The 71,888-nt window shown below is 38.2% G+C and overlaps 4 protein-coding genes and 1 long non-coding RNA gene across 5 annotated transcripts; 4 read left to right on the forward strand and 1 right to left on the reverse strand.

Moving 5' to 3' along the window:
* Positions 1–16,955: 16,955 nt before the first annotated feature.
* On the forward strand, positions 16,956–21,968 carry LOC149944170 (endoplasmic reticulum transmembrane helix translocase). The gene is made up of 16 exons (XM_090174764.1): positions 16,956–17,254; positions 17,318–17,407; positions 17,476–17,657; positions 17,720–18,255; positions 18,316–18,498; positions 18,562–18,699; positions 18,756–19,207; positions 19,558–19,668; positions 19,729–19,963; positions 20,023–20,132; positions 20,189–20,281; positions 20,345–20,768; positions 20,833–21,172; positions 21,242–21,353; positions 21,417–21,560; positions 21,626–21,968. The coding sequence occupies exons 1-16, from the start codon at positions 16,988–16,990 to the stop codon at positions 21,731–21,733; spliced, it is 3,525 nt and encodes a 1,174-aa protein (XP_090030890.1). The 5' UTR covers positions 16,956–16,987; the 3' UTR covers positions 21,734–21,968.
* Positions 21,969–31,245: 9,277 nt separating this feature from the next.
* Positions 31,246–31,919, forward strand: LOC149944171 (uncharacterized). The gene is made up of 2 exons (XM_090175671.1): positions 31,246–31,567; positions 31,659–31,919. Exons 1-2 carry the CDS (start codon positions 31,546–31,548, stop codon positions 31,832–31,834), a joined length of 198 nt encoding a protein of 65 aa, XP_090031797.1. The 5' UTR covers positions 31,246–31,545; the 3' UTR covers positions 31,835–31,919.
* Positions 31,920–36,202: 4,283 nt separating this feature from the next.
* Positions 36,203–37,140, forward strand: LOC149944172 (uncharacterized). Its single transcript, XR_016481022.1, has 5 exons — positions 36,203–36,254; positions 36,314–36,427; positions 36,515–36,550; positions 36,871–36,915; positions 37,018–37,140. It is a non-coding gene; the product is annotated as an uncharacterized LOC149944172 (long non-coding RNA).
* A 1,114-nt stretch (positions 37,141–38,254) lies between these two features.
* LOC149944173 (glutamate receptor ionotropic, kainate 3-like) lies at positions 38,255–56,874 on the reverse strand. Its single transcript, XM_090176301.1, has 15 exons — positions 56,831–56,874; positions 56,763–56,767; positions 56,102–56,221; positions 52,225–52,421; positions 51,214–51,288; positions 50,368–50,532; positions 50,116–50,307; positions 47,521–47,636; positions 46,380–46,470; positions 45,379–45,537; positions 42,944–43,088; positions 42,329–42,558; positions 41,455–41,720; positions 38,553–39,233; positions 38,255–38,396 (listed from the first exon to the last, which is right to left on the reverse strand). The coding sequence occupies exons 1-14, from the start codon at positions 56,872–56,874 to the stop codon at positions 38,861–38,863; spliced, it is 2,178 nt and encodes a 725-aa protein (XP_090032427.1). The 3' UTR covers positions 38,255–38,396; positions 38,553–38,860.
* A 3,703-nt stretch (positions 56,875–60,577) lies between these two features.
* On the forward strand, positions 60,578–62,205 carry LOC149944174 (deoxynucleotidyltransferase terminal-interacting protein 2). Its single transcript, XM_090174948.1, has 5 exons — positions 60,578–60,720; positions 60,831–61,114; positions 61,175–61,435; positions 61,511–61,620; positions 62,068–62,205. Exons 1-5 carry the CDS (start codon positions 60,645–60,647, stop codon positions 62,180–62,182), a joined length of 846 nt encoding a protein of 281 aa, XP_090031074.1. The 5' UTR covers positions 60,578–60,644; the 3' UTR covers positions 62,183–62,205.
* The last annotated feature ends 9,683 nt before the right edge of the window (positions 62,206–71,888 follow it).

Consider the following 71,888-nt stretch of genomic DNA (forward strand, 5'->3'; position numbering starts at 1 on the left):
ACGAGCTGGTCGTTCCATTTGAGCTAGTTTCATTTTCTCTGGCTTCGTGACTGTCTACGTTGGAATCTGGAGAACGGACTACGAACGATGGATCAGTATTTAAGGGCAATAGTAATGAATCGGGATCAGGCGTTGCATCTGCCCTTAAGTCTTCAATGGTCCCATTGATGGAAGTGGACGTTTCGTTAGCCGAAGTTGCATTTTGGGAACTCCCGGGCTCTGTGAAATTAGCGATAGCTGATTCGGCTTCCACGTTCAAGTTCATCTTGAAGAGACTCGTGATGCCATCTCGTAAAGTTTCGTTACCCTCAGTAGCGTTGAAGCTGAATTTGGTGTGGCTGCTCTGGTCTCTTTCGGATTCAGCGACTGTCTCATTTTCAACTGCGTTGGAACCGTTGAACGCCTTAACGACGTCAAACTCCAAGTTGTGAAAAAGATGAAAGCTGTCGCTGATATTGGTTTCTTTCGTGTTATTCTCGACTGCGGCAACGGAGCTGTTGGATTCTTCGACCACGTCAAGACGCCAATGTTGACGAATGCGATTAGATTCGGTTCCTCCTTCGGTACCATTCTCCAATGCAGTGGTGGAACTGTTGACCTCTTCTAAGACGTTCAAGTTAGAATGGTGAATGTCGAATGTCGAGTTAGATGAATTAGATTCTTCCACAACGTTCCAGCTCCAGGAATTGACGTTGGAAAAGCCATCGGTATTGAAGTTACCATCGGACACAGAAGACGAGTTGAGACTACCATTGGTGTTGCTGAAATCAACAACGTTCCAGCTCCAGGAATTGACGTTGGTAAAGCCATCCGTATTGAAGTTGCCATCAGGCACGGAAGACGAGTTGAGACTACCATTGGTGTTATTGAAATCAGCAACGTTCCAGCGCGAATTTCCTCTACTTCCGTTGCCGAAAGTGCTGTTCTGGTCATCTTCAATTACATCGAAACGACTGGAATTGGCCACTGACGCTCCAACGGTGAAATACGGATTGACTATGACAACCAACAGAGCCACGTATAACCAAAAACTCTCCATAATTGACCATTCAGAACACTGCGCGATAATTGATGACAACATTCTTGTTACCGAAGTTTTTATACCGGTAATAAAAAATTTAAATCACATAAATAAATGAAAACCCCGATTTCGATGTTTTTAACGAGAAAACATCATTATTTTTTATTATTTCATTTTATTCCACAGAGATAAAAAAGGTAATAGGTACAAATCATTTCATTGAACAAGTTGGAAAACCAAAATAGGAACTCTACTCGTACGAATGTGAGTTAATCGCACGTCGCCTTACCAACCGAAGGGGTAATTAATATAGGAGTTAATATAACCTAATGAGAAATGCCTAAAATGGTATCACGATAAAGTCAAATGTTTTACAGCAGTTCCTCGAATTAATGTAAATTGGCTCAGTCGTAAAACAGATGCCTACCCAAGTTAAATCTATTTTTTGCTTACATTAAATCGGTTCGTATTCCTGAATTTTTCAACTGAGTAATAAGCTTCGGTGGCTCAATGGTTGAACATGTGTATGCCTTGCAGGTGACCCGGGTTTAAAACGCTAGCAACGCTATTGACCTTGACAATAATACGTATACCGTAAAAATTTGGGGCAGCCCTACCATTTGGTGTTGAGTCGATTCTCAAAAACCAGTAACTATCAAGTTCAACAGCACAATACAAACACTCCCCACACAACACACGAATACCCCCAAGGCGACTTCGTCTCTGAAAACAGCGAACACAATGATAACCCTTGGTTTGATCTGATCACAATCTGTTCGTCGGCTTAGGATAAATTCAGACCCATATCAACTGATTTGATAATATCTGAGCGTAAATAAGAATAATCTGAGAATCGGTTGGAAGCGCTAGTGGCAAGCCGTTCTTGTGTAGACACTATTAATAATTAACATAATGATCAGTACGATCTCTCAGGGGCGTAGGAACGTTCTAGAAGTTGGAGGGGGCAAAGATAAATGAAAAGGGGTATGGAGAATGGTTTTTAATTTCTAATGGAGTGTAGCTTCTCCGAATGCATGTGTACTTGTTACTACTATGTAAATTGGCGGGAAAAGACTGAAATTTAAACACAATTGAGGTTCTATAAACTGTATATGCTTTTAAAATGATAATTTGAGTCTTTTGAAGATTTCAACTGAACAAAGGTTGGAGGGGGCAATAACATTAGTTGCCCCTCCCAGCAAAATTCTAGGGAGGGGCATTGCCCCCCTTGCCCCTCCCGGTTCCTACGCCCCTGCGAACTCTAGTTACTGCCGCAAATCCCAGGAAATCTCCCGTAACGTCACGAAACGAATTTTACAACTGTAGTTGTGAAACACCTCAGTTTCGCAAATCCAGCCAAACGGAGGTTGGCAAACATGTAAAAATGTGAACAATTAATTGCAATAGACACGTAACACTTTTTACCAATCGTCATTCGTCATGTTAAAAGTAATTAAATTGATTTTTAAAATTTACTCAGCTGAAGTTAATAAAATAGGGGTATATAACACGCTCCTAAAGCTTTATTACAATCTTTCCACTTTGAATACCATCAACCCTTCGAAATATTCATTATTCGTCAGCATGAAGATTTTGCTCTTAGCTTCCTTAGTCGCGTTGGTGGTCGTTTTTGGCCAAGGTCGCCCAGCCGAAAGAGGCCAGTTTAGAGACATGATCAAAAATGGCGCCGATATGCTCAAAACCGGTGTTCAAGCGCTCAAATAGTTCAGCAAAGAGGACATCCAGGAACTGATGAGTAGCTGCAAGAAACCGGAAGAGAAGAAAGCATTGAAAGGCGTCATCCAAGCGGTGATTCAGAAAAACCCGAAAACGACATCATCAACAAACTAATGGACTGCGAGAGTGGGCCGTTGCTGGCTGAGAAGTTCATGAAACTCTTCGAGAAGATTTCGGACTTGAAAGGAAAGTACACTCCTGCTCTACAAAAGTATGTCAAGGAAAATAAGAAATCCTAGATTCGTTGTTCTTGTGCCATGATTTTCGGTTATTTAACTTGTTATTAAATGAAATTTTGAAAATAGACACGTTTTCCAATTTATCCTTAGTATTTAATAAGCATACTAAGATATTTAGAATTGTACTTCAATCTTGAACGTTTTCCTGAGATTGAAAGAGTATCAGGTCCAGCACTTGTTGACCGGTGGCTAGATAAATGGTGAAAAGTTGTTTCAACGGAATCTTTAGCTACAGTACGAACTGAATCGAACCGATCTCGGCACTCGGCTCGGCATGCGTGGGTTGGAAGGAACCTTTCCGAGTCAGAGAAGCCGAAGAGACTCAGATAATCTTTGCTCAGACTCGGCGACGGCGCGATTGATATTTAGCGGGTTTGTCGTTTCGAGATAGTGACCCGGCGTACGGTTCGGAAATAAGATAAGGGAAGTGCCTCTTAACAACAATCCGACCATTTTCTTTTCCTAAACAAGCCCTTCTTCGATTCTAAGAATGCGACTACGAGATAACTTCGAATTATATTGTAGATATTGGTATTTCCTAGCTTACGGCTTAAAGGCCGACTACATAAATCTTCGGTTTACTCTGTCTTTCACTGGAAGTAGGCTGACTGCATGCCACAAGTGTATTACAGTAAGCCTACTTCCAGTGAAAGACAGAGTAAACCGAAGATTTATGTAGTCGGCCTTTAACGATAGTCTACCTTGACATTTTATTGCGAGAAAATGGAATCTGATTACGACTAATACGAAAGTATTAAAACGAATAAAATGTGATTACACAGACCACAGCGATTACAGGGAGTACAATGTGATTACATAGCGATTACAATGGTTTCAGCGATTACATAGCGGCTACAGAGCTAGTACAAAGCGATTGCAGGGCGATTACAGCGAGTACAAAGCGATTACAGCGACCACGTAATGATTACGCTTACCAAAAACTGAGTACAAAGTGATTACGTAATCGTTTTAGAAATTTTGTACACCGATTACAAGAAGTGGTTAGCCCCTCGTTTTAATGGTGACAAATATATATTAAATGTCCCCTTTGCTCGAACCCAGCTAAAATCGAACTCTATATTCTGTAGGTCTGTAAAAATGTATAATGATATTGACCCACCCTTTAATATTAATGTAAATATGTTTAAAAACCATATTCGCGAGTATATTTAGTCTCGTGTATAGAGTGTTGTCATCTGATACGATTTTGAAAACTTGTAACGTCACAGCTGTAGTGTTAATAATGGCCGCCATGAAAGTTACCGTTTTTTATCAATAGGCAAATTACAATGGTGACGTCGCAGGGTTTCAGACGACAACACTCTATAGTTCTAAAATCCTTATACTTTTTCTTTGTTTGTTGTTTTCATTGTCAACTTAATTAGCGATGCGGCCTAAAAGTAGTGTTAAGTTAAAAGGAACCACGGCTATGGACTGCATTGTAAAGGATGATAAAATTGGTGAATAAGTAGATAAGTCCATAATGAAAAGGGATAATAAAGCTAAACCCTAAACAAATTTGAAGAAATTTAAATAATTAAATTAAATTAAATAAAATAAAATAGCCAGAAATTCCAACGGTAGACCGGTTTCGTCCTATTTGGGACTCGTCAGTACCGTGCGGGAAATCTGGCTCGCGACTATAACACCGAATAGAGAAACTAAGCCTAAATATTAAACATTTCAAAACGAGTTGCATAGCAACGGAAAGCCGAATAGGGGGAGAGTGGTGGAGATTAGTATATACACAATGTTAAGTTAAAAGGAAGGTCTATTTGGTCCGAGTTTCGCGTCTTTTTGTTTGCTCGAAGACCTATCGGTACGAGCTATTAGTAAGTTTTTAAATTTCTTCAAATTTGTTTAGGGTTTAGCTTTATTATCCCTTTTCATTATGGACTTATCTACTTATTCGCCAAAAGTAGCACGAGCCTTATGTTATCCTAACTCGAGGGCTATTATTGTTACTACAATAGGGTACATGACGACGGAGTAAAATTCACGAACTGAAGTCATGCTTTTTTTATAATAGTTTTAGCCTCGTCTAAGCACTTTTCTTTTCTTCGTGTACCCCAGCTTAACACAAAAATACCTAGAGAATGCTCTACCCGTCGGAAGTTCGTAAATACTCGCCAAACATACTTCGCGTAACTTTTTAAACGATAAGCGTTACAACTAGGTTCACACCAAATATTTATCGTAATCCATTAGATTTATTTTTTAGTTTTAGTAAAATTATTAAATCAAAGCCACTTACTATGAATTTAATTAGGCAGATGATAGTGAAAAATGTATTGCATGAAGTTGTCAATTCTTAGGCTTTGAGTTGGCCAAAATGAATCTTCTCTCTCCCCCCCCCCCCCAAACCTAAGTTCTTCGCTACGCCCCTGAATACAATCTTTTCACTTAATCGCTGGGTCGGTGTCAGGTGACCTGGACTTTGTTGCCTGGCGACTTCGGGTATGGACTGGCTCCAGCCTAGGAGCAATAAACACAGCATTGTGTCAGGCTCGTTAAATGAAATTTGTACACAACACTGCGTCTTTGTTGCTCCTAGCTCCAGCTAACTTCCATTCGTACCGCAATGTTGGATGATGTCTGCGAGCCTCGGAATCTACTTCGCTTTTTAAAGTCTTTTAATTTAAACTTCTGCTAACTCTGCCTGATACTCGTACATAGCTCTTTGTTCACAATCTCCAGGTGCCAAGCAAGCGCGTCGCCACAAACACCAGCATCGTGAAGGGCGGAGAGAATAGCAGGGTGGGAGAGGGAATCAAAGGCTTTGGCGAAGTCCAGAAAAATAACATCAACGCTAAAGCCTTGGTCCAGCCAGCTTGACCAATGATTAGTGGCGTACAAGAGGTTGGTAAGGCAAGAGCGTTTCGGCAGAAAGCCATATTGGGCAGTGGAAAAGAAGTTAGAGGAGTGCAAAAAAGTACTTAACTGGTCATGGGCTATAGATTCGGAAAGTTTAGGGACATGGTTCAGAACACAAATAGGGTGAAAGTTAGAAAGAAGAGAACGTGAACCTTTTTTGTGAATAGGCGTCACATTGGCCTCCTTCCAGGACGGGGGCAGGGTACAACACGAGAAGGAAAGGGAGATAATTAAGTAGGTAAAGGGGGAAGTGAGAGATTCAGCACACTGGCGAAGAAGGAGTGGATAGACAGCATCAGAGCCGGGGGATTTCTCATTTTTGAGTTGGTTTAATAGATAAAGGATTTCCGACGGTTCGCAACTAAATTTATCGAAGGTGACGGGCAGGGAAATGGGAGGGGGCTATAGATGAACGGTTGGGTTTGGACTGCTGAGGCGAAGTAGTTATAAAAAACATTAGCAGCCTCCTTAGGAGTAACTGTAAAGGAACCGTCAGGTTTTTAGACCTCAAAAAGTTTTTAACGGAATTTATTTATGTAAAATGACTTGGTGTTACTTGTGATGAGTTTGGACAGAGCCACCTCAGACTTCTGTCTTAGAGTGCGCAAATGATTTGAATGACCATTGCGGGCTTTCCGATAAATATCAAGGTGACGAGAGATAACGGGAATGGTAGCTAAGCGTTTTTTGATAGAGATAAGCGAGGCCAAGCTTGGGTTTTAGTTCTATACGGCTTAAGGGGGTACGGCGCGGGAGAATGGGTGTACGATTGAGGCTGGTAGCCGGGATAAAGGAGCAAATGCCAGCTTGGAGAATAGAGAGAAAAGAGGTCCAAGAGCCTGTTAAAGAACTACTGGATATCACGAGTGACCAGTCAATTTCTGAGAAAAATGCATTCAGTGAAGAGTAATCACCTTTAAAAAAATTGTGCTTGGTGCGAAAATGGGGGAGTCACAAGCAAGGGCAAAGGGAAAACTAAGAATAAAATGGTCACTGGAGCCTAGAGGGGGCAGGGTTTTCACATTAGAGACAAGATTAGGGTCCGATGATAATATTAAGTCTAGAATATTGTCACGACACATTGCACCGCCATTTCTAGTGGGCAAGGACGTATATAAAGGGGGGTTAATGGGGTTCAAACCCCCCCCCCCTTAAATTTTGCAAAACAATATCAATTTTGTTCTTTGTTTTATTATCATTTTCTCGCAAATGTATTAAAAAACTTCGTTTGATACACGTGCGGAAATGTCATTGTCACTCGAAATATTTCGCGCTCGCTGCGCTCGCGATTTCATCTGGTTGTGGTATAACCCGTCCCCCCCCTTAGACTTTCTATATCTACGTGCTTGCTAGTGGGTGATAACAGAAACTGAGTGAGAGAGTTTTCATTAATACAATCAATTGGCACCGATTGCCGTAGAGGAGTTAAACCAGTCAATAAATGGGTAATTAAAATCACCGAGGAGGAGGGCAAGGCGATAAATATCACAGTGGGAGCAAAGAGCATTAATTAAGGAGATTACATAAGGATTGTTTGTATAGTTGACATTGTTAGAGCGGTATAAAATACTTAAGGTTGGGGTAGTAATTTGTACCACGATAAATTCAATACCATGGAGGTCGGTTCCGGCCAGACAGTCTATACCAATAATACTGAGGTCAAAAGGGCGATCACGTAGGGTGTCGAGAACAAAGAGAGCAGAACCCCCATGAGGGTTACGGACACCTCCACGGGGATCACGCCTACGATCAAACCGGAATAAAGAGAATCCAGGGATTCTGAGTTCAGAGTCGGAAATATCACAGTTCCACCAGGCTTCGGTGATAGCAATGAGAGATACTTTGTAGTTGCAAATAATAGTAGCAAGTTCATCAAGTTTATATCGCGAGAGACCAGCGGCATGGGTGAAGAGGACGGTGGAGATAGTTGATGTGGCAGTAGGTGGTTGAGTGACTGGAGTAGTAGTCATGAGGAAACTGGGAAAAAGTTTCGCGATAACGGAGCGAGTATAAGTGGCACGAGATGGACGTTAAAAGAGTGATAACTATTGGAAGGGCTGATGATGGTAGAGTTGAGGGGAAAAGTTCAAATCGTTAGAGGGGTTGAGAGGATCACGAATGGCTGAACCGGGGAGAGTATAATTGGCTCCAACAGATCCATGAGTGTTAAGGTGCAAATGTCCAGAGGAGGAAAAACAGTAGTGTAAGTATAACATTTGGGTATTCATTTACCTATCTTGCTAATATTATTTGCTTGAAACATACACATACGCGGGCTCCCGTTGATTTTGAAAATAAACGTTTGGGAAGAAAATATTGTACGAATAATTTAGCACTTTCATCATGCAGCAAAAGGAGCCGGGTTCGATTCCAGCTTGTGGTACCCGGTGAAAAGTCTGAACCACTTTTCCCCGTTGAGTTTCCAAGTTCTTTCCCTACTGGTTAAAGGGATTTTGCGGGGAGGTCTTTGGTTTCCTTTTTCCATAAAAACTTGTTGAGGTTAACGGTAATAGTGAGTGTAGGGGGCTGTTGGCTAGCGTGGAATGAAGGGCTTGCCCCCACCCTCCTACGCATTGTAGCCCGGCCACCTGTTTAAATGCAATAAAAGTCGCACGATGACTTGGGCCTAAGGTATTGCCTTGGGTATTGCTATCTAGATAGTTTTTAATTTCCTATCTATTGAAGCATTAACACGTCTCACTTTGAGAGAGGATGGACAACACCGTATACATAAGAAAGTACTTTTAACAAAATTTTATTAAATACCAGGTTTTCCCAAACGATAATGTGAACCGTTTTTAAATTTAAATTACTTTTTACACAAGTCGTTTTTTGTGATATCTGGTTTTGGAAATAGGGTAGCAAAACGAAAACCAACTTCGTCAGTACCTGGAAAGAGGTACAGTTATTTATATTTTAAGATAAAAAAGTTGCATTTTAATATGGCAACGCCATTGTTTTGAGTTATATGGGTGTAAGTTATCTACATGTACCCAAAACCATAACCACAAAAATAATTTAAATTAACTATTTTTACCTCTCCGAGGGGACTATGTCCCCTAGGAGGGGTTATACAATCATCGTGTCTGTCTGTCTGTGTGTGTGTGCGTGTGTCTGTCTGTGTGTGTGTGCGTGTGATGTCTGCGGGCAGCGAACGCGTTATCGGAGCAAAGTCGAAAAACCCTTTTTGCAGTTTAAAGGTTGGCAAAACCACCGTCTGACGGTGAGCGTTAACGGAGTAATTCGCGGTTGGTGCGGTTTGGTTTGGAAGTTTTATTATTGTAATGTTTATGCGTATTGTTGGAATGTTGAGTTCGTGTTAGGGCGGTGGTATGTGTTAAGTGTGTTGTGTTTGCATTTTATATGTATGAGCGTATCCTCTCTAACTTCTTCTCACTGACTTTTGGGACGCTGCCCAGGTTTCGAACCCGAGCCCTCCTACATGACCGGGAAATGTTCTACCACAGAACCACCGATATATATTATGCTTCTTTGAAAATTATAAACTCAGCTTAGTGTAAGAGTATATTAATGGTTTTTAAAGTCTACATTTTTTACGTATGAAATTTTAAAGGTCAAATCTTGTTTTAGCGCATTCAGCAGAGATAAGAGGTTAAAGGGTAGAACCTGTGGGTTAGTTTTTTGTTATTTATTTACGGGTTTTATTATCGACCTATAGCTGTATAAATGCAAAGGCGTTTATTTAAAGTTTATTGATATACGAGCTGTCGTTTAATCAAGTGGCTCTCTGTGCTTTGTTGATGGTAAGGTTTTTGCTTCTTGTTAATACATTTGGTGTGGATATTTGGATATCTACGATTCCTAATGCAGTCATTGATTTCCTGGGTGTGCGAATCATTATATGATATTGTAAATTGGACGGCATTGGTCTTTTTCATGCGGTATGTGTCACAACGTCAACTGGAAGTCTACGAGTGTTGAAATGAAATGAGCGTTAAAGATGCGGCAAGTATTTCGTAAGCGAGAAAAATACAAATACCCTTTGTAGATAATTCTTTCATTAAAATTTGCTTCGTATTATATTCAACTGATAAACTTAATTGTACTGTAAAAAGGGTTAAATTCAATTGTGCATTGTTTTAGTACGTCTAACTCACTGTTGTAACTACTTAATTTATAATATTCTGAATAAATTAAAATCGGTTGTTTCGTCTCAATTATTTTCATTATAATTAAAATTTTATACCGGGAGGGATAGAACCAGGATTACGTTTTTAGTAAATAACTCTGAATTGCGGAGATATCTTTAAGGGTCGTCTCGAGAAATTAATACCACTAGGGACAATTCTTCCGAGGAGAGGTATATTTTGGCTGGCCAATTTGTTAAACTTAATTCCGTGGTGTCATTTACGCAAAAAATGCAGCTAAAAAATGTACAGCGATACCACTTTTAACGTTCTAAAACCATAATCATAAATATCTTATTATCTGTTTTATTTGTAGCAGACGTCTCTTAGTCTTTGAAAAAAGTTTTAGTTTTAGCATAAGTCTATAATATTGTTCCATAAGTTTGTCACTTTGGAGAATATTTTACTGATAGCTAGTAACGGAGTGACGTCATCACCAGACGAAAATCTCCCCGTAGCGAGGCGCTGTCAAAGGCTACGTGTGACGCGGGAACAAGCGAACGCAAAACGGCGACAAAGCCCGTAATGCAGTCTGTCTTGTGAATAGCTCTCAGTAAAACTTTTGCATGTGAAGAATAGGAAGTGTCCCACATATGTTTCAATATTATACACTTATGGTTTTAGTTATAATTGGTTGTCGAAGCCATTGCCATCTAGGAGCAACAAACACAGCACCCCACACAGGGAGAACGCAGCTAGCCTTTAAAAACGCTAACGCAGTGTTGTGTACAAATTTCATTGGACGATCCTTAAAGCTGCACATTTTACGGAAAGGGGGAAGACTATTTTCCCCTACCAACGGCAGCAGGCGCTAAAGCGTTTAGCCAATGGAAATTGTACACAAGAAAAAAGACGACTTTTGACAGGTTGATTTATCCTTATGTGAGGTGCTGTGTTTGTTGCTCCTAGGTTCCATTTAATTACGTCTTGTTTTAAACTTTAATTGTGAGTGAGTTTTAATTTATTTAAAACGTAGTTAGAAGATCAAAGTACCCTAGATAACTTTTTGGGTTAGTGGTTCGTGGATTAAATTGTAAATTTGCCATGACTTATATTCCAGATAACAATAGTGTTCAAATAATGTCTTACAGAATGTCATTTGATTGTAATTCTTATAAAAATTTGAGCAGCCGTTGCGGTTCAACAATAATGAAATGTCACTCGAGAATCACCCATTATTTGCCCATCAAAATTAAATTGAAGCAAACATCCCGATTTAAATAAATAGCCGACATATCGCGGATTCCCCATCACTTCAAAGTGACTTTTGAAGCATTGGCGAAAATATGCGGCGTGTTTCAACGATAGCCTTCTTTTTGCTGCTGCTTGTATCCGTTCACGCTGAACCAGCCTCGTTGTTGGAAGGTCTTAGAAATCTGGCAAAAGGCGCCATAGATAGTTTCGCCACCATTAAACCAGATGATATTAAAAAACTAATGGAAGCCATTCAAAAACCGGAGGAACGAAAGATCTTCGAAAACCTGGTCAAAGCCGTTCTCAAGAAAGCGCCCCAGGATGAATTAATAGGCATCTTGTCCGAGTCCGACGTTGGAATAGACTTTGTGGATAAGTTTATGCCGTTGATTACTCAAATCATGGCGTTTAAGAAAACTTTGGCCCCAGCCATGGAGGCTTTTAAATCGCAAAAGCCAAAATAAATTATTTACGTAAATTTGTCTAATAAAGTTCCTTAAAAGATTTATCTAAAGTTTCATTGAATAATTAATTTGGATTTAAATTGTTGGATTTTTACGGGTATGGAGGTGGTTGATTATCATTGTATATCATTACTTCAATTAAACCCGATTTCATTTAGTTTGCCCCTAATGAAGCAAAACCAGATCACTGAACAAAATATTTTCGGTTTGTGGGTTGCCAGATAAACTCCCAAGTCATAGTCGAAAATATAAATGTTGACTTTTTCTGGGAGAGCTAACTAATTACCTGGATTGAAAATTTAATTTTCCACCGAAGAGTTACACGGACTGAAACATATAGACTCTTCGCACGCACACGCTTATACTACTAAAAATAACTTGACCAATTTTAACTAAACAAAAAAACTTTATTTCTTATTCTCCCTCCGCCAGGGAGTCCTTCTCGCACGAAGGAGCTCTTCTCGCTTTCTATTTTAGACTACTCTTCAAAAATAAAATCACCCCCCTTTATACCCCGAAACATTTCCCAACTTGGGCTTGGACAGTGACGACAAGGGATAAACCCCAGAGCAATGGAAAAGTTTTCGGCCGCCTGACCAAGCCCCGCGCGACATGACGACGCTACAAGATAAAAGATACAATATACATGATACATACTATACAAAAGAGAGATAAAAGATGGACGGGAACAAAATAACCCAATCCTTAACAATTCCAAAAGTCGTATTTACAATAAAAACATGAGAAAAAAATCCCTAACCCGAATCCGACAATTTTTAAACACTTATTAGAATTAAAAACTAACATACAATTAAATTTATACAAAATTTAAGCAAATATTTGACAGAGTTCATGCTACCGCGACTGTACTTAAAACTGGTTTTTCATTATACTGCCAAAGCTGTTGTCAAATTTCTGGCAGCAACGCTCGCCAGGGGCAAGACAGTCGTCGACGATTTTATGGAAAGAAGTATAATTTATCTTCAAAAAAAGCCACAGGCAGCCATTTTGGAAAACGTTTTTACCCCAACTCGAACTATTCTCCACCACAGAATCGGAATAAAATGACGTCATAGCGTTAATTTTCTTACCCTACTCCGAATCCCGGAACAAGCGAAAAGAAACCACCCATATAATTACGGGTTTTTTTTAATCATAAAGTATTTTGGCCCCGAAATCAGTAAATTGTTTTGTTTGCGTTAACCCTTGGAGCCTCAGGTAAGGGCATACGAAATAATATTATCGCCTTGGCGAGCTTGTTTTATGTAAAAGAACGAAAAGTGCTTGTTATGAGCATCGTGACGTGAAAAGTTACTGTACGCTGTTTTTTTAAACGATGCCATCGATGGATTTTTTTGAAAGGTAGCGACATCTAAAGGCGACAGACGGTACTAAAAATGTAACATTACTGTACGCTTTTTCCCCTCATCGATGTTATCGATGGGCGTTACGAATAGTAGTGACATTTATTCACGGCTTATTTTTTTAATTTATTAATTTCTGGTAATCTTCTTTAGGTGCTTCAAAGATTTAGCTCCTATTTTCGCGAGTTAAAGTCACCGAAATTAAATTAACATTATTAATTTCCATTGTTGAAGCCAAATTCTACACGTGCTTCGCGACCGCGTGCTTGGGCAAAGCAACGAAAACACCGATGCCCCATCGATGGGCATCGTGACGACAAAACCGGAAATACAAAAAGTCGTACAGTATTTTTTTTTATTTTCCGATGCGCATCGATGGCTTTTTTTAGAGCAACACTTACTAACGTACCCAAAATTTGTTAAAATATCGTCTGCTTCCCCAATTCTGTTCATTAGCTTCCAGAACAACCACATAGCGCTCTACAGTAGCCAATATATCCGAGAGCGCTCCTAGCTTAGGATGAAAACAGCCGCAAGCTTGGAAAACTGCATAAAAAGCTTAAGGTTTTCCCCGATTGACAGTTTCCGTTTCTTTTGCATTATGACGAGTGCTAGCATTAGGTATTATCTTCCGTTTGCGTAAACTTAAAGGTTCGCTGCTAAGAGCCGGTACCCAGTGCCGCATTATCCGTAAGACTGACTAAGCTAAAACCTAAGTCCTACCAAGAGCAAGGGCCAAGCAGGGGCACAAAGAAGCTTGAAGCCTAGGGGCCCTGGCATGGGTTAATAAGCACTGCCGGGACCTGAACATTGCAGGATTCTTCCAACTTTCAGCTTCATTCTCAATTAAGACAAACTGTTCAGACCTTTTTACACCTAAGCTAGCTACTGTAGCTTCACAAATAGCAACGGTTTCCGTTAACACGAATTTAGATAATTTATATAACCTAACACTTCATCTAAAACCACAATTTAAGTCAAGTTGCTGAAGCTATTTCATTTCATACACGCGTCACTCGGCGGCTTCCTCGCGTTATACGTTTTCAACCATATTCTTCAATGCTATAATTATGGAATCAAACCTATTTCTAATAAAATAAGACCTTTTTTCTCGCTCCACCACCTAGTGTCGCGGCGTTGTGGCATTTTGAGAATTATATCATAACCCTAATCTTTCTGGGACTCTTCAAAACATATGAACATCTAATAACTGAATTGCTTTGAAAGTTGTAGAAACGTTGGCGCTCCAAAGGAGTGACCAATTTTGAAATACGGCACTTCAAACGATTTTAAGGAGCGCATAGCAGGTGTCCCTCCAAAGATGTCAACAAATCCCCTAAAGCAATAAAGCTTTGAAGGAAGGGATGGGCCCATGAGGGATAATTTTTAATAAATAATGTATTTTCTAAAATAAGAACTTAAAGGTTTATCATCTTTTTTAATAGAAAAACCAGCATTTATTTGCATGTAGTTGCTTCAAATACTAGAAGCCCATACAGGCACATTTCAAAATTTGGAGGCCCCCAAAGAAGGCCCGAAATATTTCAAGGTAGGCACGTGCCTACTTGTGCCTACCACTGGCGGGGCCACTGTCTGAGGTTGGCTTCCAGGCCAAGAGCTTTTGACTTCACTATGGAGTATAGACTAGTGTTTTGTTTATATCGTCTGAGTTTTCGGGAGTCACGTTCGTTATTCCCAGGTGGGAGTTTTTGTGTTTTTTTTTTACCTTTAACTCTATTTTTTGTTTGTTTTTGGTTGCTTAAAGCTTGCGGCGGACGCGAGACAGTAAACTCAGTGCGGTTCTTCACTTAGGTCCCAAGAACCCTATTTTTATCTACTCCATCACTGGCAACCCCCTTAAGACCACCCTTTCGGAGCGTGACCTCGGTATTATTGTGGACCCCACCCTGAAATTCTCCAGCCACTCCAATAAAGTCACTAAGCGTGTCCGTTCAATTGCGGGATGTGTCCGCCGTAATCTAAACTTCCGTTCCCCAAAAATAATTAAAACTTTGTATAATGCCCTTGTTCTACCGATTTTCGATTTTTGTTCCCCAATTTGGACCCCTCATTTAGCTTCTGACCAATTGGCATTGCAAAAGGCTCAAAACCGTTTTACCAAATTAGCTACTAAAATTGATAAGCTACCAGCCCCGTCGCGCTTACAATCCCTGTCCATTCTTCCAGTCATTATTCGCCACAAAATAACTAACTTATGCCTTTTACACAATTTTTTCCATAAAAGTCTCGTGCACAACTTTTCTGATTTTTTTGTTTTAAATGAGGGTTATCGTACTAGAGGCCATTCTTATAAATTATCAAAACCCAGGGCAAGCACAACTGTTCGTTTAAACTCATTCTCTAATTCTGTAATCAATGACTGGAATGCCCTTCCCCAATCTATTGTATCCGTACCCTCCCTCCCTAAATTCCGTGCACTTTTAAACAGTGATGGGCGCGCTCGTATCTTTGGATACTTTTAGGATACGAGATGATACTTTATCCGAAAAATAAAAATTAAAATATACGATTTTGATATGATCTTCTACATTGCAAAATGATCGCGATAGAATTTTGAAGAAATAAATTCGGGAGCGAACTATATTTGAAAAGATTCTTCTCTTACCTAGCCTAGCGAAAAAAAGAGCGGAATAGAGCTAGTGCTTCCATTTTTTATATTAGAAATTACACGATAGATTTTTTCTGGTTTGTCTTCAATTTTGTTTGTATTTAAGAGGAAATATTTTAGCGCCATCTAGATATGCCGATATACACTATTTAAGCGGCGAACGTATCTCACGTGATACCGAAATATAGCCAAACCCGAAACAATGTTAAGTGATAGAAGGGAGAGGAGCGGTCAAAGGTCGCGCCGTTTTTCTGGCTGTTTTTTAACGGGGGGGGGGGATAATTCCCTCTATCCCTAGGCAGACAGAGGAGGGAAAGCAAAGACTGATTCTAGCGATAAAAAGCTGCGCCGCGTAGACTGAAAGGCGATTTCAAAACTAAAACCAAAACTTCCAAAAGTTATTTTTCCCACCGTCCCAACTCCCACGCAGTTAGAGTGTCACGTGTGTTGCAAACTGGCAGCGTGGGCTGTGGCGATGCAATAGCTTTATTTATTTTCCATAATTTAGTTTTTGAAAATACGAAAATTAAGATCGATTCTAATCCATAAAATCAAAATCAAATATTGGAAGGTTTACTACTGAATTAATAATCAAAAGATAAAAATTGAAATATTCATTTTAATACTTCGAACTTTTGATATGAAAAAATTTGATTCTACTTTCTCGTGAAACGTACTTGAAATATTTTTAAATATACTTTTCAAAATAATGAAAACTAAAGAAGTATTTGAAATGATACTTATCTAAATCTTTAAAGATTTCTTCTGAAATTTTTCAGGCAAGGGCAAAAAAGAATTGAAAATAATTGAAACTCTCATATCTTAAAGAAATTTGAAAGATCGTGAAAAAATCAAAGGGCCAAAACTGAATAAAATGAAAGATTGTGAATGATTTTGTCGCCATCTATGCTCAAAAATATCAAAAATAAAATGATATTTACAGAAACTTCAGAGGGAAAAAATTGAAAGTATAGTATAGCTGCTGCCATCTATGTAAAAAGATACGAAAAAGATAGATAGAAATTTTTTTGTGCATCACTGCTTTTAAATGAGCATTTTAACCGCGCGTTATGATCTCACCTTCTGTATAGTTTATCCTATTGTATCTGTTTCACGCATATGTATTTGAAATCTACACAAAAGCCTTGCTGGCTTGGTAGATATTTTTCTGTTAATAAATAAATAAAATAAATAAATTTAAAAAATTCAAACCTTCGTGAAAAACGCGCTAAAAATCATCAATGATGACGTCATTTCCTAAAAACAACCACGCTTTCCGAAGTGATTTCCGGATGACCTCTTTTTCCGCAGATTAAGATGGCTTCTTTCAGGTCTCCTAGCGTGGATGATTTAGTTGAATCTGTTAGCTTATTTAACCCAAGACCATTAATTTTCCACGGTTATGTAGGACCATTTTTAATTTTATATGTCGTTTGGTTTTATTTTTGGTCTTTTGTATATGGCATTTCGGAATATTTCGAGGCCGGGTTGATTGCATTAGCTTTCGTCGGCATACTTCAAATACTCACCTGCCTCTTTTGCCATTGGTCTGTTCACATACGTTGCTTACTGTCATTTTCAAGGGTAATTCGGATAATTCAATATTCTAATATATAACGTTAATTGGCTTTATCTTTTAATTTAAAGGAGCCAAATGCTTTAAATGCTAGTCTAGTCAAAGTTGTTCCAACACCAAACAATGGTTCTGCAGAAGTTGTTCGCTTATTTAAAACAAAGGTAATTTCACGCTTTAACAAGTTACATGAGAAGTTGTATGGTTTTTCATTAAATTTTTATTTTGGTAGATTAAAGGAGAAACAAACATATGGTTTATATTTCAAAAAACCAAATACACGTATAATTTTGACCGTAAAACATTCGAGGGGCTTTGCTTCCCAACGGAAAATTTTAAATATTATCAAGAATGGAAAGGTTATCAAGAAGATTCTGATCTTGAAGCAGCTGAAAAACATTATGGCAAAAATGAGTATGTAAATTATAATTTAAATATCTGAAGGCAATGTCAGAAATTTTATAAAAAAATTCCAGTCTTGAAATGGTTGTACCAGAATTTATTGATCTGTTCAAAGAAAGAGCTACAGCCCCATTTTTTGTGTTCCAAGTCTTTTGCGTTGGATTGTGGTGCCTTGATGAATTTTGGTACTATAGTGTCTTCACGCTAGCCATGTTAATTGCCTTTGAGTGTACGTTGGTTCAACAACAGCTGAGAAATTTGTCTGAGATCCGAAAAATGGGGAACAAGCCATATATGATTCAAGTGTATAGAAATAGAAAATGGAGACCTATATTAAGCAGTGATCTCATACCGGGTGATATAGTATCAATTGGAAGATCTCAAAATGATAATATTGTGCCGTGTGACTTATTATTGTTAAGAGGACCTTGCATAATCGACGAATCTATGTTGACTGGTGAATCGGTGCCGCAAATGAAGGAGCCTATTGAAACCTTTGATCCAGATACAGTATTAGAGTTGGAAACTCACGGAAGGTTGCACATACTGTACGGAGGCACTAAAGTGGTCCAACATTCACCACCTGGTAAAACCAGTCCTGGTTTGAAAGGTTAGTGTCTTATTTGTTAATTTTATTAACTACAATAATTAACAATAATTTTTTTATTAGCAACTGACAATGGTTGCGTTGCTTACGTCTTGCGTACAAGTTTCACAACATCCCAGGGCAAACTTTTGCGTACCATCCTTTTTGGAGTGAAGAGAGTTACTGCCAATAACTTGGAAACATTCGCATTTATATTATTTTTATTAGTTTTTGCAATTGCCGCTGCTTCATACGTTTGGATTAAAGGTGTGTATTGTATATTCTAATGTAGGAACTTAAATTTCATTGTCATTGTAAATACTCTTCTAGGTTCAGAAGACCCGACGCGAAATAGATACAAGCTTTTCCTAGAATGCGCCTTAATTTTAACGTCTGTTGTGCCACCCGAGCTGCCTATAGAACTTTCGTTAGCTGTTAATTCCTCTTTGCTCGCATTATCTAAGCTCTGTAAGTTCCTTGCATTCAACTAATTTGGTTAAAAATTTAATATTGTGCCTTTTTAGCTGTGTTTTGCACTGAACCATTCCGTATTCCCTTTGCTGGCAAAGTGGAAATTTGTTGTTTCGATAAAACTGGTACCTTAACCAGTGATAATTTGGTTGTCGAAGGCGTTGCAGGACTAAAACATCAGGATAATGTATGTCCAGTGAATGATTTGCCATTGGACACAGTACAAGTCTTAGCAACTTGCCACTCGTTAGTCGCTTTGGAAGATGGGATCGTGGGTGATCCGTTGGAAAAAGCTACTTTAACGGCTATTGAGTGGAATTTAACTAAAGGAGAGGCAGTGATACCTAAGCGAGGCAAAGCACCAGCTATGAAAATATTTCAACGGTATCATTTCTCGAGTGCTTTGAAAAGAATGTCTGTTATTGCTGGGTACAGTCCTCCTGGATCTTCAGATACAATTTACATTGCAACAGTTAAAGGAGCCCCCGAAACGCTAAAGGAAATGGTAAAACTGTAATGTTTAGTGTCACAGGGTTGCCACACGTCAGGGAAATCAGGAAATTTAAAAATGGGTCTAAAAGGTCAGGGAATTCAATTTTGAAGGTAATTTTACTCTAGTTATCTGACAAATGATTATTATTTAGTTCCTTTAAAGTTTTTTTTTTAATGTTGCAATAATACTTTGTAAATGTAGGTTGATTTCAATTAATAATCTTCTGATAAAATTAAAATATAAAGCTTAATATTGTCTAATTTAGGTTTTTAAAAGTCAGGGAAAACAGGGAATTTGAATCTGAAATTATTGTGGCACCCCTGTGTCAAATTCTTTAATTCTAATTTGATATTATTTTCTAGTTTGCTCATGTGCCTGATGACTATGATGATGTCTATCTAGAAATGTCACGCAGGGGTGCTAGAGTATTAGCTCTGGGACGAAAACATTTGGGACTATTAAATCATAAAGAGGTATAATTGAATAGATATTTTTCAGGTTATGCAACTTGTTTAATTTCCATTTTTCGTAAGGTGCGAGACTTCACTAGGGAAACTGTAGAAAACAACCTTGAATTTGTGGGTTTCGTGATCATTTCATGCCCTCTTAAATCGGATTCAAAATCTGTCATTAGAGAAATTCTAAATGCAAGCCACCATGTGGTTATGATTACCGGAGATGCTCCTCTAACTGCGTGTCATGTTGCCAAAGAACTACGTTTTACGAGAAAAGATTATACCTTAATATTGACAGCACCTATTGAACCAAGTATGATGATTTTAAATTAATTAAATTCAATGTAATCCTAACTTTGTTTTCTATTTCAGGTGAAACGTGGCACTGGGTTTCAATTGATGAGACCATTCAACTACCTGCTGTGCCTAAGGAGGGTTTTCATTCCGTGGTTACCAAATATGACTTTTGCCTAACTGGAGAGGTGATTTTAATTAATATAGAAATAATATTGCTAAATTAATAATTATTATTTTTTAGGGACTGATATATTTACAGTCAATAAGCCCCATCTTATTAAACAGGCTTTTGCCTCATATTAGAGTATTTGCTAGAGTCGCTCCTAAGCAGAAGGTATTGTCAGTAATTGTGGGTATAATTTGATCGCAAAATAACCCGTCTTTTTTACTTGTTTAGGAACAAGTAATAACCGCCTTAAAGAGTTTAGGTTTCACTACGCTAATGTGTGGAGATGGAACAAATGATGTTGGGGCCTTAAAACACGCAAACATTGGTGTTGCAATTTTATCAAGCATTCCCGATTTCATTTTAAACCGCAGAAAGAAAGAAGCTGAGAAACAACAATCAGAAGCTCAAGATGGTGCTGGTAACGAACCTTCAACGTCAAACAAATTAGAGGCCTTGGCTGCGAAGGGTAAAGTAGGCCGAAGGCCAGAGAAAGGACGAGCTCAAACGAAACAAGAGAAGCTGAATGACGCCCAGAAGCAACTGAACAAGCTAATGAAAGAGCTGGAAGAACAAGATCAAGCCCAAGTTGTTAAACTTGGCGATGCGAGCATAGCGGCTCCATTCACTTCTAAACTTTCCTCAATACTGTGCAGTGAGTTTAATTGGATTGAGTTAATGCTTAAAATGTTTCTTTACAATGTTAATTCTTTTAATAGTCTGTCACATTATCAAGCAAGGCCGTTGCACACTAGTAACTACATTGCAAATGTTCAAAATATTAGCACTCAATGCACTAATTTTAGCCTACAGCCAAAGCGTCTTATACCTTGAGGGTATTAAGTTCAGCGATAGCCAAGCAACATTGCAAGGACTTTTGTTGGCAGGATGTTTTCTCTTCATATCGAGGTCCAAACCATTGAAAACGCTGTCAAAAGAACGACCCTTATCTAATATCTTCAACATCTACACTATTCTGACTGTGATTTTGCAATTTGCAATTCATTTTACAGCGTTAGTATTATTAGTCAGAGAGGCAATTTCACGTTCTCCACCAAGGTAATTATTGTAAGCTTGATTCATTGATTTAAGGAAAACTAATTTATATTGTTCTTTTATTATTTACAGAACTGAAAAATTTGTCAACTTAGACGCCCAATTTAAGCCTACAGTACTCAATAGTACTGTATACATAATTTCTATGGCATTACAGGTGTCAACATTTGTTGTCAACTACAGGGTAATAAATTATTATTGTTTGATTCGTAATTTTTTTATTAATTTACCTATTTTACATTATTAGGGTCATCCGTTTATGGAGAGCTTGGTAGAAAATCGTGCTTTGTTATATAGTTTACTAGCCTCGGGTGGAGGAATCATTATTCTAGCTACTAATATGATTCCTGAAGTTTCACATCAATTCGAAATTGTTGAATTTTCTAGCGATGTAAGTATTAAAATGTTTCAAAGTTGTGGGTTCATCTTTTTGATTGAAATCTTCCTTTTTTACAGTTTCAAATCTACCTTTTGCAAATTTTAGCGTTAGATATGATTTGTGCATTCGCAATTGATCGTATCTGTTTATTTATATTTGGGAAGGGTAAACTTAGACAATTTTAAAATCATAAAAAGAAAAAACCAGAGAAACAGTTTAATATATTCCTTTATTGGTCAAAAAAAGGTATTGTGATAATTTCATGGTTTACATGACCAATATTTTGGTGTTTTACCAAATCATGCGGCTAAGCTAAATATTCGTTGGTGATATTCAAGATCATCTCTATTAAACAAAAAATCATCGAAAAGTGAAAATATTTGTTATTTTAGCACAGCGCCATTGTGTCAAAAAAAAAAAGTGTCATTAAATTTGAAAAGTTTCTTGAATTTCCATGCCCCTGTTTGGCCATTACTGCTTAAGAGCTTCAAAATTTAAGCTTCTTTTTTTTATTTCACCAGTATAATTAACGCTCTTCACTCTCCGTTTTTCTTTTGGATAGTGAAATTTCCACTCTCTAATTTTCGTTATACACTCTTTTAAAACATATTTACTATTTAGTCAAGTATTTTACTGTTAAATTTCACTCAAAATTTCAAATAACAGCTCGATTGTAACGTGTGGGACAGTTCAGTCCTCTCGTCCATCTGATTAATCAGGGGGAGATATGTGTAACGGCCACGCCAACGGGGGGATACTTGGGGACACCCGTGGCAAAAGTATTCCACCACCCGTTGTATGATTGGTGGTCGGCCTCACACGGCCATCCACAAACTCTGCCTCCCAGACGCTTGGGATTACAGGAGTGAGCCACTACTCCCGGAAACATGTATTATATTTTAAGAACAATGTTCTGGCCGACACCAAAACTAATGAATACTAATTTCCATAAAATCCTCCACAGCTGTCTTGCCCCTCTGCCGAACGATGCTGCCAGAACATTGACAACACCTTTGGCAGTGTAATGAAAAACCGTTTTTACGCTCAGTCTTGGTAGCACAAACTCTATATTTGACTTCGACGGATAATTTTTGGAAATATATATTCGTGCAAGCGCCAAACACTCTTCTTCCTATCCCTCTATCGAGGAAAATATGCAACATGGAGCAGCCATGTTTAAAAATTTAAAGACGCAAATTATTATAGAGTTTCTAACTGCATTTTGTTTTTAAATAGCCGCCCCTTGTGATCATAGGTCAGCAAGACGTTTGTTCTCCAGTCTCCAGTTCTCCAGCCTCCACTGGAAGATGCGGTCTCCGGTCTCCATTCCTCCATTCATCACTGCAAGATCTGGTTTCCAATCACTAGGGGTCCATTGGAGTATGTGGTTTGAACTTTAACCCTATGCAGTGGCGCCGATCCCATGGGGGCGGCGGGGCCGAAGCCCCCATTGGTAAAACCGCCGATGTTAATGGCCGTTTACTTTTAAGCATCTGTAGCAAGAAAGTGTTGCCAGCAGCCTCGGCTTCGGCCCCCATTGTGAAAAAAAGCGATCGGTGCCACTGACCCTATGCTGATGAGATGGTTTGTAGGACCAAGGACAGTATCTACTGTCTATGGTAGGACTAGTCCATTCGTAACAGCCCGGTGACGGCTGAGAATGCTCGAAATCGGAGCATTCTACCCTCGGTAGACCTAAAGTGAACTGTTCCACCCTCGTTTTTACCCTCAAGGTCACTAGTTTAAATTGTTGCTCTATTACTCAATAGTAGACGCGATGAAACATAGACGTTATAACTTATAAGATGGCCCATTTTGCCGCATTTGGGCCCATTTTTGCTAGCTACGTCAGTACCATTGCTTATTGTAACATTCGAAACCTACATTAATTTGTAATATCGGAAGTTTAAAATAATAAGCCTTTCTATAAAGTCATTACGCTTGCCGAACTTGTTTTAATGTATCGCTTTCGTCACGAGATACGTAGGAGTTCAGTTCAGTTTTGAAGGTTAGATCTTTATAAAAAGGGCGTCTCTAATATTTTAGCGTAAAAGGCTCGTGCATTTTATTCATTTCAGGGGACGCGCGAAATCGCTCGAGCCCATTTACGCTAAAATATCAAGACAATTTGAATTAAGCCCCATTTTCATGCTCGCTGGTAGCGTGTAAAAATCGTCAAAATCCGCTTCAGCTACACACTTTTTGACTTTCCGCATCGATCTGTTTCAAACAGATATTTTAGGTTTCTTATCACGCTTGCGAGTGGCGGAAGCGAATTTTGATGATTTTTACCCGCTACCAGCGAGCATGAAAATGGGGCTTAAGACATAGAGTTTATGCTAGCGTCTATTGGCTATCATAGTGAAACGTCACTTCTACGTCACGAGTGACGCGCCCGATACATCGAAACAAGAAGGCCAATGTTACTTTATAGAAAAGCCTATTAGGAAGTTTATAATACTACGAGAGAAGTATTTATCTAGGACATAAAAATCATACACGTACCTTCGTATGGTTGAGAAAGTACTAATTTTTCATTTTTCACGAATTTCCCGCAAAAAACCGTGGATGTGTAATGTAAAATGAAAAAATTATAATTTGAATATGTGCATATTTTTAATAAATATTTCCCCTATCTATTTATTTGAAAAGTAACTATGACGACTTATTGAGCCCCACATTATTGTTCCGTTCCAAACCAGAGGCAGAGGGAGCCTGCGCAGGTATATGTATCAAGCATTCAATCTAATAGAGTTGGACACTTGTGACTTTTCTTGTAGACCATGAATGTATTCATTTCAACCATGAATATCGAACTGCAATAGGCAGTCTGGCCCATAGGAGTATAAGATTTCTATGGTCTGGCCTCAGTCGCTAGGATGGGAGGGGCTTAGTTATTATGACGTTGGTCACGCGCCGACACTCAAAAATTGTATTGAAGGGAATCGTTTCAAAACTTGACTATAGCTTCAGTGCCAAGGCTTAGCCCGAAATTTAATTTTTAAAATTTTAATATACGTAATGTATTTTTCATCCTGTAAAATTTTAATACACATCTTTTTGATTGAACGAAAATAGGTAAGAATATTTTTAATGAATTCCTTTATTTATGATTATTAAATAATTTGGTTAAAGTACAAGTATTTTCTAAGAATCACCAGTCATTTTCTTCGCCGGCTAAATCGTGCAATTCCTGAAAAGTTTTGTGGATCGAGTCCAAGGTTCGTAAAAAGGGAAAATGAGTTAATTAATCCATGCATGGATCGTCTTCGGTCTTCCCCAAAATTTTACCCCCTTGTATCGGTAAAACAGGAAACTTCCGGTATAGACAATTTTGGTCACCAGGGTGCGCCTGTAGCAAATATTTAAAGGGGATCCCAAGTTCGGTGGCAAAAACAAGAAAATTGAGCATGCTTTCCATTCCCCCTTGATTCCCCCCAACCCCTCACTCGGCCTTGGCAGAGGCGGGCAGAGTCAACCGTAAATTTCGCACTTTACTGACTTTACACACATTTTGCCACCGAACTTTGGAGCCCCTTTAACCCAAGAGAACTATCCCTGAGTTAATTAATCCATGAAGGTTGCCTCGATCGCATGGTTTTTTATCAAAATATTACGGCTTTTGTGTTGCTAGGAAAAATCGTGACATCACCCAGATGAGATCGTATTGAAAATCAACAGAGGCTCATCTGGGTGACGTCATCAATTCCTTCTTAGAATTTTGTCGCGCCCCAGGCGAACAGACTTATAAAATAGTATAGTATAGTACGTATTATCAGAAGTATATAAAATATCTGTTACAAGAGAAGTATCCATATAGGGCATTAAAATGAAAAATATACCTTCGAATTTCCCGCCAAATCGCTGTTATGTAAATCGCATCTATTGATAAACCATATTTTCCAAAATAAATAGTTTTTCTTTCCCAATTGTGTTTCGAAAGATCAAAATTAAGAAACATGCGACGGTTCATGTTTCAAGTGAGGTAGATGAATACTTATCTCGTAGATATTTTATATACTTCTGGTATTATTATACTCTCTGGCAGTGGCATAACTTTAATATTGTTCCATAAGTTGGTTTTTTGGGGAGTCCGTAAATCTTTTAAACGTGAAGTGTCATTTTTATTGAAAACGTTTATAGACTTAAGGTACTGGTAGTCGCGCAGAAAATATGACCAAGCAGAGCTACCTGTACTGTGATAAAACCGAAAAGGAATTTATCATTAAAACTTCAACGAGTTTTTATCACTCCTTGCAACTCCAAAAAACGCGCGGAATAAACTGCAATTCTTTGCGTCGCGTCTACGTCTTCTCGACAGCGTTGCCAGATCCAAAAGTTATATAGTATCGATTCGTGAAAATTGTCGTATGCCTAAAAATTCGCGGCTATTCGCAACCGAAAACTATCGCTACGCCACCTTTGGCTCGTCATTGAAACCTAGAGTGGTAGTTTTTCCTCATCGAAATCCCTAAATATTATTCGCCTAGCTTAGTTAAAGGGAATATAACCTCAGGTATTTGGTGTGGAACACCAACGTTTGCAACTTTGCCCGCTCTTGCTTTAGAAATGTTTGGCGCCACTCGAGGGGCAGGTCACTTCCATTTTGGGTGCGTCTTAATCATAGTAAAATGATTAAATCAGGGTAATCAAGATTAAAAAATCTAATCAAGATTAGAAAATCTAATCACGATTTAAACGAGATTTAATCATTCTAATCATGAATATATAAAAAATATAGTGTAACTAACCCTATGCATTAAAATACTGAATAAACTAAAATCAAACCACTTTTGCATAGTAAAAATTAAAAGAACATTTTATTTAAAATGCTGGTCACGACTAGTTTCGCTTACCGTTCGGTAGCATCATCAGGTGTGTGAGTGAAAGCGAAACTCGGTTACAATTTCCACAAAGTGGCTAAAGATTAAGTTTGTTTTTTTGTGGTCTAAAATTTCCAACGATTCCCTGAGATTAGGTTTTATATAGTTATCAATTTTGCATATTATTTTGCTTTCATTAAACATAATGGAGTGGCTGGGGTTATTTTTTATATGTTCGGCAAGGGCGGAAGAATAGGTTTTATTATTTTTTACATCGTTTTTGTGTTCGTTTAATCTAAATTTAAAGTTGCGTTTTGTTTGGCCAATATATATGCCTTTACATGAACAAGGAATTTTATAAATACCATAGTTTTCGGAAATTGGGATTTTATCTTTTTTGGGGGCCAACGTGTTAATTATTTTATTACATGGTTTGAAAACGGGTTTGATTTTATAGTTACTTAATGTATTGCCTAATTTTTCCGACACATTTTTTACATAAGGGATAACTGTGTATATTTTTTTATTTTTTTCGTATGGGATGTTGGTGTTTATTCTTATTGAATGTCTGCTTTTAACTTTAGATAAGGTACGGTTTATTAGGGTTTCGTTATATCCTCTGTCTTTCCCGATAGCTCTTATGAAATTTATTTCATTTTCTAGAGAATCTTGGTCTGAGGAGATTTTGAAGGCTCTATATAAGTAGGAGTGAAAGGCTGTTGTTTTTTGACTTTGGGGATGGTTAGAGTTTGCATGAGGAGGTAAAGATACTGCGAATGGTTTTCTGTATACTGCTGTAGAGATTTGGTTATTATTTTTTATGATTGAGACGTCTAGAAAAGAGATTTTGTTATTAGTTTCTAGTTCGTATGTGAATTGGATCGAGTGGTCTAAGCTATTAAGGTACTTTAGAAAAATTAATAAATTTTCTATTCCGTGTTTCCAAAGGGCTAAAATGTCATCTACGTATCTCTTCCAAAATTCTATGGTGAATGGGGAGTTTTTTAAGGCTATGTTTTCTAGTTTATCGATATATAAGTCACATAGTAATGGGGAAAGAGAGGAACCCATTGCCAAGCCCTCTATCTGGGTGTAGTAGTTGTCGTTAATTTTAAAGAAGGGTTGGATTATACATAATTTTACTAGGGTTAGAATTTCGTCGATTTCGATTGGGTTGTATTTATTGTCTAATAGTCTTTCTTCTAGTACCGTTAGGGCACCTTGAATCGGTACCTTAGTGAACAAGGACACAATATCAAAGGACACGAATAGGTCTTCGTTTTCTATTTTTAATTCTTGTAGGTTTGTTAAAAGTATGCCCGGAAAAACAACAGGAAGAATTTGCCGATTTATGGTATGAAAACCACATTTTTGACATTCAAAACCGAAAATTCGCCAACAAAGAAAGGAACCTTGATTTAAAACTAAATTCTATTATTTTGAACCAAACTAAAAAACCCAAAGAAAAATTAAAATTATCAGCTGAACACTTGGATTTATTAAACAATAAAAAGATTGTAAATAAATCCAATACAATTCTGACGGAAGCTCAAACAAGTGTTTTAGAACTCGGTTTCAACTATGCAATTTCCCCTAAAATTCTAAATCCTAATGACTTAATTATGGAAATAGAAGGAAGCCAAAAGGCCATCCCAAACGAAGACCAAAATCGCATCAGGTACAACTGCAAAAAAACAAAAAACCAACAGTAATCAACCTATCAAATGAGCAAAAAACCGCCCTGAAAGAACTAAAGTCTAATAATAATATAATTATCACCCGAGCGGATAAAGGCGGTTGTATAGTGGTCCTAGAAAAATCAGATTATGATAAAGGACTAAACGAAATCCTGTCTGATAGCAACACTTACGTACCTCTAAAAAGAGACCCTACAAATACTTACCATAAAAAAGTAAAAGACACCCTAAAAAATTGTATCACCCTAACACCTGAAGAAATAAAAAAGCTAACCCCAGTCCACTATTCAGCACCAAGAATGTATATTCTACCTAAAATACACAAACCGGTCCTCAAATTCCGCCCCATAGTTGACAATATCAACTCATCTGCTCAACCGACCGCCAAATACATCGTTAAAAAACTATCCCATCTTAAATCAAATTTTCAACACACCATCAAGAATTCTACAGAACTGATAACAAACCTACAAGAATTAAAAATAGAAAACGAAGACCTATTCGTGTCCTTTGATATTGTGTCCTTGTTCACTAAGGTACCGATTCAAGGTGCCCTAACGGTACTAGAAGAAAGACTATTAGACAATAAATACAACCCAATCGAAATCGACGAAATTCTAACCCTAGTAAAATTATGTATAATCCAACCCTTCTTTAAAATTAACGACAACTACTACACCCAGATAGAGGGCTTGGCAATGGGTTCCTCTCTTTCCCCATTACTATGTGACTTATATATCGATAAACTAGAAAACATAGCCTTAAAAAACTCCCCATTCACCATAGAATTTTGGAAGAGATACGTAGATGACATTTTAGCCCTTTGGAAACACGGAATAGAAAATTTATTAATTTTTCTAAAGTACCTTAATAGCTTAGACCACTCGATCCAATTCACATACGAACTAGAAACTAATAACAAAATCTCTTTTCTAGACGTCTCAATCATAAAAAATAATAACCAAGTCTCTACAGCAGTATACAGAAAACCATTCGCAGTATCTTTACCTCCTCATGCAAACTCTAACCATCCCCAAAGTCAAAAAACAACAGCCTTTCACTCCTACTTATACGTATAGAGCCTTCAAAATCTCCTCAGACCAAGATTCTCTAGAAAATGAAATAAATTTCATAAGAGCTATCGGGAAAGACAGAGGATATAACGAAACCCTAATAAACCGTACCTTATCTAAAGTTAAAAGCAGACATTCAATAAGAATAAACACCAACATCCCATACGAAAAAAATAAAAAAATATACACAGTTATCCCTTATGTAAAAAATGTGTCGGAAAAATTAGGCAATACATTAAGTAACTATAAAATCAAACCCGTTTTCAAACCATGTAATAAAATAATTAACACGTTGGCCCCCAAAAAAGATAAAATCCCAATTTCCGAAAACTATGGTATTTATAAAATTCCTTGTTCATGTAAAGGCATATATATTGGCCAAACAAAACGCAACTTTAAATTTAGATTAAACGAACACAAAAACGATGTAAAAAATAATAAAACCTATTCTTCCGCCCTTGCCGAACATATAAAAAATAACCCCAGCCACTCCATTATGTTTAATGAAAGCAAAATAATATGCAAAATTGATAACTATATAAAACTTAATCTCAGGGAATCGTTGGAAATTTTAGACCACAAAAAAACAAACTTAATCTTTAATCGTGACGAAGATCCAAATAATTTTTTAGCCACTTTATGGAAATTGTAACCGAGTTTCGCTTTCACTCACACACCTGATGATGCTACCGAACGGTAAGCGAAACTAGTCGTGACCAGCATTTTAAATAAAATGTTCTTTTAATTTTTACTATGCAAAAGTGGTTTGATTTTACTTTATTCAGTATTCTAATCATGACCTAATCTTTTTAATCAGGATTTAATCATTTAAACGAGATTTAATCATTCTAATCATGATCTAATCTTTTTAATTGGATTTAATCATTGTAATTAGATTTAATCATTATAATCACAATTTAATCAATATAATCGGTCGAATCGAGAATTTATCATTAAAATCAAAACTAAAGTACGATTTAATCATTTAATTTTTACTATGCAAAAGTGGTTTGATTTTACTTTATTCAGTATTCTAATCATGACCTAATCTTTTTAATCAGGATTTAATCATTTAAACGATATTTAATCATTCTAATCATGATCTAATCTTTTTAATTGGATTTAATCATTGTAATTAGATTTAATCATTATAATCACAATTTAATCAATATAATCGGTCGAATCGAGAATTTACCATAAAATCAAAACTAAAGTACGATTTAATCATATTAATCACGATATAATTTTTTAATCAGGATTTAATCATTTTAAACAGATTTCATAATTTTTTATCAGATTTAATCATTTAATCATGATTAAATCAGATTTAAACATTCTAATCATGATTAAATCAGATTTAAACATTCTAATCGTGATTAAATCAGATTTAAATATTCTAATCATGATTAAACGTGATTTAATCAACTTAATCGTGATTAAATTGAATTTAATCAAAATAATCACGATTAAATCGGATTTAATCTTTTGAGAAGTGACCTGCCGCTCGGCGCCACTGTACAGGGAAATTTAAAAATTGAAGGGGTCTTCCATAAAGATTGCTTTGCAGGTTATATTTCCTTTAATTAGTTGCTTTCAAATAAATTAAAAACCATTTTCCAAAAAGTGAAACTTCTTCCCCCATTTCCACCCCCTTAAACGGACTTTTTAATTTGTCCGTAGCAGACGCTAAATCATAGGCGCTACATTGGAGAAGCTATACACTCTTTTTTGGGAATTTGGCTGGGCGCGTTCATGTTGAGTTTGCCCCCTTTAACATCCATTGCCTGTCAGAAGAACTTAAAGAGACTCCAAAGTTCGGTGGCAAAAAAAAAAGAAAATTGAGCATGCTTTTCCTTCCCCCCAACCCCTCACTCGGCCTTGGCAGAGGCGGGCAGAGTCAACCGTAAATTTCGCACTTTACTGACTTTACACACATTTTGCCACCGAACTTTGGAGCCCCTTTAAGAGGCTCAAAACGCTAGCACGTATGAAGCCTTCATAATGAAAGTACAAGTAGTCTAACCTGAGTAAATATATAAACCATGCTATATTATACGCCTTTAAAATTATCGACTTGTACTATAATTATCGTAGGTCTGGCAACTCTGATTCTCAATAAACGGCGTCTACGGAGAGAATCCCAACTGCCTGTCACCTTTCCATCCCCTCGCCTAGTGACGTCATGTCTGTCTGTTTCGACCCAAAGCCGGTCGATCCCTCCCTTCCGTAAGACGCCGTATCCTAGTAACGTAACCCCCATTTTCTCCACGAGAGAAAATCGAATTGGGATAGAGGATGATGAAGATTCGGTTTTGAACACCTCAGTGGACAGCACCGCTTCCTTTACAATATCGAGCACTGCTGCACTATACGCGGCGCTGAAAATTCACGAATAATATCAAACATGGCGGATAAAGAGGATTCGGGTAAGAGGAATTCATAAAGCTTTTGTCTAAAGGAACGGATGTCGTAGCCTATTCGATAGTTCAATAGGCCTAATCACGAGTTGTCACGCAGGGCATTGTCACGCCTCTTGCGGCGAGTCTGGCGACAAGGGCAGTTGTTGCTCGTCGAAAGGATGTTGCGGCGGCAAACAAGGCGACAGTTGCTGCGGGAAAAACAGCGATTGCGCCACTGAAAATTCCAAAGATTGCAACTGCGAAGACTCTTGTCCTTGTAAAGGCAAAAGTTAATTGGATAACCCATACACATATTGGAATGGCACGCGATTGTATGACTTGGAAATCTGAAATTGAATAAATTGAATTGGCATAAACAGTTACTGTTTCATTCTTTCCGTTAAACGTTTTTTAATGTAAATCTCGTTTCATAAGTAACATAATAAAAATTAGCATGACACTTCCTATTATTTTAATACTAATACACTGACAGTCTCACCCAGCTCCGACTGGGAATTGCAACGGAACTGAGCTGTATATTATCGTCCTTGCTAGTAGTATATCTCGCCTTGGATGTATTTAGACACTAGGGGGCTCTGTGCTGAACTAAACCTTAAATCAGTTCGGTGATAATTTGTTATAATTGTCATTCATATGCATATAGAAAAACAGGTGCGTAGGAACGTTTTGGATTAAGGGGGTCACGGCTTGGATGCTAAATTTGGCGCCCCCCTCATCGGCAGGCTTTTTGCGCCCCTTCTAAAATAATATCATGACAAAATACCAGTAATAACCCCCTCCTCCCGCCTGGTGAAGGAGAGAGATTGTTATGCACATTTGTTAACAGCTCCCTCTATTGCAGATAAATAGGTGCTCGTTTAAAATAAGAAAACAATGGTGGAGTCGACTAATTATGAAAGTAATTTAATAAAATTGAATTACGTATTTACAAATACTTGTTTAGATTAAAGGATTTTCTAAATTGTATATGTAATTTATACACGTAGCAGAGTTCTAAAAAATGTCCATAAACGCATTGCTCTTAGCAGGGTTGACACAAATTCCAAATGGCCGCGAAATTCCCGTCAAAACAGCGCAAGGATACACCGCATCACAGCTCAAAACTTTATCGCAGGCCAAGTCTATATCACTGCGTCTATGCTCCGCCTAATGATGTAAAATATAAAAACTACACTACAGAGATATTTACTTATATATAATACAAATAGTCATTATAGTGAGAGCGCATGGTTACAAAATATACCCGAATTGTTCGAAATTGGTATACAGCTCTGAAAATTGATATACACGTGCCTTGAGCTATACTCTCGAATTTACCTAAATTTTATTTTTCAAAAAAACCGACTGGAAAAACTTTTATAAGCAAAAAACGCTCTTGTTGCCGAGGACGCGCGCATCGTAGGTTTTTAGTGTTTTAAAAATTAATAGATCTACGTTGCACCGCATCTCCGCAACTTTAGGAATAAAAAATGGTAAATCGCGTGTAGCTTGCGTGGTAAAGGTGGTAAAGTTATGAATTTTTTTATGGTAATACGTGTCACAGTGCTACTTAAAACCTGAGGTATTTTTTTTACTTGACGATTTTACCATTTTTCATTTTTCTCCATAGGGAAAAATGGTAAATCGAGTGTAACTCGGGTGCTAAAGGTGGAAAAGTTTTGAAATTTTTTATGGTGATACGTGTCTCAGTACTACTTAAAACCTGATATGAAACCACATTGAGATATATTTTTTTACTTGACGTTTTTAACGATTTTTCGTTTTTCTCCATAGGGAAAAATGGCATATCAGGTTTTAAGTAGTACTATGACACGTATTACCATAAACAAATTTCAAAACTTTTCCACCTTTAGCACCCGAGTTACACGCGATTTACCATTTTTTATTCCTAAAGTTGTGGAGATGCGGTGCAACGTAGACCTATGCATTTTAAAACACAATTAAACTAAAATGCGCGCGTCCTCGGCAACAAGGGCGATTTTTGCTTATAAAAGTTTTTCCAGTCGGTTTTTTTGAAAAATAAAATTTAAGTAGTCGAGAGCATAGTTCAAGGCACGTGTATGTTAATTTTCAGAGCTGTATACCAATTTCGAACAATTTATCACCATGCGCTCTCACTATTAGAAAAATTAGCAAAATAACAGAAAAAACAGAAAGTACTACGGTCAGAATACACACAATCCTTCTAATGTTTGTTTGAGATATTCACAGCAGCCTGCAACGCCGGTATCACAACCAATATATATCCACGGTCACACATATTAGACGCCAGCATAAACTCTATTAATGTCTTATTCAACTTGTTAAAAAGTTCCACGCGCGTCTTGATATTTTAGTATAAAATGGCTCGAGCGATTTCGCGCAAGCTCCCTAAAATAATAAAAATGCGCCAGACATTGACGCTAAAATATCAAGAAGCGCGTGGAACTTTTTAACAAGTTGAACAAGACATAATTAATTTGTGCTAGCGCCTATTGTATTTACACTTATTTGTTACGTCTAGTCATACTTTGAAAGCATCGAAGATTGCTTCGATCAGTGTCACTCTTATTTTTTACATCTAATCACACTTATTGGTTACTACTAGTCAGCCGTTGAGTGTCACACTTATTTTTTCTGGTTATACGACAAAGACTAGTTTGATCAGTTTCATACTTATTTGTTACTTCTGATCACACTTATTTGTTACGTTGAGTGTCAGATTTATTACTTATGGTCATACGCCGAAGACTAGGTCGATCAGTGTCATACTTAATTGTTACTTCTGGTTATACGTTGAAAGCGCGGCGCACTCTGAACGGCCTTGAAAAACGCTAGAGGGAAACGGGCGCGTAGACCTCTAAAGCCCGCGGATTTACAATGTTGGAAATTGCGAGGGTCCGTATACGCTGCCCCAAAAACCTTAATTAAAATTAAGGAACGTATTTGCAACTCTAGGTTATATGTAAACCACAGCTATTCAAAAATATAACTTTCATGAAAATCGGACTTAAATTAAGGAATTGTATGTCGATTTTTAGGCGAAAATATAAAACCACGAAAATTGGGGTCCCGTAAATTACCCTGAAAACTATACTTAAATTTAATATTTACTGATATAACCGAAGTTGTAGGTCCGCTGAATCCTAACCTATCCAATAATATTATTTTAACGTTATCGGACTTAATTGTAAATAACATATCTACCACATAAAGTGAAACCACCAAAAATAGTAAATTGGGTAAATGCCCAACTTCTAGGGCTCGGATTTGAAAACTTTACGAAAGGCTATCAATGGCGATGTATGTACATTCGAACGAGATATCATTGACTCTTCTAGCCCTAACCGTTGAAGAGATATGCGCGACACGGCGGCATCGGCATCGGCATCGGCGGCAACGGCTACACTGTACGTGAGACTAATACACACAAATCCTTAGGATAAATCAAGAATCGTATTTTCAAATTCCGAAGTTTTTTCCAAATATCCATTGATACTTGTCCTTAAATTAAATCATAAGTTTGTAAATATTTTTATAAGTGAGTCAGTTAGTCGAAATAAGTATTGATACGTATGAAGTGACGTAGAGTTGACGTCATATCTATTATCTAAAACGATAAACTGGAAAAATACTCAGCTTCAATCTCCTCTGAAGACAACCAGTATGATTTGATATGTTTTTGGGGGGATCATGATGGCGACTGGGAATTACGCTAAAACTCATCTCAACATTTGGTGGTTTCTTTTGTTCGGAAAAATCGTGATTGAAAACGGGGCTTAAAACGTTTTATTTGCCTGTTCCGGGGATAAGAATTGGTCCGCCCCACTTCTTACCCTACTCCGAAATCCCGGAACAAGCGAAAAGAAACCACCTAATGTCATTCCCATAAATATTTCCTTTCGTTGCCATGGTTTCGAAGAATATAATAATAAAGCTGGATCTTGTGACGTAGGAGCAACATTTTAACAAGTTGGGCAAGACCACTTTTTGTTCTATAAAATCCACTATTAAAACTTTCGGGAGCTTTCAGACATCAGCCGCGTAATAATACACCGAAAGCTCCCGAGAGTTTTAAATAAATATTTTAATAAACCATGAAATAGCAGTTCTTTTTAAAAAGATTTTAAATATTAATTGTTACTTTCCCTAACACTTGTGCATAACCAAACTTTGTAAAATACTTTATTTCGTAATCAAAGTTATTCATAACAAAATGATACCCAGGCCTCGCAATTTTATATTTCTATGAACGTTTCCTGGTATTTGAAAGGACATTTTACTGTATACATCCTCTTAAAAACGCAAAATGAGGGCGTACGAGACATTTGCAAGCTGACAGCTAGTTATACAAACCATAATTCCCATTAATACTCCAAAACATAATTCTTTTTTTCCAATTAAACTACGCAAAATTGAACATTCACCGCAACGAAAATGGAAGTCAACAACTGCATCAGAAGCGCTTTGATACTTTTGAGTTTGGCGGTCATCTTGACCATAGCTCAAAAGAAAGCAGCCCAACAGAAAGAGGAAATTAAGGACGTCAGACTGGACAAGTTAAAAATTGATTGCAGTAAATTATCGAAATTCTAACACGTAATCGATGACTAACTGACTTTTGAACCTTGGTACCTTTGTTGCAGAGTTGAGGACCTCGAAAGAAATGTTACAAAAAGATAAAAATTGCTTCGACACAGCCGCTCCCGAAGACGTAAGAATTAATTAATTTGCATACTGTAGTTTTGATTCGATGGTTTTTTGTGGACACAGTACAAGAAAAAATGGAAAGATTGCAAAGCTAATTTCGCTCTGAGTGATGTGGCCGACACGGATTTCCTTCCAATGTGGTGTAAAAAAGATAGCGACAAAGTGCAATTTTTGCAGGTAATTACCCCACGTAAAGTACAAATTTGGACCTTGAACAAAATCTCAAGGTCAAACGTAAATATATTTTTTTGGTTCTTACAACAGTTTAACGATTGCATTTCTGATCTGGATATATTTAAAGTAGGTACAAACATTATTTAATACTTATATTCTACATAAGTGTGTCCGTTCTATCTTACGTGCGTTAAATGTCTACTTCATTATCTGACCAATAGATGGCCTTAGTCCTCTTCTGTTTTTTAAAGGCGCAATTTTCAAAAAAATATTTAAATTGCGTATTTTTATCGCTAGAGGTCCTTATTTTTTAGGTATGACGTCACTGTTGCTTTATCCCCACACATATCTATCAGTTAATATTTCCACTGAAAGACACACTTATGGAAGATTATTATAGACTTATGATACAATCTTTTTAGTGTATTTATGATTTCTAACCTTAGACGGACAATGAAACACTAATAAACGAGTACTTTAAAAAGTATCAAGTAAATATTTTTTAATGAAATTGAGATATTTCCCTCTATAAAAGCATACGTATTTATTTTATACGTATGTATTTTTATTTAAATTCAATCTTACAAAATTAGGCCTGCGAAGACAAGTACTTCGACGCCAAGAAACATTACGCCAAGCTCGAGCAATGACAATTTGATAATGCACGTTTATATTCTTTTATAGATATAAAATTTAATTAAAAACGATTTCTTTTATAAGCATTTTCGTCTATATTGATTTTACGCTGATTAGATTTGTTTTATTTTAAATGTTATATTTAAACCTCGACAATTCTAGCTTGGGGCACTTTGAAGACGTACGGACGATGGTTGATGACCAATTGGGGCATACGGTAGCGACTCATGACGTTAAAAATTAGAGACAGTCTCTCGTTTTCGGTACTTGGAAACGGATACGCTTGAACACGGTTTCCAGACTGGATAAAGAATTTGGGACCGTACGGCTGAGCTTGAACTACAGGGACAGGAATGGTAATTCTCCTGGTGACGGTTTCAACTCGGTTCGGTGGTATTTGCACCACGGGTGGAGGGAAGTCAACTACTTCCGGTTCGTCCGGAAGGGTAATGATTGGCGCCGCTACTTTGACATTGGGAGGAGGAATGTCAATGGTTTCGCTTTCCAAAAATTGTGTGGCACTTGGAATGTAATTAGCGGTTGTGGTAGCAAGCCGTGGTGCTGTAACAAGAACAGGTTGAACCGGCGTCATCGTAGTTGGTTCGAGGGTAAACGCGTTGGACGAATCTGTCGAGATATCGTCGGAGTTAGCCATTTCCGTCATTCTGGGCGCTGAGGTGGGATTGGGTCTGTCCAAATCAATAATCATGGTTGACGAGCCATCCTCAATTTCATCATCTTCCGGTTTAACGGTTGGCTTGACGGTGACGTCCCGATTCAATTTTAAGGGCACGGGAGTCTCATACTCTTCAACAATTGGCGCTGGCGTCGTTTTAGGAGGGTCCAAATCGATTATCATGGTGGAGGAATCGTCCCTAACTACCTCTATTTCAGGTACTTGCGTTTTGGGAGTGACGCGTTCGGTCTCCCTCGGCAGTTGGTCCAGAGGAACCTTATGATAGAAAATCATTCTCCGACGCGATGGCTCAGTAGGCATAGGATTATTTACCTGTTCAGTATTCACTTCAGTGAATACGTCGAAATTCAAAGGTTCTGTCACTTCGTCGTCCGGGATAATGTCATTCTCATCCGGATCAGTTGACAACAGTTTGTCAATTAGGGAAGTGTTCGTTTTGGAATCACCCACGTTTTTCGAATGCAATAACTTCGTGGAGTTGTAATCGAAAGTTTCAAGTTGGATGATGGTCGAGATATTGTTGGAGTGTTTTGGTTCCCCGGTTCCGTGGAATGGCTCAAAGCCCATCTCCGAAAGCGAGGATTCTTCAACCGCGTACGACAGTTTATCCAGGATAGAACTTTCGTTTTGGGCCTTAACCTGTTAAATAAAGTTATTAACAAAATACTCCACTCATTTATCGACATACTTAAGTTAATTTCTACTGTAAACCAAATAGATAAAGATAACGATAAATTAAAGAGTTTAATTAATCACTCAAATATCTTAGAATATTTCACGCAAATTTGAACTTACCAGAGCGGCCAAAACAAGGAACCAGCACGGTCGCATTTTCATGACAGTTTGCGAGTACCGTATCATTTGAAGGGCTAAATAAATTTCTCAATTCGGAAAAAATTTACCAGAATAATCAGTGGAATTGAAGTAGGCATCGTTGCCCTTTGTGATCTCGTACCCTGTATTGATTAAAACTCGGAACTCTGGGGAAATGAATAAATTGAACTCTTTCTTTACAAACTCAATATATTTTATCTCCTTCGATCGCGAAACAATTTAGGAGCAAAGTATTATTCCCGACTGGTTATCTTTTTTAATGGGCGATTCTAAATGTACTTTGAGTCATATCTGGACCTTTTGTACGCAACCCGTTTGTCGCATTGAATGCATTTGTCCGAGGTTGATAATTTTATTTTCCGTCTGAGATTGACCAGTTGGATAAACGTCCGTTGCCGCTTCTGCCTTATCTTGTTTCTCTTGAGCATTTCGGCGCCGACCCCTTCGGACAAGGAGACGAAAAGGCAAGCCACGAACGCGAATAGCGTCAGCAAAAAGACCCCCTGAAGGTCGATGACGGACAGAGCTTTGACGGTGTTGGCCGATTTCGTCGCGTTGTGGATGCCGAACTTCATCTTCCTCTTGTCCACCATGTCCATCCATCCTTTGTTCATAATCCCGGCCTCAATCAGTCGGTACAGACTGAAAAGATGATTTAAAAATAATCATTTTGGCGTGTTAAACAAAATGGAATATACAAACATTTTTGGCCGACTAATATTGTACTTTGTTTAGTACAAGTTTTTTTTAAATTATACATTTGGATATAGAAATTTAATAAAATTTCTAACAAAAAATTTCAATTAAAAATTCTACTTTGTTTTGCACTTGAAGCAACAAACACAAGGAAAACGCAGCTAGCCTTTAAACACGCTAACAAAATTTCAATGGGCGAGCCTTTGCGCTGAGCGTTTTACGGGCGGGGGGGAAGACAATTTCGGTATTTTCCCCTCCCGACGGCAGCAGGCACTAAAGCGTCTAACCAATGAAAAATGTACGCAAGAAAATGCACGACTTTTTACGGGTTGCGTTCTCCTTGTCTGGGGTGATGTGTTTGTTGCTCCTAGGTTTTGAAATAGCGTTTTAAAATAAATTCAAGTAATTTATTTATTTTATTTTCCACCAAAAATAAATATTTCTATTTCGTGTATTCTACTGTACCAAAGACCTTTCGAATATTTTAAAAACACGTAAGCTTGGAGTATTGATTGGTTCTATCCTGATTCCTAGATTGCTAGTGGGAGTGGCTTGTCTTCGTTGCCATGGTAACGCGTATAGGTCGGCCATAACATTAAGACTCCCATGGTGGTCACGTGATTATTTCGCAAGATCGTGCGGCGTTTTGCCTCGTGATCTGTGACGTCAAATTAATGTAATGGCGGCCGTTTCAAGGCGGGGCTTAGCTACGACGTTTGCCTTCGACGCCATACGAGCCTCTCTCTCTCTCTCCTCCAAGATACGAGCAAGCACCCATTAGAGAAGGTATAAAATCAGCATTTAAATTTTTTTTTTAAATTTGCGTCGTCTAAAGTTTTTTTGTTTTAATATTTTTTACCCAACGCTTTTAACTCTCCGAGGGGACTATGTCTATCACTGTGTCTGTCTGTCAGGGCTGCGAACGAACGCGTACGCATATTCGGGGCAAAGTGTAATCACTGCGTTCGCAGTTTCTTGGAATTAGAGCCTTCCTGCATAACAGGTGAGCGTTCTACCATAGAACCACGGATACATGTTACGCTTCACCGAAAATTAGGAGAGGTATATTTTGGCTTGCTAACTTGTTATTTACTCCAAAGCAAAATACGATAATTCTATCCACTATGCCATACATTTTATAGGGCCACACTGGCGTTTGAATTTGCCAGTTTCAGAATAGGATTAGACATATCATAACCCTATAATATTGTTTCATAAGTTTGTCACTTTGGGAAATATTTTACTGAGAGCTAGTAACGAAGTGACGTCATCACAAGAAGAAAATCTCCCCCTAGCGAGGCGCTGTCAAAGGCTACGTGTGACGCGGGAGCAAGCGGACACTTATGTTACAACCTAGCGAGGCGCTGTCAAAGGCTACGTGTGACGCGGGAGCAAGCGGACACTTATGTTACAATATTATACACTTATGGTCATATCTGCTACCACGTGCTAAACTCAGGCGAATTTTTCAAACGCCGGTGTGGCCCATAGATAAAATAACTTCGTATATAGATAGGAAACTCCAATGGGGCAAACTGACTCTCACGAAATTGCCCTGACATCTAGTGACTGCGCCAGTTGGCTGTGTCCTCAAGAGCGTAGAACGTATTGAGAAATTCGAGGTCATGTCTTAAAATTTACAAGAAATAGCGTTTAAAACAAACTTGAAATCTTTACTGAATGCTATTTCTTTAGTACTATTTTTTTAAATTTGTTCTCAGTTCAAGAAAAAGTACTTTAAATACATATAGCTCGCTTAAGCCTTTGCAATTGAGATTGCGTTACACCAAGGTTCTAGTACGGACTTCGAGTAGCGCGAACTTCACCAAATAATATTATTCGGGTGCCGCCACCAGATGTCGGCCAAAATTATGGCGTCACTTCTACAACATGAAGTTTCCTTATCTATATACGAAGTTATTTTATCCATGGTGTGGCCCTTTAAGACAACCGTTGACCTACAATGGCGTAGACAAGGGGGGGGGGGTTCAATGTCCAAACCCCCCCTTGGGTCTACCTTTGACTTTACTAAATTTCCACCCCCTTCTCGACCCCCTCTTAACATTCACATACTTCGACCCCCCTTGAGGAATTTCTGGCTACGCTACTGATGCGTTGCGTTCGCCTTGTGTGGGGTGTGTTTGTTGTTCCTAGGTTAAGTACTTACGGTACGTTGATGAGTCTTTTGAAAAGCGATCCTTTGTGGACTCCTAAGCCGTATTGGAAAAAGTAGAATCTGTCCTTCGCGAACAGAACACTGTCCATGCCCTCACTGGCCGCCGAGGCTTCCATCAGGGACGAGGCCGAGATCAGGGCGAAGCTTTCGCGGGTGGCCCTCCTGATGCCTTCCTCGTGATTGTTGACCACAACCCGCTCTTTGTTCACTTCGAATTCGTTCTTCAAGATTTTGAAAATTCCTTTCACATCCGAGCCCTGGCGTGTAGTATACGGAAGAGTCCATTTTTCATAACACAGGAAGTAATATTATAGAAGATATAGTTTCTTCTATAAAGATGACCACCGCGCTGATTTCCGTACCAGAGTGACTGAAAAATTCAATTCATCTCGGGCAGAAATTGAACCTGCGAAATTTGGGTTTCCGTCCAAACGCCACTTCTATTGGACCACCGAACAATAAATTTTTTTAAGGATTGGGTCATTGCATTTTGAAATCAAATAGATTTTAACTGGTTCTGTATGATAGTCAGAAAATGAAAGATGTAACGCAGGAATTAACTGATTTAACCGAGGGGTCGGACATTTACCAAAATCCCGTACACTTTGTCTAAAATAGCAAAATCTTTTAACTCTCTCTATGGTAAATTAACATTTAAATCCCAAAATCACTTCAAAAGGTATTGATAAAATCGCTAAAATCTCTACGAAATCCCGAAATCCCGTACAAAATAATAGCAAGTGTCCGACCCTCGGATTTTACTCAGTAACTCTGGTATGCACACTCGCGTGGTGGTATCCATAATTAAAGAAATCTTTTAAAGTTAATTTCCATCGAATTGTAACCACAAAGGTAAAAACTTTACGTTAAGTATTTCCAGAACTTGGGAATCTTTGATGGTACCCACGGTAAACTCCCCCTCGTCGGCTTTCCTCAGCAATATGGCCGTGGTGTCCACTGGTTCCTCCGTGTTTGGGAAATTCAAAAAGGACACCAGCGTCCCAGAGTAACCGGTGAAGAAGACCAAACAAAATAACCAGTACGCCCCGATGAGAATACGCGCCGAGTTGACTATTGGTAGATCCAAGCCACTCCCTTCAAATAGTTCCAACATTACTCTTTTTACCCTAAAACGTTTTATTCGCCTGTTCCTGGGATGATAATTACTCCGGCCCATAAACTATTAGCTTGTTCCGGAGTATAAGTGCTACTCTTTTTACTCCTTCTGAAAAGGAGGTGTAAAGCAGTAAATCGGGTTTGGTGGTCTGCTAGCCAGAATTTATCTGCTAAAAATGTCACAGCAGCCATTTTGGAAAAACGTTTTTACCCCGACTAGAACTATTCGCCACTGCACGGAATCGGAGTAAAATGACGTCATAGCCTTACTCTTCTTACCCTTCTCCGAAATCCCGGAACAAGCGAAAAGAAACCACCTAGTTTAAAAGGTCGGCCTAAAGTGCTGGACTGAAGATGGTAATACCGTGTTGAGTGATGGCTCCGAACATGTAGAGAGCCGCCGTTGACCAGTTCCAAATGGGTGGTCTTTGTTGACCAGGAAGACATTTGAAAATGAAGTGGATGACCGCGGGACATACCAGTACAGTGGCACATACCAATAGCCATACCTACAGAAAATTAGAAGCAAATATATTATAAATTTGGAATTTAAGTTAAGATAATTCATAATTTAAAATACCAAGAAAGTATATATCAGCGTTACCGTACAAAAATTTCGGAATTAAATTCCCTGACATTTCCAGGTTTTCCCTGACCAAATTGCAAAATTTTGCCTGACCATTTTTGTAGAATATATGAATGGTTTGACGTAAAATCTTTCAAAAATGTATTTGATTGTTTTTTCTTGGGGTCATTTGAAAATTCCCTTCTTTTTTGACCATTTTCAAATTCCCTGACTTTGCCCTGACCTTTTGGAATAATTTTCTAATTCCCTGACTTTTCCCTGACCTTTTGGAATCATTTTCAAATTCTCTGACTTTTCCCTGACCTTTTGGAATCATTTTCTAATTCCCTGACTTTTCCCTGACCTTTTGGAATCATTTTCAAATTCTCTGACTTTTCCCTGACCTTTTGGAAACATTTTCAAATTCGCTGACTTTTCCCTGACCTTTTGGAAACATTTTCAAACTCCCTGACTTTTCCCTGACCTTTTGGAATCATTTTCTAATTCTCTGACTTTTCCCTAACCTTTTGGAAACATTTTCAAATTCCCTGACTTTTCCCTGACCTTTAGGAAACATTTTCAAATTCCCTGACTTTTCCCTGACCTTTAGGAAACATTTACAAATTCCCTGACTTTTCCCTGACCCTTTGGAAAAAAATTCAAATTTCCTGACTTTTCCCTGACCTTTTGGAAAAAAATTCAAATTTCCTGACTTTTCCAGGTCGTGTACGAACCCCATGCCAGGTCCTTAAAATAAAATAATCGTTCCCTGGATCAAAAAATTTCGATTTCAGAAAATAATTATTGTACGCCTGAAAATTTGTTCTGAATTTTAATTTTGTGGAAATATTGACGCTAAACTTAGTCGAAGTTGTGATTATGATAAATAATTTTTTCTAAATTAAGTTCCCAACCATTAAATAATTTAGACTAAAACAAAAAACCAATATTGAAGAGTTGCAGCTTTAACAGGTTTTATCGTAACTCAGACTGAATTATCGTACGATGTTATGCCGTAAAAATTAGCTCGGAATTATCGACATGTACGATAATTTTCGTACGTCTGGCAACGCTGGTATATATTTATACTGTCGGGAGAATAACTATGTTGAAACGATTTTTATGGTTGCTCCCAATCCCCCTCATGCTCGAAAAGTATCAAAATCAGATCAAACCCAGTACCTCATTGGTTCCCTAAAACTGACGCCTTCAAGCGCGATTGAAGCGCCCTCGGTGACGTTATTCTTCCCCCACTCGAGCAGTGTTTCCACATTGCGGGAATAAATCCCGTTTTCGGGGAAAACTGACTAAGAGAGCTGCAAAATATTTGAAAGCGGGAAAAAGGGAAAAAAGCGGGGAAAATCACTCAAAACGGGAAATTTCGCGGGAAAAGTTAACGACAGAGAAAACTATATAGTGCATGCTTATTTCTAGACCTTTTCTGAACTCGCTAGATTCACTGAATCACTGCGCAATGTTGTTCACTGCGTACTCGAATCAGCTCTTGTTCTAGTTAGAATCGTCTGCTACGGCCCGGCTGGGTCGTTACCCCAAGGATCCTATCCTTGGTTACCCGTATCCTGGCCGTTACGAACTTCCGGGCCATATCACTTATTCATTTTGAAGTCCAGAGTATAATAGAAGGCAGTGGCACGAGTAAGTTTTACGATTTATATTATATGATAAGAGCGATGACTAAATAATAACAAAATTTGACACTAAAATTAAATTAAAAAAAAAATAATTTCTGCGGCGCCAGCGATGTTTACATAAGTGCCGTCGGTTAGAATTTAGCGGGGAAAATTGCGGGAAAAACGGTTTTCGAAAACGGGAAAAATTAATTTATCCGCACCAAAAAAAGGGAAAAATAAAGTCACCCGTGTGGAAACACTGCACTCGAGGCGAAAGTGCTAACCACTCCGCCACCCCACTATTAGTCCGGTTTCTCGTGGTAATAAATAGCTTTAAATAGGCGCAGATTTTTCCTTAAACCTGGTTTTCCGTTTTCAAAGGGCAAAAAAACTAAGCGACAGCGATTGTTAACTCAAAAAAATATCCCCGGTCGACCCTCGTCGTCAGTAAATTCCTCCCTTCTAAGAAACCAGCCCTTATTTATGGAAAAGTCTTTGCGCAAGCGGCAAAGATAATAAAATTATAGCTTGCATGTCCGTTCAGTTTTATTGAAGCGCTTTTTGCAATGTTGGTGCGAACCAAGATGTCACAACATTACTGACCTCCAAGGTGTACGGCAAGATGAGTGCGTAAATGGGCGACAAGACGACAGGTTTTCTGGTCAAGAAAGTGACCGAATCGAAGAAGTTAGGAATGCTGTAGTCGATGACCGCTTGCTTCTCGGGCGTGATGGACAATGCCGTGAACCCGTAGTCGATTTCCTGCACAATTCACTTAAGGTCATTATATTAGATGGTTTCTTTTCGCCTGTTCTCGGACTAAAAGTGTACTCTTTTTAGCCTAAAACATTTTATTCGCCTGTTCCGGGGATGGGAATTACTCCGCCCCATAAAACATTCGCTCGTCCCGGAGTAATAATAATCAATAATCAGCTAGGCTAATACCAAGGCACCACCTTAGGCCTAAGTCATCAAGCGACTTTTGAAGCCTTTAATTCAGGTGGCCGGGTTACACTGCGTAGGAGGGGGGTGGCAAGCCTGCATGCCACGCGATCGAGCCAACAGCTCCCTCCACTATTACCGTTAACCTCAACAAGTTTATTAGAGCTACTCTTTTTACTCCTTCTGGAAAGGAGGTGTAATTTTAATTTGTAAAGGAGTAAATCGAATTTTGTCGTCTGCTCAGTGGCGTAGCTGAGAACTCAGAAGCCCCCCCGCAAAAATCTCTATGAGGCCCCTCTTCTTAATTTTTTATGGTTAGCGGGGCCGACCGAAGCTCGAGGCCCCCCCGCACCGCGGGCCCTGCGGACCTTCAGCTACGCCACCGTGTCTGCTAGCCAGAATTTATCTGCTAAAAAAGCCACAGGCAGCCATTTTGGAATAAAGTTTTTACTCCGACTGAACTATTCGCCACTGCACAGAATCGGAGTAAAATGACGTCATAGCCATACTCTTCTTACCCTTCTCCGAAATCCCGGAACAAGCGAAAAGATTAAAAGAAACCACCTAGTAACTGATAAATCTGTTATAAATACAGAATTTAGTGTCCATGGTAATTATATTTAATAAATATAAAATAGAATTAATTATAAATCTGTTCTCACCTGTCTCTCAATCATTCCCACCAATCCGGTCCAACTTCCGTTTCTGGCAGGTTTCCCCCACAGCGCGTCTTTCGGGGTTCTCAGAAAATACCTACATTAAGGAGTATTTCGAATTATTCTGGTGTCTCGTACAGGGCCGGATTAACCAATAGGCCGAATAGGCCTGGGCCTAGGGCACCAAGCCTACAAGGGGCACCAAGAGGGTTCGAAAAAAATAAAAGTACAAAACTTTAATTTTAGTAAATGCGTCCACCCCTATGAACCAAAAACGTTTGATTGTCACATTCTCTGACGGACTGCCGTCTAGCCCCTGACGACATACTAAATCTGGCAGCAAAATTCATTTTCCTTCCATTTCTCAATTATAAATTGAGGAAGCGCCTAGCTCGCTATGGAAAGGGGGCACCAAAATTAACTTGGACCTAGGGCCCCATAAAGTCTTAATCCGGCCCTGGTCTCGTACAAAATTTAACTGATACCAGGGCCGGATTGACACTATTGGGGGCCCGGTGCAAAGTCCAATTTGGGGCCTCTAAAATATTCAGAGCTTACTTTTTGACTTGAAATAATAATATATATAAAAAAAGGAAAAAACATTTATTTCGAAGACGAAGGGCTCTACTCTGAGGGGGGGTCCCTGTGCCACGGCATACTTGGCACATTAAGTCTGTATTCACGAGGCGGGGCTTAGTCCCAATTTCGAATTTCCCGCGAAAAGACCAAACCGCCATCTCGGATCGGAACGGTTTTAAAAAACGTCTGTGATATCTCCTAGTCGCTAATCGTGGTGCTATTAATGATAAAATTAATTTAAATAACGAGAAGGATAAATTTTGTGCTGGATATGCCAAAGGCATGTCTGGGAGTAATAAAATTAGGTATATGCGAAAAATATTTCTATTACCACAACCTTGTATTGCACATTTAGACATTTTCACCAGTTATCTGCCAAGGCTTCGAAAAACAGCTAAACTTCCAAAATTGTGTAGTGTTAGACTAAATGGCCACCGGAACAACTCGCGATAAAAAAAATTCGGTCGTTCATCGTCATCAAACGTCATTCGTATAAGGCGTGGCTTAGACTAATACGTCACAAGAATACACACTATACGGACCTGACTGTTACATGTTCGAGACATACTTGAATTCGAAGTATTGGGCGAACGCTTTGATAAGTCCTTCGTCGATTCCATCTTCGGGTATTATTCCGACTTCCTTAGTAGTAGAATTATCATTGAAAATCATGAACGGCGCCATCTATCCAATGAAAAATTTTAAATGACCTATATGGATACTTCTCTCGCAACATCATATACTTCTGCTAATATTCAGAGTACACACTCTCCTTAAATAAAAACGGTCAAGCTTTAACCAGTTAGATAGCCCTATAGCCCATTAAAAACTAAAATTTATGGAGAAAACCGCATCAAAAAATATTGAGTGTTTAATTTTTAATAAAATAAAGAAATTTCGGGAAATCGAAAAGCGCGCGTCCGCCGCGACACCTGGTGAGAAGTCGGTGAGACAGAAAAACAACGTAAAAGCGCGCGCTGCTGAAGACGCAAAAAAATATGTTTTTCACGCGCGGCGCGTTCCATTTATAAGAGACCTAAGCCTAAATTGCGCGATTTTAAAAGTTAGGATAGTTCGCAAATCGCTCATACGGGGTTAGGGGCGCTGGCGGCAGCCCCTAAGATGGCGGCGAAAATTCAAACTCAAACACCTGGCGTTATTTTTCGTTTCAAATTTTTGGGCCAAAAGCTATTTTTTCAAGACCAAAAAAGGTACGTGTTAGTATATTGAACGTCTTGTTAATTTTTTGATACGGAAATAAGGCCATATTTGGAAAAGCTTGGCCGTTCCCCTTTAAGTTTCGATAATTTTAAAATTCAATAGTTAACCTTCTGGAGCTAAAGCTGCCGAGTTAGCTAATAAATTGAAAATTACCAAAACTATTTGAACTTCAGATTTAAAGTTCTAAATTTTAAAATAAAATGCGGAAAAATTTCCAGAAAATTTTCCGCAAATCGGAAAAATAAAAAATTGAAACATAAATTACTTTTTAAGGGTTTTTAATGTTTTTAACTTTTTATCGATATAAAATGTCTAATAATATAACAGTAAACATACTACAAAACATTAATCGTGTTACATTGTTAATCGGTTTAAAGCTAGTCTAGAGGTTTAGTTTTACTTTTAGATTCGAAAAAATTAGACAAAAATGCCGCTTTATTTAAATTTGCAAACAATATTAGACTAATCATGGAATGAAAACTTTTTTTTTCGAAAAAATACGGAAAATTTTCCGGATAAATGGCCTCGGTCATTTTCCGACTTACAACACTAGAACTTCTTAAAGTATGCTTGACCAATTAAGAATGTTACTAATAGTCCAAGAGCCCATGACAAAATAAGCATGTGCTAAGGTACACGATGGGTCAAGGTATTTTTTAATTAGGTTAATGATTTGTAACAAAGAACTGTTTGTCTTACGGGTCAAAGTGGGGGCTTTCCGGAAATACGAAGCAAGTGACGTCACTTCCGGTGACCTTGAAAATTGATATGACCTGATATTGGTATCATTCGATTGGTTCAGATTTGAAGGTTAATTTTGCGATATTTGATAATAGCACGTTGAGACCAATCGAATGATACCAATATCAGGTCATATCAATTTTCAAGGTCACCGGAAGTGACGTCACTTGCTTCGTATTTCCGGAAAGCCCCCACTTTGACCCGTAAGACAAACAGTTCTTTGTTACAAATCACTAACCTAATTAAAAAATACCTTGACCCATCGTGTACCTTAGCACACGCTTATTTTGTCATGGGCTCTTGGACTATAAGGGAGAATGACTATGCTGAGACGATCCAAGGACATCGGGGTCGAATATCATCCGTGCACGAGATGGAGAGAGGAAAAGGTCAGGCTTTACGGACGTCAGAAGACATCAGTTCCCGGGAACCAATGATCTTAGAAAGAAGAATAGAGCTAGTGGCATACTTATGAGTAATTACGTTACATATGGTAATAGTGAGTGTAGGGAGCTGTTGGCTCGCGTGGCATGATGGGCTTGCCACCACCCTCCTACGCGTTGTAACCCGGCCACCTGAGTTAATGGCTTTAAAAATCGCTTGATGACTTAGGCCTGGGGGGTATTAGCCTAGCTGATTATTATATCCCCCACACACGAGATGGAGAGAGGAAAAGGTCATCAAGGGCGTCGGAAGACATCAGTTCCAGGGAACCAATGAGATTCTGGGATGATTGGATATTTTAAGGGGGAAGGACAGGGTTGGCAAAAACTCGGCAAAAATAGGTTTTTGCCGCGACATGTGGGAAAAACTGGTAAAAACCGGAAAAAATGGAAAAAACTCTTTTCATGCTAAATTAATCATTGATATATCTATTAAGTGACTAATTTGGTCATTGCAAATAGGGGAGATGAAAAAAAGGCCAGAAGAAGAGTGAATAGAATAGAAGAATATACTGCTTTTATTATTTATTTTTAATTGAGTTTTGCCACTAGAGGTGGAAAAACCATGGAAGTACGATTTTCCACACGGTTTTTAACAAGAAAACAATAGGTGGAAAAATTGTGCCAACCCTGGGGAAGGAGCTTACTGTTGTACCATGAGGAGCATTGCGAGCAATGATAAACATCGTTTGAACATAGTCATTCTTATTGGCTAGAGTTACTATTCAAGATTCTATATTTTCCATGATTGTACTGACCAATATGGTGCCAATATTAATGGTGCGATTTAGTAGCAGATGCTTGTCGACGATGCGATAGGCCATTTCGATTCGCAGCACGGCTGGAGGTTGTCCGATCACACTCCACACCGCAAAAATGATTCTTTTGGTGCTGCACAACACAACTGGAACTTCCGCTATCTTGAGCGTGACCATATTCCCAGCGATGTTCTCAAAGTAGAGGTTCGACCGTCAGCATTGAACGCGCTAGTTTTTCGTGTTGTAACTCACCTCGTTTCCCGTTTTGCAGTCGCTATTATTGTGCCACAGCAAGCTCAAGAACTTGCATCCCAGTTCGTGTTCCGCCACCTTGTTTTCCAGATTCTTCAAATCCTTTTCGTTTCGTCCTATCCACAGCCACGACACAATCCGGTATTCGCTCTTAGTGAAGTCAATCTGCGTTCATAAACTACTGGGTGAAATCTACTATACCATAGTGATTACAGTATTAACAGGAGACATGACTAGGAGTTCACAGCCGGGCGCTTTTCCCAACGCGCGCTGTTAACGAAAAACGCGTCTTTCCCTTCTCTAACTTTTACCCCCCCAAACCGTGGTATCTCCCTGTCTCCAGTCTCGGAGACGGACCCAAGATGAAATATTTTAGTGGCGTTCTCTAGCGAGTATTGTGGGAACTACCGCTGAAGAAAATACCAGTTCTGACTGGGTTGTAGAGCCGCCACTCACTTATGAGAGCTTCCACCGCGTCTCCCAGAGGGCGCAATGTTGATAGTAAAGTATCTCACGCGACGGTCGAGAAAAAAGGGAACGGCAGAGAGAAAATTCGAGGGGTGGGTAGAAAGCGGGGGTTATTGGGAAAAACGGGTTTTTGTGTTCACGGTGCCGAGGTCCATTCACCGCGGCAACCGCTGTCAACTCCTAGTCTTGTCTCCTGGTATTAATGGTATTACCATTAAAACTGCCAAAGTGGTATTTACCAAAAGCATATTAAATATATTTACGAGATGGAATGTCTATGATACTCATAGAAACGACCTGGGTTTACAACGGAGTTCTTAGCTCGCAACGTGCTAAGCTAGAATCGGCTCCTAGTCGACATTAATCCTTGTCACTTACCTTCTGAGTTCTTTTGAAACGATCTAAGTTTCTGATTTTACACGGAACTAGATCAGTTTCGTAGATCTGCAAGATCTTCAATGTGAGAACTATTCGAGATTTTTAAAATTAATTTTCTGGTAAGTCTATTTTCCGAGTGAGTGTTTTGCATTTCTTTCCGCAGCGCGTCTCTAGCGACGGCAGCCAATCAATTAATTTGAAAAAACGCGTGACGTCTTATATTCGACGTAGTCTATGCGATTTGTAGGGACTACAGCGCTTTCCTAAACAGCATTTGTTTAATCAGCATTTTCCAAATCAGCGTTTTGTCAAAATAGCGCTTTGTCATAACAGCGTTTCTTTATACAGCGTTTCCCAAAACAACAAATTGTTCAAACGGCGCTTTGTGATAGCGGCGGTTCTCAAAACCGTATTTTGTCGAAACAGCGTTTCCCAAAACGGCGCTGCTTTCTATAGCACTAATAATATAGGCCTATTGTAATATATATTTTTCTGGAATTTCGGCAAATTTCATTACCTAATGGTTTCTGCCGATAGTTAGTATTGCAAACTTACCTAACCTAACCTAACCCCTGAAGTTCATATGTATGTTATACATTTTCCATCGTCAATTCATATAAATTTTAAGAAACCGCTGTCTTGACCAAAACCGCTGTTTCAAAATCGCTAATTTGAGAAACGCTATATTCAGAAACGCTGTTTATAGAAAAAGCTGTTTTGACAAACCGCTCTACTGAGAAACGCTTAACCAAAAAACGCTGACTAAACAAAACGCTCTTTCGACAAACCGCGGTATTGAGAAACGCTATTTCAACAAGCGCTGTTTTAACAAAGCGCCGTTGCAACAAAATGCTGTTTTGAAAAACGCGCTTTTGAAAACGCTATTTTAACAAATGCTATTTTAGTCAAGCGCTCTATTCCCTACATACCGTCTATGCACAGCCCGTTTCTTGAGCCGCTTTCGGAGCACGGTAGACATTCCAAGTTTCATGATACAACTTATAACCTTACCCATTCCAGTAGAACTTCCGCGGGGAAATTCAAAGGTACCACAACGACGTTGGCATAAGCTGACAAACTTTGAAAGTGGTCCATAACAGGGTCCTTCCGCGGGGTGCGACCCGCTAATTTCCAGAACATGAAGGGTTGCTTGATTTCCACGTCCTGCTCGAACAGTTGGTGAGCGACGCAATTGGCGACAGTCCATCCTTTCAATTAAGGCTGGTTTACACTAAGGCAAAACCGCCGTGACGGCGGGCGCTAACTTTTGAAATCCTCGTTAGGCCTAATAGAAAATTTTTGCGTTCACGCCCGCCGTCACGACGGTTTTGCGCTAGTGAAAACCAACCCTTAACTACAGTTTTAACACATACAATAAAATAGGGTTTCGCGGCTGATGTTCCAATATTAATAGCTCGATACTTTCACTTGTTCTAGGATTCCGGAATAGGTTATTAGCTGAAAACTATTCGTGAGTTCTGAACCGTTCGGCAAAAAAATTCTAGAACTACCCAAATGCAAACTATTCGCAGACAAGAACCTCTTGTTGAACCGTTCGGAACCGTTCTAAATGGTACCTGCTCAAGAGCAAGTACTGGTCGGAACTCAAGGTTGAAATCTCTAAAATTCGTCTGCACATCGGGCTGCGTACGTCAAATCGTACGAATCACAACTATTCGTACAAAAGTTCTGAACTATCCAGAACTTTTGCGTGACGTTACAGCTCATTCCTAGGCCGTTCTCTTAACGGTTCAGAACTCACGAATAGTTTTCAGCTAATAAGAGTAACTCTAAGACGTCATTCTACACCGATTCTGTGGTGGTGAATCAGCGGCGGCGCTAAGACTTTATTCAGGGTAGGCTGTAGAAGGTTTTGGGGGCCCCCCATAAATAGGTCAGGGGCGAGCGATTCTACAGTAATTGAAATTGTCTTCTTATTTTCGTTAAAATTTTAACGATATGAGTATAATCACACCACAGGTGATATTAATTCAAACATAGATTCAAAAAAACTTTTTATTTTAAAAGTTATAATTAGGCTAGAAAAGTTTAGAAAATATATAGGCGCTATTTATTTTACAGCTTAAATTGAAGCCTGCGATTGAGGGGGCCAGATAATATTTATAATTTTAAACTATCCTGATAATCATTTTTTATTATTATATTATAGGCTACATAGGCTACAAAAAATTTGAAATAGGCTATAGCCTACTTAGCCTGAGTGTAGCGCCGCCACTGTGGTGAATAGTTCAAGAAAAACGTTTTCCCTAAAATAGCTACCTGTGGCCATTTTAACAGATACATTCTGGATAAGCAGACGATTTGATCAGTTTACCCCATTTTTAGAAGAGTAAAAAGTGTAGCCCCAATTCTCTGAAATAGTTCACTGTGTAGTGCACCAGAACAAGCGAGTAGTTTAATTTACCGTAAAAGGTGTACACCTTTTGTTCTAGAACAAGCGAAAAGTATTCACTTAATATATTTCTTACGAGAAAAGCATGGTAATGCCAAAGTCAAGGTCAAGATCGCCATGTTTATAATAGTTATATTTTATATTTGTTAGTATATTATCGAGAAAAAAAATTTGAAGGTAGAGATAACCATTTTGAAGGTCAAGATCGTCGTTTTCAAGGTCAAGATTGTCATTTACTAAAAATGGTCCATATGGGTGCTTCTCCAATAAATTAGGTTCAAGGTTTAGTACGTGTAGAGATATTTTCTAATTTGAGGTTAACGGTAATAGTTAGTGTAGGGAGATGTTGTCTTGCGTGGCATGAAGGGCTTTTCTCCACTCTAGTACGCGTTGTAACCCAGTCACTGGGTTTAATAATAATAATATTAATAATCAGCTAATACCCAAGGCACCACCCAAGTCAGCTAGCGACTTTTAATGCCTTTAATTCAAATGGCCGGGTTACAACGCGTAGGAGGGTGGTGGCAAGCCCTTCATGCCACTCGAGCCAGCAGCCACCTAAAATCACCATTACCATTAATCTTAACAAGTTTTTATTAAAAAGGGAAACCGAAGAACTCGAGGGAAAACAGTGGGGAGAGATCTTGAAAACGCAACGTGGAAGGAGTGGTTCCGAGTTTCCATCCAGTGCCACATGCAGGGCTCCCAGCGAACCTATAATACCTATAATTTGGAAATGGTCCTATAAAAACCTATATTTGCTTTTTTTATCCTATATTTCCTATATTTTTAACATTTTGTTGAAAATTATACTAAGACAGTTTGAACAAATTTCGGATTGTTTACGTTTTTTTCTCGAAACTCCCGCCTCTATAAATTTGTGCGAAAAGTTTTATTTGAAAATGGAAGATTATCTGATCAAAAACTTTCAATCTCCAAAAATATCTCTCAAAATTTACAATTTCTAAAACCGAGTGAAATCAAGCTTGGAGAGATGTGTAAGAGTGGCTAAGTCTCTACCATTCGATGTTGATGTAAAGTTTTCCAGTAATTCAGTCGATGATTTGAAACTACTACAATTGGAAGGGTTAAAAATTGACGAATCTCAGCGGATCGACCACTTTTGGCGTGAATTAGGAAGAATTGAAACAAGTGTGGGACACATAAAATATACTAGCATTTTATAAGTGGTCCAGGCTGCTTTATGTATTGCAAAAATGTGATACTTTTAGTCATAATTTTGTGATATTTTTATTAAAGTTTAAGTATCCGTGAATTTTGATCCTATAAAAACCTATATATTGATAATTTTTTACCTATATTTAACCTATAATTTAGCGATTCCAAACCTATAATACCTATAATTTTTTAGAGGGTATTGGCTGGGAGCCCTGCACATGGTTGGATTGAAGCAGCGAGTCAAAAGTGCTAACCACTCTGCCACCACACTTACAAGGAGACTAACCGAGGTGTTTATCTCCGATTTGGTTCAAACTCGGGTGGTAAGTAGACCTTCATGTTTCTTGAAAATCCCTAAAAGGGTGGACAAGAATGGGCTTTGGTTTTGCCATGGCAACCAAAAATGTTTTTCACAACTTAAAAACTGATTTTCTCTATGAAAATTAACATGGGAAAATCGAAGATTTTAAGGGTCCCCCCGAGGGGCTAACCACTCTTAGAAAGTCTGTACACCGGATTACGCTTGGATTAGCACTGCCAAAGGCAGGGACTTCAAAGATTACGCGTAATCCCATTAGTACAGTCAAAGGTACGGCTCTGTACACCGATTACGCGGAGTGATCGGTCCCCCTAACAATATTTTTCTTAAAATTAAATATGGTTCATCAATTAGATACATAATTCAGATCATGGCTAAATCTTGTACATACAACGGGTGGGGTGGCGGAGTGGTTAGCACTTTCGCCTCGCAGCATGAGGAGCCGGGTTCGATCCCAGCTTGTGGCACTGGGTGAAAACTCGGATCAACACCTTCTGCGTAGAGTTCGCAAGTTCTCTCCCCGCTGGTTTAAGTCGCATGATGACTTGGGCCTATGGTGGTGCCTTGGGTATTAGCCTAGCTGATTATTATACGTCTATTTTGGTAAATATGAGTAAATATACATATAAATACGAGTAATCAGTTTTTAAGTTGTGAAAAACATTTTTGGTTGCCATGGCAAAACGAAAGCCCATTCTTGTCCACCCTTTTAGGGATTTTCAAGTTACATGAAGGTCTAGTTACCACCCGAGTTTGAACAAAATTGGAGATAAACACCAGGGGTAGTCTCCTTGTTAGGGGCCTTAGTCGCTGATTATTTATCATATTGTATTATTATCGATATAATAGTTTTAGGAAATCACTACTTTTTATAATTAACGGGAGCCTGCGAAGTTAAGTGTAAGTATATGGAGAGGGATACTAATATCTACGAGCTATTAAATACTTCTGATCGTACTAAAAATCTATTGACAAACCTTGAGCATTTGGAAGAAAGGCAAAGATGAGTTGATTCGATTCAACTATGTCTAAAGACTGCGAAATAATTTCGCTAGGAACAGCTAGACATTCTTCGGTAAGTACGTCGCTTGTCCAATCTGATAGATTACATCCCAATTAATTACTGTTAATTAACGATAATTAATTAAAAAAATTCGAACCAATTTCGTTGTTGTAGAAAAAACAATATCCGATTTCGGATGGTAGAAACCAAGATATTAAAACGAGGTAGCTAAGAAATCCCATGATTTTAAATTCGCGTGGTTTTTCGCGTGTTCGTTGGATGGTCTTCGGAACACTTATTAAAATCTAAAGACTTTTACTACGCAAACACATTGATTTAATGTATACTCGAATATATAGTGGAGATATTAAGCATCTTTGTTGTGAACGGGAAAGTTCCCGTCTGTCATAGTGCCACGTAGGCGTTGGGTGCGACTAACTTGGCAGTTCTGAATTATCTTTTAACCTTTAAGAGAACTGTGCTTAATGCACTTGTCGTGCAGGGGCGGGATAAGACTGCGGAGGACTTTGAAGAATTTGATGGACGAGCGAAGCTTTCGGGGAGGTTTTAAGATTAGCCTGACTTAAATTAGTTTTACATGTTTTCGATAAGCCAGACGAAATGTTAACATTTACCAAACCTGTAATAGATTTACATGATACGTAAACAAATAAACCATTAATAGTTTTGGTAGAACATTTACCTAATAGTTTTTGCGCCGGCAATAGCTAGTCCGTTATTGAACATGTTTAATTCTTGGAAAGTACTTGTGCAAATATTTGAGTTTCGATCCTTCAATACAATACTTAAAGCATACGTGATAAGTTTTGAACAAAATGAAAATGAGAAGTTGCGGGCGACACGTTTAAGTACATGTATATAAAATAAAAATATCTATGAGTGAAGTAGGCCACGAAAATGAAACTTGTACCTTCGCAAGCTCGACACTATATTTTATTTCCAAACCTTTTTGAAACAGTGATGGGCACCGCTCTTCTCATTTGAGAGGTTTTTGTAACTGTTAGCGAAATTGAGCGGTAAAATATATTTGTGCGGAAATCACGAGCGATTATTCCGGCTCTCAAAAATTAGCGGGAATTCACGAGCGCCTATTCCGGCTCTCAAAAATGAGCGGAAACTCATGAGCGCCTATTCCGACTCTCAAAAGTAAGCGGAAACTCATGAGCGCCTATTCTGACTCTCAAAAGTGAGCGGAAACTCATGAGTGCCTATTCCGGCTCTCAAAAGTGAGCGGAAACCCATGAGCGCCTATTCCGGCTTTCAAAAGTGAGCAGAAACTCATGAGCGCCTATTCTGGCTCTCAAAAATGAGCGGAAATTCATGAGCGCCTATTCCGGCTCTCAAAAGTGAGCGGAAACTCATGAGCGCCTATTCCGGCTCTCAAAAGTGAGTGGAAACTCATGAGCGCATATTCCAGCTCTCCAAAATGAGCGGAAATCGACGAGCGCCTATTCCGTCTCACAAAATTTTGAGAGCGTTAGCGGTTAACAAGCGAGGGACCACTCCGCCTACTTACACTGTCTAGAGTTATTTTCATATTTAGCAGCCATATTTTTTTGAAGAAACAGTTATAGAAAGTACCTATATAATATGTATTTATCCACGCACTATTTTTTCTTCTGAAACCCATTTTGGAAAATCAGCGGGAGGTCCATGTTTGAAGCGAATAATATTAGCAGTGTAGCAAGATGAATACTTCTCTTTAAGAGATATCTTATATACTTATGATTTAACTAATTCAGATAACACTGTATTTTGTCGTCATTGTCTTATACAGGGTGTCCACTAAAATACGGACCAGGGCCGCAGGGCGAATATTTCCAAAACCGTTTTAGGTACGAATGTGAAATTTTTAGGTCGCATAGAGTGTGTAGGGGGAAACCTTCTTTGAAAATCTCGATGACCTTGAACCATGCTCTTCAAGGTCATCCGAAAACTATCTCGAGAACCTTAAGTGTTGAAAATTGGTTCCAATTAGAAAAGTGTTCCCCGTCACGTTTTAGGCTTAAATAGCGTAGACCCAATTGGATTCGACCAATAGGAAGTCGAGAAAAATTTACCAAAATCACAAAGGTCGGAAAATGGAAAATTGCAAGAAAGTGCTAAAAACTCCAAAACAAATCGTGTTACATTGTCGAAATTTGCTAGACAATCTCATCATGGTGGGAGATTTTAATATTCGGAAAAGTGTATAACCTTGAACCATGTCTTCAAGGTCATACTAAAATTATTACGACCTAAAAAATTCAAATTCGTACCTAAAACGGTTTTGTAGATATTCGCCCTTGTCCATATTTTAGTGGACACCCTGTATATTAGGGAATTATACAGAAATTAATGTCAAATTTGTCCATTTCCTATTATCAATGGATATTAGGGAAATGATATAGCTTTCGTATTATCTCAATTCTACAGATTTATTTCTGAAAACAGGAAACTGAAAACGATATTATTGCTAAGTGCTTTTGGGAGCTTACCAACGTAGAGCTCTCGTAATAGCAATGATAAAAGAAAACATTTCTACAATAGATCTTTTTCGTTTGAAACGCGCCATCTACTGGGGATTCGCTAGGTATTATGGGTATCAACATTTTCGCGATTTCCGTCTGCTTAGCTAGGACCGTATAAATCGTCTGCTACGTAAGTTATCGGAAAGGCTTAACCAGTTTAGGTGTAAAATACGACTTTCAAACGAGATGGAGAGACAACACAGGTAATTAATAATAAATATTTTCGCTTATTTTATTGAATGTTCAATTTTTAATGATAGTATATTATTTTCAGTTCTTCAGAAACTCCCAAAAGGGGAGGAACAAGATGTTGTGTTATCGGTTGTGGGAAAAACAGCTACAAGAGTAAAGCTAGCTTTCTCATTTGTTTCCAAGGGACAAGACTTTGAAAGAGGAAAGGATTAGTAGGATTCAATCAGCTCCTCATGATTTTAAAACCATGCACAAGTTCAAAAGCAAAATTTGAAACTGGATTCCTTCAGCAACTAGCAAAATCTGTAAATAATAATCAAATAACCAAACATTAATGCCAATGATTAATAATATGCTTAAATACCATAAATTAAATTTGCGAGGTAATTTGATTTAATTATCTCATGTTCGAAAATTTTGGTTCAATTTTGTTATGCAATTCCACATTTAAAGGAACACAGCGGTGTTTAAATCTAACCAGTTTCACGCGCTTGTTTCCAGAATATGATTGGTCGTATCTGCCAGTGCTACCACGTGGTAAATCCGGGTCGAATATTTTCAAACACTGATGTAGTCCAAATTTCACAGTTCTGCCACCAGGTTTAACAGAAGAAAGGACTAACTGGCGCTAGTTACGTTAAAAACGAATGGTAACGCGTGCTAGCGGAAATGGCGAATACATTTGTCGAGCGCCCCCCCCCTTGATGTGGGCGGCCCCACCATGTGACTTGATGATTTGTAATTACACCCATAGCTTAAGATATCTTTTAGCGCCCCCCCCCCCCCTCTTGAGTTTTTTCTGTATCCGTCACTGGCTAACGGGCGATTTTCGATTTATTTTATACTCCTTCCATTGTTTTTGAAAAACGTGGGTTCGGGGATTGAAAGGCTACAGGATCGTTCGAAAAATTTATTTCGCTCCTCCCCTTCGATCACGTGACTCATGCATACTTTACCTCTTCGCAAAAGACGTAAGTCCGTTGCCCCACTCTCAAAATTCAAATGAGTCTGTGGTCCTTAAATCATGGCCCATTCTTAAATGATCGATTAGGAAGGCTTTAGCCAAAAAAAATTCAAAAAAAAATGGTGTTTGGTCAAAAAATTTGGGAACATCACGGTATTTGATTTATTCACGACCGAAAACTATCGCTACGCCCCGTTTGGTTCGCCATTGAAACCTAATTACCTAGATAGGTAGCGGCTAAAGCAGACGTTATTAGTTTTTCCTCATCGTTATTCGTAAATTTGACTTTTTAAATAATGATAAATTTTTTTTATTCGGGATTGTAATTTAAATTTGTAACGTGTGGGACAAAATCAGTCCGCTCGTCCACCTGATTAATCAGGGCGAGATATGTGTAACGGCCACGCCAACTGGGGATACGTGGGGACATGGTGGGGACACCCGTGGCGGAAGTATTCCGACCACCCGTTGGGGTATTGGTGGTCGTCCTCACACGGCCATCCACAATCTCTGCCTCCCAGACGCTTGGGATTACAGGAGAACGCCACTACTCCCGGCTGCATTTATTTTCGATACGTTTATTTTAGAAAAACGTTTTTATGATTTTTAAATTGACTGTAGCAGACGCTACATCGGAGAAGCTAGCGCCATTACGCCACCTAGACTCGTTTCGGTAACGAATAATATTGTAGAATAAAAATCAATTAGTCTGTGGAATTCGTGAAAATTTAAATAGATGGCGACAGGGTCTTCATCATTGAATGAAACGGCGTGTTTCGGAAGAATCGGAAATAGGAATTTAAGGCATGGTTTAGCTCGGTTGATTGAAGATGGTGTTCGATTTAAATAGTAAATATCTGAACTTTAAGTCTTTGGATATTAATAAAATACCAAGTAGCTCAGATGGTAAGCTTGCAATTTTATTGATTTAATTATAGCGAAGTCTTATACTTTGGGACCAAGGTATACGTAGTCGATAGTTCATTTAGTATTTACAATCACAAATTACATTACAGATGAACAATCTGGCGCGGAAGATGATGATGGCGATTCCGAAATGCCTTTATTTGTAATTGATAAAACTCCAGCATCTTCTGATGTGACCACACCTATTGTACCTTTAATTTCAAAGAAAATCGACAATGCAAATAAAGTTAAAAAACGTAATAGAGAAGAACTGTCTTCTACGCTTAAGCTCCAAACTGTAGAAAAGCCGTATATTACCATGACACCCGAACAAGCCCCTTCTGTTGTAAAAGAAATTTCCAAGAAGCTAGCGTTAGCTAATAAAGAAGATGAAGTAAATAAATTTATTTTCATATGAACATTCTTCAAAATTAACCTACGCATAACCTTTTAGATAATGAAAAAAAGTGTTTTCAAACCTGGATTTGAAAAACTACACGCTATTCCTCCTTACGAGGAAACAAAGGGTCAACAGAAACGTAACAAGAAGAAAGAAAAAGAAAAAACTCGAGGCCCGAATTGGTTTAATATGCCGGCAACTGAATTAACGGATGAAAGGAAGAACGACTTGGCCATTTTACAAATGAGACAGTCTCTTGACCCTAAACGATTTTACAAAAAGAACGATAGAACTAGTTTTCCTAAATATTTCCAGGTAAAATCCTTTCTTTTTTAATTTCTATTAAATCGTATAACGTGTATCGTACTGAACTCTATTTTTACTTTGTAGGTGGGCACTATTATAGAATCTCCAGCAGATTTCTACCACTCACGAATTCCCAAGAAACAGAGAAAGAGAACGATTGTAGAAGAGCTGTTAGCAGATGCTGAGTTTAGAACGTATGTATTTTGTTATATTTTGTGTGAGTCCGTTTTTTTTTTTGAGTTTCGAGTGAAGGCCCGAGTCCTTGACAATTGAACTCATTCGAGTCCAAGTCCTTGAAAATGGTTTAGTCTTAAATTTATCACCAAGCATTTTACATAAAGAAAATAAGTCTTACTTTTTTTAACAAATTACCAAATGATAATGTTTAAGAGAAATTAAAAATTATATTAAAAGAATTTTAAACTATTAATTTAATTACCACTATTAAAGTAATTGGTTGAGCTCCATCCCTAAATTCGAGTTCAGTTGGAGTAATTTTTAGGTCTTGGCGAAGGACTCAGGTACTTGTTTGAGTCTTAGAAATAGTAGTTTTGTGTCATAGTTCCTGGACTTGCACACCTCTAATTTCGTTTTTATTAGAACATGAAGAAATATTAAGCTTTAACTAAATTTTCCTATAGTCAAAATAAGAAGAAATATAACGCAGCAATGAAAAGCAAACACCCTTCGTTTAAGATAAAAAAGATGGCAGGCACCAGCAAACCATCTTTTAAGAAAAAGAAGAAACAGAAATAAATTATACGTTGCAATTGGAAAAACTTGGTTTATTTTAAATAGATTAACATATATTATATTACAACTCTTTTGAAATGGATAAATTTTTAAGCAAGTGGCAGCTCTATCATAATAAGTAGAAAAACGTTTACAAAAATGCTTCTTAAAGCGCTTTTAGGTGGCAGCACCTTCCGGGGACTTAAAGTAAAGGCGAATTACCTACGATCTATTGGCTTCACGAAACCACTAGTTTAACAAGTTAATAATCACCTGATTCTGAAAAGCCAATCAATGAGAGAAGCACCCAATTTGCAACACCTTTTAGGCTAGATTTTGTTGCTTACTCAACTCGTTTTGATTTATACACTAATGATATCTAGTGCGAGAGAATACAACTAGACAGGAGCAGCCACTTGCTTTAAATTAAATTGTACCAAAAGGATATAATATATATCTTGCGAGAAAAGTATTCCACCTATCCTGATATTTTTATTTCATTTTTATCATCGCTGGTTTCCACTGATTTTATGAATTGGAAGTAAAAATAGTACTAACTAAAACTATTATTAGAGTGAAAATAATGTTTTTAAATAAATATCAGTAAGAAATGTAATTTTGTAATTGGGTGGGGAATTCAAATTTGTTCATACTCGATACTTTGCCCATTTAGAGATATTTTATAAACTTCTGATCATACTAATACATGCGGGAAAAGTGGACAACATTTGTTAATTTATATTGTAATGCCATCTCATGGCCATAAGTATCACCATTATTATGAGTACGACAGTTTTAGCAAATATATTAGCTTGTACTAGCACGACCAGAAAAAGCTTTTTCACATCGTCTTGTTGACTTTAATAAGACTTTACAAATTCACTGAGGTGGGTTACTTGGAATCGATCAGAACCAATGTGTCGTTTGCTGTTCTGCCAGGTGGATTTGTATTGGTTGTTTGCAGGAGCAATACCGCGTAGGTTATGATTGATTGAAATACCTTTGGAAAAATAAGAATAACTTAGCATTACGTAAGAGGCGACAAATATAAACTGCGGGGGGAAACAAACCGATAGTATTAATGGAAAGTCCAAGTCGAACAAGCCGGCTCCTGAAAAGATGACAATTTCGCTTCGCAAAGTCAGTCGAAACGTGGTGATCTATTGATGGAAAGAAACGGCTATGGAGCACCTTTACCATTTGTATCATAATCACTCATAATTATAACATTTTCATAGAAAAAGTTTCACACGGATCATACAATAAGTGGACCCAAAAATGGAAAATTCTTATAATATTTGTGCTATTGGATCTCGATTGAATAGGAAACAGAAGTGACAGAAACTGGTTAAAAGCGAGTACTTGACAATAGCCTTTACCCACTATGTCAAAGCTGGCCGTGATAGGACAATACAGCGACCGATGGTGGCCGATTTTTCGGAGGTCACGTGCCGAATGTGGTTAAACGCTTCGATAAAAAACCGTCATTCAGAAAGCTCTCAGAATGCGAGTCTAGGGTACGGAGTTCTATATTATTTTAGTTAAAAGGCACCATGACATTGTGGAAAGATGGACTGTGGCAGCTAGGAGGAACAAACACAGCACCCTTTCCCCCCCGCCCGTAAAACGTTCAGCGTAAAGGCTCGTGACGCTCGTCCAATGAAATTCGTACACAACCCTTCGTTAGCGTGTTTAAAGGCTAGCTGCGTTCTCCTTGTGTTTGTTGCTCCTAGGTGGCAGCTATAGAGCAACAAACACAGCACCCCTCACATGGAGAACGAATGCCGTCAAAAATCGTGCATTTACTTGTGTACATTTTTCATTGGTTAGACGCTTTAGTGCCTGCTGCCGTCGGAAGGAGAAAATTTGGAAATTATCTTCCCCCCGCCCGTAAATTGTGTGGCGTAAAGGCTCGTCCAATGAAATTTGTACACAACACTGCGTTAGCGTGTTTAAAGGCTAGCTGCGTTCTCATTGTGTTTGTTGCTCCTAGGTGGCAGGAGCTAGTTCTAAGGTACTACAAGAAGGTTAGGTATCCCCTATACTCCTTGGGTACTACAACCGTGACGCTGGCGTGCTTCGCTAGAAGTATGAGCCTTAGTGTCACAATGCAGTTTGAGCAGTTTCTGACAGATAGTTTTCCCAACTCATCCACTTCACTAGCTTACTTCTCTATTAAGTTGATGACGCGTTTTCGTCACGGAGTTGGAAGTGAAGTAATTTATATCATATTCCGTAAATAAGGTTTCATTATAAAAAATGCTTTTATGGAATAATTATGAGTGATTAAGTTACATAACGAAATTATTTTTCTAATTGTCTTACCTCGTCGTAAAGGGTTTGCCGATTTTTGTACTTTATGGTCAACAAGTTCAAAACTTGTTTAGTTCTATCTGCCTTGAAAGTGAAATAAATAAGAAATTAAAAGTAGAAGACTTAAAAATACTACCAAGGTTATTCGACTTTAGGAGGTTAGATTATGGAAGCTTTCGTATGGTGCTCATAAGTAAGAATTGCGTACCCCAAATTTCCCCAATTTTATCGTCCTCGTAAGTGAGCGCCATCTATGTTATTTACATTGAGTAAAGAAAGTTATAATTTGAAATCAATATTTAAATAGTAAATAAATCTTATTTAAATATATTCATAATTAATAGACCCCAACATATTGTTTACTGGCATCTTTGTATCTGTAATACAGGGAGCTGTTAACAAATCAACATAAAATTCCCCTCCTTCATTCAGGTGGGTGGTAAATAGTCTGACTTATAATTATTTAACAGACATTTCTATTTCAAGTATATTGTCGACTGTCGTAATCTAACCTACGAAAAGTTGAGTAACCCTGACACTACTATAGATGACTGAAGCGCCATCTACTACTGGTTAAGAAAAATGCTTATAAGTTCCTTTTCTCCATTTTATACTAAACCATAAGTGTATAATTTTGTTACATAAGTGTGATACTTCCTATTCTTCACATGCAAAGGTTTTACCAAAAGTGTGTCAATCGGACCTATTTCTTATTGAATGTTACTAGCGAAATACAAGTTGGGAAGGGAGAAGGGAAAGTATGTCTTGGGGAGGGAAGGAAGTTAAAACCAACAAATAACGCCTCGTAGTGAGGAACGGAGGAACTAAGTAGCACTGCTCGAAGTTAGTGTATTTTTGATTTTTCGTCGTTCTGTGGAGATGCTATCGCCATCTAATTATGATATAATACCATAGACTAAAAAAAGATCCAGAAAGGCGACAAGTAGTCTTTTATGTGGTCGATCTCGAGTCGAGCATTCATTAAATCTTTTGCATACGAAAGTACAGGGATTGTCACACTTTTGGTAATATTATCACTTTTGGTTTTACTGAGAGCTATTCACAAGACAGACTGTATTACGGGCTTCGTTGGCGTTTTGCGTCCGCTTGCTAAAGCGTCACACGTATTTTTTGACAGCGCCTCGCTAAGGGGAGATTTTCTTCTTGTGATGACGTCACTTCGTTACTATAAACTCTCAGTGAAATATTCCCCAAAGTGACAAAGTTATGATACAATATTATAGACTTATGACTAAACGTAATTAGTATCTGCTTTAGAAAATCGGCCACAATAATAACTGAAAATACATATTTGTTAGTACTTCGTTTTTCATTAGTCCGGATGCTATGGTGGGTAGTATCAAATGTAACAGCGCGAAGATAAAGATTTCTACAAAGAGAAGCGATTCCTCCCGTTCGGTGTCTGCGATGGCGATGGATATGGCGAAACAGCAAAGCACCAAATTGGCGGTATAGCTCCCCAAAATCGCCAACGCTAATCTGCTCTGCCAGGCTGTCACTTGGAGCGTCACTCTCTCGTATAGCAGACGAAGGTTCATCAGTTTGTTGGCAAACTCCGCCTCGTGATCGTAATTCTGCAAAAGGTTGTTTAATATTTGTTATAACGATTTTTGTTCAGTTGGCCGTTACCTGATAGGACACTTTCTGGAACCCAATCGCCTCTATTTCCTTGTTCAACTTTGTGAAACAAACTTTGAAGAAACAGCATATAAATATTAGCGTTCCTTGGATGAAAGTTTGTCCGTAGGAGGTGACAACGGCCCATACGACGGCCGCCACGTTCATGGGTATTTTGCCTTTTGGGAAATTGTCCACTCGGAACAAGTCGATCTTTTGAAATCCGATGATCATAGCTACCATAACTTTAAAAAATATTACCTCAATTTTACCCAATGGTGCGTTTTCAGTGCCTACGTACCAGCTCCTCGTACAGCCACGACGAATTGAAAGACGACCAGAACTATCGATGCCGTAAGAACAATCCCTAATTCGCACTTCTCCAGTTGTATGTCTTTTTCCAATCGTACCAAGTTGCGAACAAGCTTGACCATCTTGGGCGCCTGACACACCATTACCGCCGCTGCTATCAGATACGTCGTCGATCTGTAGATGATTAGGGCTATGTGAAACATTATCCGGGTGCTGGCTTCACCGGTGGCGTTCTTGGCGAGGAATGTGCAAGTCGCCACCCCGAGACAAACGATAACCAGAATCCAAAGCGTCAACGAATATATCAAAGTTAACCATGTTTTCTTCCAAGAGAAGATGAAATGGGTCCCTTTATCGTCAACGGTCGTCCGAGAATAAATGAACAGTCCCGTCATTCTGTAGAAGCAAACCAACAATCTGAACGAATAACCGACGGAACTGTATCCGTTCGTTTCCGCCAACGGGGTCTTGCACTGAAGAATTTCCGAAATAGAGTCCATCTTCTCGGACGTGAGACTTAACTTGCTGGGCGAAATTCTACGATGATTACACGAGTCCATTTTCCTAGAGATTCAGAGATAATCCAACGATGTACCAGCAACTAAAACGTCTTTCTATATAATCCAACGATGTACCAACGACCAAAGTGTCTTTCTAGATAATCCAACGATGTATCAGTGACCAAAACGTCTTTTAAGATAATCCAACGATATACTGTACCAACGACCAAAGCGTCTTTCAAAATAATCCAACGATGTACCAGCGACCAAAGCGTCTCTATAGATTATCCAACGATGTACCAACGACCAAAGCTTCTTTATAGATTATCCAACGATGTACCAACGACCAAAGCGTCTTTATAGATTATCCAACGATGTACCAATGACCAAAGCGTCTTTATAGATTATCCAATGATGTACCAACGACCAAAGCGTCTTTCGAGATAATCCAACGATCTACCAACGACCAAAGAGTCTTTCGAGAGAATCCAGCGATGTACAAACGTTCAAAGGGTCTCTCTAGATAATCCAATGTTTTACCAACGACCAAAGCGTCTTCCCCGACAATGACAATGATGACGCTTTTCCTTGTATTGTTATTTCTCCGCGAGGGTGGGGTGTCGAAAATAAAAACGAAGGTTAAGTTTAACCCCGCTAATGACACTGGACACTTACAATTCCGAATGGGAGGAACACCAAAACATCGTAAATAATTATTTAATAATGCGCGCGGTCATTACCGTCGTCACGTACGGAGCGTGACTAGAACTGTGAAATCCTCGGAACCCGGCAGCTCAATTTCTCAGGGGTTTTATTGCTAGTGTCTGTCTTAGGTTATATGGTCGTGTTTAACGAGTGTTTTTGGTCGGATCGATCGGGCTTCTTAGAACAAGGACCATTTATATCGCCGGATGTTGTCTTAATATTTTCCGGCAGAGCGGGGTATATATGTGGCTAAGGCGTATGATCAGTTTTTATGACGATGATCGATATGTTGGCTCCGTTGATTGGCAACCATAAAACTATCCACTGTTGTTTATCGTTATATGGGCCTATGTATTTGCGGACATCAGCTAATATTAATTATTTATTTTCATTATTGGGGTATTTAGTGATAAGGGTACTAATTGATACGACTTTTTTCCCCTCATGGAAGGCTTGTAGAAGAATGGTTTATTTTAGTTTTACCATCTTGTTTCTAATGGTTTAGTTTTGAAACTCTTTTTAGTTTCTATATAACATAAATAATTTAATTACAATAAGTATGACAATTAGCAAAAATTAACTCACGACTGATTTTCAGAGCTTTTTTAGAGTTATAGTTTAGTTCTCAATACAGAAGGTTAACTATACTACTACCATATGTAACATAATTACTCATAAGTATACCTATGTATAACATTTCCATTGAAAAATGAGACCTTGTTTCACGCGGAACATACATTAAGCGGACCCAAAAATGCAAAAATGCTTATAATCCTTGCGCTATTGAAAAGGTTACCATGGAAATGAAATCATGTGATCGCGCGGCACGAGCTAAACTTGACATGGGCAAAGCCAGAAACGCGCGAGGAATTCTCACTAACTTCCGTTCCCATCAGTAAAGTTGATGACGCGTATTTCGTCACGGAATTGTAAGTGACGTAATTTACGTCATATCCCGTGAACAAGGTTTCATTAACGAAAATGCTTTTATGGCATACTTATGAGTAATTATGTTACATATGCTACTACCAAGGACTATAATATATTACTCATTTCGATTGCTAGTCTTTATGTGTCAAGTTCAATAAAATGTACTCTAGGAAATAGTGTTTTAATATTTATTTTGATAATGTAAGCATAATTTAAACTTTTAAGCCTTTGCTGAAACGTAAACAAGCGGGCAGAGGTTTATGTGAGGAGTCCGACATTTGCAAATTTTGCGTACGCTATTTTGATTCTCAAAGTGATTTCAGAAATCAGAAACTGATTTTGAGATTTCAGAGCACGATTTTCGTGTTGATTTCGGGTTTTTACACACAATCCCTAAGAGATTTGTGTTTACTAGGCTCACGTACAGTGTATCCGATGCAGTATTCCATATTTTTAGTTAGTACTGATCATTTCTGAACTACTTTTTTGCTTGCATTAGGAATTTTAATTTTAAGTGATATTTCTGGCCAATTCGCGGGACCCTACAACCCGCGTACGCATTATTAAGATATTGGAATTTCGTACCAATTGATACAGGCGCCATCTAACTTCCAAAAATTTTGAGTGAGTTGAACGTTTTCGTGTTTCGGTACTTTATTTCCAAAACCAAGTAACTCGATAAATTAGGTTTGTCTAAAAATTATATTAAAAATTAAAGTGTTCGCATTTCACTACCTTATTTCCAAAACCAGGTAACTCGAAAAATTCCTCTTGGGTTTATTAAGTTAATGCACAAGATAATTATTATTTTATCTAATTTAAATTTAATATTTAAAATAGATTTAATACATCGGGAGGATTGTGTGTACTTACATGTCCGTGACATCTTGTTTAGTCTGATTTTGAGATTTTGGAACTGATTTTCAAATTTTCAAGAGTGTATGAGATTTGTACAAATGTCGGAACCCTCCAGTTTATTTAACCTCGCTCGCACAGCTCTTAGTAGTTATTATAAATTTCAAAACTTATGAATTAACTGGATTACAACGCATTTCTGTTTTAGTATGGCTGTTTAAAAATATATCCGGTTTGACTGAAAAATGCGTTTCAACGACAATTATAGATTTTAAAAAATAGTTGAGTTTTTATTTCTGAAATCTGTAAGCAGATGTCGTTGAAAAGTGCCTAGTTATTTTCGATCTATATATAAAGCGTGCGTTCAGTACGAAAATTTCGTTAAACTTTGTCTAGACTACTAAAGTCTAGACGCCACGAAATTCTTACCATGATACGGAAAACACATGACAAATAGAAATACAGGTACCGCATTTTCCAATTGCGATACGTTTTAACTCAATCCGAGAAATATGAAGAAGTACCGCAAAAAAACAGTTATCATTCGTGTTAAGAGGTTAACAATTTAATAAATCATTAAACCGGTAAGATGATTTGTTTTAAATATTTGTTATGTAATTAATTATAGTGTTCTGTTTCAATAGAATCTTTGCTTTCCATTTTATAGAGTGTATGAATGTGAAATCGAATGTCAAATCCATTACCGACCATTACTGTTCAACTAGCATAAATTTCCATTTTATTTATTTTTTTTTCCAACCATTCCCGTACTGAATATAAAATTCGGATCTGAAAGCCTCCCATTACCGCGGTAATTCCACGGTTACCATGGAAAATGGCAAACCACTGTAATAATGTATGACGAAATTATAATAGACAGTATAAATGTTAAACGCTGATTTCCTTATTTAAAGCTCAATTAATAACTGAACTACATTTTAAACTATTCACATTGGAAACATTCTCCACGTTCTTCCTACCCATTTAATTATAGCGCTTAACCTCAATAAACGAGTATTTATCGAATAACATCTAGACCTTGAATTGGTTTTTCAACCATACCACCATTTGGAAAAACACATTTTGAAATATCACCAATCGGAGGGCTGCTGGTTAATACTGCGCTACCCAACGAACATATTTTCTATTAGTTTTAAAGGTGCGGTGCTACCAGATGATCATATTTATGCATTTAACTAACAATTGTAAGTCAAAGGTACGAAGTGATACATTATTTCAAACTACATCAAGGCCATTTTTTTGTCACGCGGAATTTTGTTACCAGAGAAATATCTAAGTCATTCCTGTAATCCTTATTAAAAGAACTGCGAACGAGATAAAAAATCACATTTAGTTATCCCAAGGTAAAGTTTAAAATCATCTAACCCGTTTTGTATCCAGCCCGGGTTACGTTACTTGAGAGTTTAATTCAAAACAATACTGCCAGATGGTCTTAGGTACACGATATTTGGTGTCGTGAATGGAATAATAAGTACTATTTCTCTCCAAAAAACTATGTTCCAGCGTAACTGTATATTGTGAAAATGCGAATTCTCAATTAGCACGATGTGAAACTTGTAGCGGTCGTTGACTCTATTCCTTGCAAATTACAAATCAATAATAGCGTTAGCGAAACTACGCGAATATCATTCTGTTTGAAACTTGGGTACATCATTTGGTTAACGACTCATCTGCCTACTCAGCAGCTTATTCGCATTTTAGAGTTCCTATTATCCGCAGGTTTTCAATCTGAATAATTTACGCGTTATATTTTTACATTTTATATATTTGAATTGAGTAGTACCAAGAACGGATCGTACCAACTGACAAGGAGACATCCCGAAGTGTAACCCACCGATTTTGTTCAAACTCCGGGGATTGGAAAATCCTAAAGGGAATTTATTCAATGGGCAACCGTTTTGCCATGGCAACGAAAAATGTTTTTGACAACACAAAATATTAAATTTTCCCATTGAAAATAACATGGGATTATGACCTCAAATTGATCAAAAGTTGATAAATTTTGATGTTTTTTTGTTAAATTTTATCTATTTTTTCTATTTTTGGCATTTTCGAAATTTTGAAATTTGTTCAATTTTTTCACAGGGGGGCGGGGGGTCCTAGGAATCGGTCAGAACCCCATGTTATTTTCAATGGGAAAATTTCCATTGGTTGTTGTCATAAACATTTTTCGTTGCCATGGCAAAACGGTTGCCCATTGAATAACTTCCCTTTAGGATTTTTAAAGATACATGAAGGTCTATCAATCCCCCGAGTTTGAACAAAATCGGTGGGTTACACTTCGGGATGTCTCCTTGTGAGAACAAACAAGTTCCATGATGTACTCTTTTTAGAATTTACGCGTTATATTTTTACATTTTATATATTTGAATTGAGTAGTACCAAGAACGGATCGTACCAACTGAGAACAAACAAGTTCCATGGTGTACTCTTTTTAGAATTTACGCGTTATATTT

This window comes from Leiobunum rupestre, chromosome 5 (genome assembly GCF_980474605.1).
Source record: "Leiobunum rupestre chromosome 5, qqLeiRupe1.1.hap1, whole genome shotgun sequence".
NCBI lineage: Eukaryota > Metazoa > Arthropoda > Arachnida > Opiliones > Sclerosomatidae > Leiobunum > Leiobunum rupestre.

Excerpts from the sequence above, each read along its gene's own strand:
- LOC149944170 (XM_090174764.1), top strand. The coding sequence starts at position 16,988 with ATGGCTTCTTTCAGGTCTCCTAGCGTGGATGATTTAGTTGAATCTGTT. Across the intron at positions 17,255-17,317 it reads GCTTACTGTCATTTTCAAGG|GAGCCAAATGCTTTAAATGC; the intron begins GTAATTCGGATA and ends TTTAATTTAAAG. Across the intron at positions 20,133-20,188 it reads ACTTTTGCCTAACTGGAGAG|GGACTGATATATTTACAGTC; the intron begins GTGATTTTAATT and ends ATTATTTTTTAG.
- LOC149944171 (XM_090175671.1), top strand. The coding sequence starts at position 31,546 with ATGGCGGATAAAGAGGATTCGG. Across the intron at positions 31,568-31,658 it reads GGCGGATAAAGAGGATTCGG|GGCATTGTCACGCCTCTTGC; the intron begins GTAAGAGGAATT and ends GTTGTCACGCAG.
- LOC149944173 (XM_090176301.1), bottom strand. The coding sequence starts at position 56,874 with ATGTTCAATAACGGACTAGCTATTGCCGGCGCAAAAACTATTAG. Across the intron at positions 47,637-50,115 it reads TTAATATTGGCACCATATTG|ATGGCGCCGTTCATGATTTT; the intron begins GTCAGTACAATC and ends TTCATTGGATAG. Across the intron at positions 39,234-41,454 it reads AAAAGACTCATCAACGTACC|TCTGTACCGACTGATTGAGG; the intron begins GTAAGTACTTAA and ends TCATCTTTTCAG.
- LOC149944174 (XM_090174948.1), top strand. The coding sequence starts at position 60,645 with ATGGTGTTCGATTTAAATAGTAAATATCTGAACTTTAAGTCTTTGGAT. Across the intron at positions 60,721-60,830 it reads AATACCAAGTAGCTCAGATG|ATGAACAATCTGGCGCGGAA; the intron begins GTAAGCTTGCAA and ends ATTACATTACAG. Across the intron at positions 61,115-61,174 it reads TAGCTAATAAAGAAGATGAA|ATAATGAAAAAAAGTGTTTT; the intron begins GTAAATAAATTT and ends ATAACCTTTTAG.